The following is a 72,089-nucleotide window of genomic DNA, read 5'->3' as shown; positions in this document are numbered from 1 at the left end:
CGGGACATAAAGTAATTAGCTTTTTAGATGGTAATGCAGGTTATAATCAAATATTTATGGCCGAACAAGATATGTCTAAGACTGCTTTTCGTTGCCCAGGTTTTGTTGGTTTATTTGAGTGGGTCGTTATGACATTTGGGTTGAAAAATGCCGGCGCTACATACCAACGAGCTATGAATTTAATTTTTCATGATCTTCTAGGCATTGTACTAGAAATATATATTGATGACATAGTTGTTAAATCGGATGGGTTTGATCATCATTTAGCCGATTTAAGATTAGCTTTTGAAAGGATGCGCCGGTATGGATTAAAAATGAACCCACTCAAATGTGCTTTTGGCGTGTCGGCTGGTAAGTTTTTAGGATTCATAATTCATGAAAATGGCATAGAGATTGACCCTAAGAAAGTGGAGGCAATTAGAAATTTGGAGGAACCCACGTGTAAAAGGGATGTGCAAAAGTTGTTAGGAAAAATTAATTACTTGAGACGATTCATATCTAACCTTGCAGGGAAAATTGAATCGTTTGTTCCTCTACTTCGGCTAAAGAATGAAGCCGAATTTACTTGGGGGGGCCAGAGCAACGAGATGCTTTTAATTATATAAAACGATGCTTGTCGAATCCTCCAATATTGCGGGCGCCTAAGTCCGGTGCGCCATTCAGGCTGTACATTGCTGCAGAAGATATGGTGATCGGTGCGGTGTTGGCGCAAGAGGTCAGCGGGAAAGAATACATCATTGCATACTTAAGCCGTCGTTTGCTCGACGCCGAAAGTCGGTACGTGTTTATTGAAAAGTTATGCTTATCTTTATACTATGCATGTACCAAGTTTCGACATTATCTTCTTTCTAGTACATGTGTAGTAGCTTGCCAGGTCGACATCATTAAATATATGTTGCAACGACCGATTCTTAGTGGTAGGATTGGAAAGTGGGCTTACGCACTAATAGAATATGATTTAACATATGAATCGTTGCGTGCTATGAAGGGTCAAGTTATCGCCGATTTCATTGTTGATCATAGGATTAAAGATGATGAAAATATTAATTATGTTAGTATATGCCCATGGAAGCTTTATTTTGATGGATCGGTTTGTAGGGAAGGGCAAGGCGTCGGTAATGTTTTAGTTTCACCTAATAATGTTTTTTATGATACATCGGTCCGTTTGGAATATCCTTGCACTAATAACCAAGCTGAGTATGAAGCTTTACTGTTTGGTTTACAAACTTTAGTTGATATGGGCGTAAAGGATGTAGATGCTTTTGGGGATTCACTTCTGGTAGTACAACAAATTAAAGGCGAATTTCAATGTTTTGATGGATTATTAAATAGTTATTTGGACCGATGTTTAGACATAATTAAGTCTCTAGATACGTTCACCATCCATCATATACCTAGAGAAGAGAATTCTAGAGCTAATTGTTTAGCACAGCAAGCATCCGGTTATCACATTAGTAAAGGAATGTTTTTTATAATAGACAAGCCGATGCATGCTGAGTCTATAATGATGGATACTTTGCCACGGGGTGCACTTGGGCCTAACACAGTTGAACAACTAGCTGTACAATGTACTGCAGATTCGGTGCATGGGTCACAAACGACCGAATTAGCAAATAAATTAGAATTAAGTGATTGGAGAGTTCCTCTAGTTAATCATTTAAAGGATCCAAGTCAAACAAGAGATAGGAAAATTCGGCGACAAGCTTTAAAATATACTTTGTTTAATGACGAGTTGTATCGCCGAACAATAGATGGGTTATTTTTAAAATGCTTGGATTCTGATCAGTCTAGAATAGCTATGGGTGAAGTGCACGAAGGAATATGTGGAACACATCAGTCGGCTCACAAAATGCGATGGTTATTAAAACGAGCAGGGTTTTATTGGCCGACTTTGTTAGAGGATTGTTTTCGGTATTATAAAGGTTGTGAGGCATGTCAAAAATTTGGTAATGTATAGTTAGCTCCCGCGTCTATGTTAAATCCCATAATTAGGCCATGGCCATTTAGAGGATGGGGTTTAGATTTTATTGGTGAGATACATCCTTCGTCTTCTAATAGACATCGCTTCGTCCTACTTGTTACATATTATTTTACTAAATGGACTGAAGCAGTTCTTTTGAAAAATATGACTCATAAAGAGGTTATTAGTTTTGTTTTAGAGCATATTATTCACAGATTCGGTATTCCTCAAACTTTAACTACTGATTAAGGTGCTTCTTTTATATCTCATCAATTTCGTGAATTTGCTGAATCTTTAGGAAATAAGTTGTTAAATTCGTCGCCTTATTATGCTCAAGCTAATGGACAGGCCGAATCTAGCAATAAAACTTTAATTAAACTTATAAATAAGAAAATTGAGGAACATCTGAAAAGGTGGCATGAGGTACTTTCGGAAGCTTTATGGGCTCATCGGATATCTAAGCACGGAGCGACTCAAGTAGCACCGTATGATCTAGTATATGGCCAGGAGGCGGTGTTACCCGTAGAGGTTAATTTACAAGCATTAGAGTGGCCAGACAAAATGATTTGTCGGCTGTAGATTATAATGACCTGATGATGGATAAGATAGATGCCATTTCAGAAGATAGATTAAGAGCTTTGCGAGAAATTGAGAAGGAGAAGTTAAGAGTAGCCAAGGCTTATAATAAAAAGGTGAGAGAAAATCGTTTCAAATAGGAGATTTAGTGTGGAAAACAATTTTACCTATTGGAACTAAAGATAGGAAATTCGGCAAATGGTCGCCGAGTTGGAAAGGCCCGTATAAGGTTGTAGAGATCGTTCCTGGAAATTCATATTTTGTACAATCTTTGCAGGGAGAGAAGTTGCCCAAAGCTCTCAATGGGAAATATTTGAAGAAGTACTATCCTAGCATGTGGCAGGAGGCTTGAAGAAATTTTGGCCGATGTATTCTTTGAACATCGCCCTAAGAAATAATATGGCCGGTGGATTGATCAACATCGCCCTAAGGTATTGTTATGGTGTTTTTGATAAATCCAATTGTAACAAAAACAGGGGGGCATGTGTTGAATGTATAATTTGGCTGCTAGGTATTCTATGGGCCAAATTAATTTAAATGTGTGGTTGACATATATGTTATTGGACTTGCTATTTATTTTGAAATGCAGGCTTGTCAGGCGTAGGAAGTTATTTTACCCAAGACAAGTATATAGAATTCTGTATGGACTAGCAGCTACATGGACAAATTCTCATGTGCTGGGCTAAACCGTGGTTGCTAAGATGAAGGAATTTTAGCATGGGCAATGAAGTCACCTAAACAAAAGCAAGCACAGATGATGGGTCATTAGTCCTTATTATACAGTGTGATAGCGACCTTACCGGAATATTTTATTCATATATCCAAGAATCTTTGTACGTGAATATGGCCTAGATATGTGCTACAGATAGCATGCAGATTTTGTACGCATGTATTACATGGTAACTGAATCGAGTCCTGTTCGGTTTTAGTTTTGAAGTTGTATTCCTGTACGGCAAGGCATGCTACATAACCAGGTCTTGCCTTGTATACGCAAAGTCCAGCGTACCTTATTTATAAGGCCACGACCGATTGGAAAAAGCCCGTACAATCGATCTATCAATACAAACTACTTTTTCACGTACGTCTATTTTCCGTTGTTACTTGTTGCCGAGCCCTAGCAGCCCTAGGGTTTGGTGATCTTTGCCGTTTTGCGCTGAAAAGCGGCCGGTTCTCCTCCACTAAACCGAGGAAATCTTTGTTGCTTTGCTCGTAAAGCAATCGTTCGTCGTCACGAAAGCACGGCAACTATCCTTGTGTTGCGCGGCGATTTCCCGTGCCAACACAGATGAACCAGAAACACAATCGCAGTAGTTCTCCCTTTACTACCCTAGCCGATAGGGCGGAATGTAAAGTAGTAAGCACAGGAGCCGGGCAACCCAACTATTGACCCAAGACATGATTCGGAGCTGATGCATATAAGGCCAAACTCACGACGCCGAAGTATGCTATAAAGCTGTTCGGACTTTGTTGGCAACTCATTTTGTTCCCATACCAAGCCCATGGCAAGTTATGTCGGGGTGCGTGTGTGAAACAACCAAAGGAGCAAAATTCAGTTCTTTATAGAAAAGTGAATACTGAATACGGATTATGTTCACTGGAACTTGAGTGACATGCCAATCGTCATTTTATAGACAATAACGCCACAACCCCGACTATTTGACATGCCAGGGGTCGACGGCTGAGGAAAGACACTAGTAGAAAAAGGGGCTTTTGTCCTGGTTGGTAAGGGCCTTTAGTCCCGGTTTTTGAACCGGGACTAGAGGGTCGTTATTAATGCCTCCCCCCTTTAGTCCCGGTTCTTACACGAACCGGGACTAAAGGCCGCGGCCACATGGAGCTCCACCTTTAGTCCCGGTTGGTAACACCAACCGGGACTAAATGAAATTTTATGATTTTTTTTAATTTTTTTATATTTTTTTGAATTTTTTTTTATTTTCAAATTTTTGAAATATTTTAATCTCTAATCTCTAATCACCACCCCTCATCACTGCTCTATTTATCCTCTAATCTCTAATCACCCCTCATCATTCCAAATCATCTAACTTCACGAACGGTCACCCATCCTCTCACTACTCCAGTCTGAGCACGCTTAACTTCCGGGTTCTATTCTCCCTCGTTTCCAAGTCTGCACTTGTTGTTTTCCTTACAATAGTAAGATGTCAATCCTATTAACCCTCAGGAATTTAGTTTGAGCATGAAGTGACACATTTCACTGTTTGAGTTTGAAACTATTGTTTTAAAAAACAATAAATATTTAGTAACACTAATATTTCTTGAATAATTAGTTTGACCATTGTTTGACCATAGTTTGACCAAAATTCAAAAAAACTGAAATAATTATTTAGTAACACTAATATTCTAGAATAATTAGTTTGACCATTGTTTGACCACAGTTTGACCAAAGTTTGACCAGATTTGACCACATTTTTTCAAAAAAATTCGAAACCAATTTTTTTCTGTTACTAGTGGCGCACCTAGCAAACGGTGCGCCACTAGTAAGTTTGAAATTTTTTTGAATTTTTTTGCCTCTAGATCTTAAAAGCCCCGTAACTTTTTTTCTGTTAGGTTTTTGAGGATTTTGAAAATGTTTAACGGGGTTCCCCCCGTTAAAATCGGATGTAACTTTTCGAGTAGATGATTTTTCATATAAAAAACTTTTTAATCCGAGTTCGTATGCAAAAGTTATGCCCATTTTACAAATTCCAGAGAGATTTTACAAATAAAGTCGAAATTCGTATTTGTAAATTTCCGATAGAGTCCTTGAGATGACCAGCCTTTGCGCCACGTGTGGTAAAGGATAATGAAAAAGAAAGAGTAGTTAGAAAAGAAAAAAAGAGGTTATGTGAGTACTTGTAGGCTCGTCCGTATTGTGCTTCCGCCGATGCCCAGGGTATCTTAAGTGCATAGTTATGTATGCGCGGTACAGATTTCGCAGGTATATGAGGTGGACGGCGGAAGCCGAACTGCTAGTCCAGCTCCGAAATTAGTCGATCCTGTTGAATGGAGACCGGCGGCTTAATGGCCGACAAGGTATGCGGTTTAATAAGACCGCTTTGTACTTCGGCTGAAGTAGCCGTAGTATGATCTTCTGTCTGGCCGGAGCGCTTCTTATGCTCCCCTGTAGAGGTGTGTGTCACGTATACCATGTTCACTGTTTTTACTTCGTGGGGAAACTGCTTCGGACCCCCGGTGTTTGGTTGGTGAGTCTCTTCGTTGTCGCTATCACCGGGCGGCCTCTTCCCCTTGTGTTCGGCATTGAGCTTGCCGGCCTGTTTGAAGACCCAACAACTTTTGTTGGTGTGATTAGCTGGTTTATCGGGGTTGCCATGAATCTGGCAGGGCCGATCCAATATCTTGTCTAAATTGGATGGTCCGTCTCTGTTTTCCTTGAATGGCTTTTTCCATTGACCGGATTTGGGGCTGCTGAATCCGGCGTTGACCGCTGTGTCGTGCGTTCTTTCGTTATCATTGCGACATTTGTGTTTACTGCGTCGTGGCTTGCCGTTACCGTCTCGGACTTCGGAAGTGCCCGGATCGCTGGCGCTGTTGCTTCTCGAGTAAGCCAGCTGTCTTCTCCCGTGCAAAAGCGGGTCATCAGAGCGGTAAGGGCTGACGTGGATTTAGGTTTTCTTGACCGAGGTGTCGGGCGAGCCACTCGTCCCGGACGCTGTGCTTGAAGGCCGCGAGGGCTTCCGCGTTCGGACAGTCGACGATTTGGTTCTTTTTAACTAGGAACCAAGTCCAGAGCTTCCTGGCTAACTCGCAGGGCTGTTGGATGATGTGACTTAAGTCATCGGCATCTGGTGGCCGGAAATATGTACCTTGGAAGTTGTCGCGGAAGGCGTCTTCCAAATCCTCCCAACTAGCAATAGAGTTTTTAGGCAGACCGTTTAACCAGTGCCTAGCTGGCCCTTTGAGTTTTAACGGGAGGTATTTGATGGCGTGGAGGTCATCTCCGCGGGACATATGGATATGGAGAAGAAAATCCTTGATCCACACCGCGGGATCAGTTGTTCCATCATATGATTCAATATTCATGGGTTTAAACCCTTCTGGGAATTCATGCTCCATTACTTCGTCAGTGAAGCAAAGAGGGTGTGCGGCGCCTCTATATTGGGCCACATCGCGACGTAGCTCCGATGGAGTCCGACTGCGGTTTTCGGCCCGGGCATGACTAGGCTTGTCATGTCCGAATAGATAGCCGTCGACGCGTGTCGGGGCGCGTCCTCGCGATCCGTAGATTGATCTCGTATGTCCTATTCTACTGTCCAGGTCCTGCCGAAGGTCATATGGGTAACCCCGAGTTGTTTTATCTCTGCCTGTACGGCGAGGTGGGGCGGGCTGGTGTTCGGCTTGAGTTGCCGCTTTGTCCCGACCACGTGGTGGTCGGTCAGCCGCATTGCGCGATGATGGTACGGGCTCCGGCGCCTCATCATCGAACTGAGGTAGAAATTTGCGCTTCGGGTAACTTTTGGCTGGGCGCTTAAGGCCGTATTCTTCGGCTGCCAGGACATCAGTCCATCTATCGTTGAGCAGATCTTGGTCAGCTTGAAGCTGCTGCTGCTTCTTTTTCGAGCTCCTTGCTGTGGCTACTAGACGGCGCTTAAAGCGCTCCTGCTCGAGAGGTTCCTCAGGCACGATAAAATCCTCATTGCCGAGGCTCACCTCATCCTCGGAGAGTGGAAGATAATTACTGTCCTCCGAGTCGTCGTTTATGGCCTGTTCGTCGGGGCTAACGTGCCCGTTTTCCCGTTCCTCCTGTTCGGAAGTTGTCTCAACGGGGTCTTCCTTATCTTCGGCATAGTCCGGAGTATTGTTTTCTCCCGTGTCAGTATTGCTGTCTTTTCCACGACGTGACTTAGAGCGGCGCCGCTGACGGGGAACTTCATATTTGGACGCCAAGCTTGCCTTCCACGTCAAGGAGAGTCCCATCCGGACACGGGTAGAGTCTTCAGTCTTTGTATCTTCACAGCCCATCAGTCCGGCCCCTGTCCAAAAGGCCAGACGCCCGAGGACCCCTTAGTCCAGGACTCCCTCACCTGTGTCCTCACGACCCCCCCAAGTCCAGGGGCCGCCCCCGTTCTGCTTCCTTGCCGGTCTCGTCGGCCCGGAAGAGTGCTCGGCTTGGGGCAGCCCCCAGTTGGAGGGGCCTCGCCGAACGCGATGGAAAAGGCGTCGCGCCGTGCCGCCATGCGCAACCTCGACGCAGGCCTGTCCGACACCCAGGCCCCCTATGTTGATTCTGATGATATTTGCGACGATTCTTTCTTTGCACTAGTTGGTGTTCTGCTTGGCCACCTGGCCAAGGTGGCTGCTGACTCGGCTATAGTTTTCCTTTGCGAGAAGGGCCCGGTCTTAGAGCACCTCGCGTCCCTCCAGGCCAAGGAGGTTTTGGAGGGCCACCTCGCGGCCGCTCGTGCACGCGAGGTGGCAGCAGCCATAGAGGCCGCGCCCGCTACCCCCCGACCGGTTGGACGACGGGGAATCTTTGAGACCGACCCCGACGAGATCCGCGGTCGGACGCGATCCCGCACTGCCCAGCTGCGTCGGGCTCTTAGTGCTTCTACTACAATAGGGTCCTGGGAGGACCCGTTGGGCGAATAGTCATGTGCGCCCTTTTCTGGAACCTGAGGGGCTTCGGCCACGATGGCCGCCGCAGGCAACTCACTGAGTACATGCGCGATGAGTCCGTAGATGTAGCAGCGATTCAGGGGATGATGCAGACTAAGTTCTCCCTAGTAGAGCTCGAGCGTCTTAGTAGACAAATGTTTGCTTAGCATTGGCTCCCATCTAGCGGAGTGGCTGGCCACTCCGGTGGCATCCTTCTAGGCGTGAAGGATGCCACCTTTGAAGTGGATCCATTGATCGTGGATCCCAGTTTGTCAGCATGGAAGTCTGGGAGCGCGAGATGAACTTCAAGTGGGAGGTCATCATGGTCTACGGTCCGGCTGACCATAGTCGCTCGGCTGCTTTCTTGGCTGAGCTCCACTCCAAGATCACCTCCGCTACCCTCCCGGTTGTAGTGGGAGGGGACTTCAACCTCCTCCGCTCCGCCGCGGAGAAGAGTAACTCACGAGTCGATCTTGCAGAGATTCGGCGGTTTAACGACTGGGTGGCGGACTTGGGCCTTCGGGAGCTTGACACGGTCGGAGCTAGATTTACCTGGAGTAATAAACAGGTTGCCCCTACCCTTAGTGTTCTTGACCGGGTATTCGTTACCCCTGACGGGGAACTTCGGTTCCCTTTGGCATCTCTTCAGGCTATTACGCGCATCGGCTCCGAGCATGCGCCTCTCCTTCTATCTTCTGGGGATGAGAGACCTCGCCCCCCCCCCTCGTTTCCAGTTTGAGGCTTTCTGGCTCCGGCAGCCAGGCTTCGTTGCGGCCGTCCATGCACATTGTACCTCCACGCAGAACGAGCCACATAGGCAGATGTCTATAGTGGACGAGTGGCATCACTTGTCCAAGCGCTCCAGGCAATTCATGAAGGGTTGGGGAGCCAACGTAGGGAGGGACCTTCGGGTACAGAAGGCTCTCCTTCTTGATGAGATTCGCTCCCTCGACCTTCGTGCGGACACGTAAGGTTCAAAACGTAGATATCAACGTCGGACTCCCTCCCTTCGGGCTGCAGGACCCAAGGGGAGAATATCTGGTCTCCCACCCCTAGGGTGCTCTCGGTACTCCAAACTCGGTGCTCCAAGTTGGCTTTAGATTTGACCCATTATAATATTGATGTCCATTTTGTATTTTTGTATCTCGAGCAATGTTTGAAATTTTAATATGAAATTCGGTGACAACATACATTGATGTTGTGTGAATGTTCTAGATTTTTTTCAAAATTTTACAAACATTTTAAAATGTGTGGAGCACTGATAGCACCCCAAGGGTGGGAGCACCCGATACATTCCGAGGACCCAAGGTGCGCCCTTGTGCCAAGTGCACAGCCTGCAGCCGTGTTCCGTAGCTAGTCTCTGATGTGATGTGCCGCTGCTTCCTTCCTTGGGCAGGCTAGACTACTCAAGCTGCATGGGAAGGGGAAGGAGGCAGACTCCCATCCCCACTCAAAATCAAAATCAAAACCAAGAGGAAGGGGAAGATGGACTCGCAGAGCATACCTGCGTGTTCAGGCCGCTTTGGTAAGCATTGGTTGTGTGGTGCTGCTTGTGGTCAAAGATAGCAGCAACTTGGAACATACCTACAAACGTTGGTCAGACCACTGTTTTTGAGTCGAAGTAGAGCAGTTTGTGAACCACAAGACCAAGACCAAGCAGCAGGTCTATCCACCGGTTGGGTGGCTCTTGTATTTATCCTTGGAACATACTCCCTCTGTAAAGAATTATAAGAGCATTTAGACGAAAATGGCAAACGAAGACCGAGCTCCATGAAGGCATTTATTTGAAAACTTTAAAATTCAAACTTTTTCATTTCAAAAAATTATGAAAATAAATACATATATACCTAGATACATAATGTACATGTGTGCAAATTTTTAGATCAAAATACATTAAAATGCGAGCTACACAAAAAAGGAAATCTGGGGCTTTTTAACATATCTACTGTTCATCATCAAAGTTCATGGTTTTTTTAATGCAACTCGCAATTCAAGGTATTTCATCCTAAAAAATTTCACACATACACAAGGTACTCCATGATACATGTGTATTTTTTTCAGAATTTTTTGAAAATAAAATTTATGAATTTTGATTTGTTTTAAATAAAAGGCTCCATGGAGCTCGGCTAATTTTTTGAAAATAATACATTTTTATTAATTTGCACAAATATTACGCCTGATAAATAATTTTCAAAAATAATACACCGTCGGCCTGCAACCGGCCGACTGGACCTAGTCGGCCCATAGCTGGCCGACTGATCCCCTATCGGCTCGCTGCTGGCCGAATGGCTTGTCGGCCATCTGTGGGCAGACTGGACATAGGATCTAATTGGCCAGCCGTAGGCCGACTGGTGCATGCGAGCATTTTTCCCCTTACGATCCCCACTTATATCACGGGCCGCCATTTCCCGCCAAATTTTCCCGCCGTCAACCTCCCGCCATATTTTCCCGCTTTGCTCGTTCCCGCCATATTTTCCCACTTTGCTCGTTTCCCGCCATATTTTCCCGCTTTGCTCGTTTCCGCCATATTTTTCCACTCTCTAATTCCCGCCATATTTTCCCAATCTCTAGTTCCCGCCAGTATATCCCGCCATATGTTCCCGCTACCGAGTTCCCGCCTTCCTTTGTGTTCTCAACCTATAAAACCCCCTCGGCACTAACGTTGGTAGGCATTCTAGCGTAGTCTCGTAGTCTCGCCAAGATGTCCGGATATCCTTTTGATCGTAGTTTTCACAGTCGTATGTCCGAATGTCTGTTGCGTTTAGCCGCTGATTTCAGGGTTGACAACATATTAGTTCCGTTGGAAGAACTCATCAGTAGTGACACCCTGCTGAATGAGCTGGCTCACGCATTAAGTCGGTGCGCGTGGCCTTCCAGGACCTTTGAGGAGATACGGAAAGAACTTCTGAGGTTGCATGGAAGATACCTAAAGTGTTGAAGGTACCTAAATTTTGGAGCAAAATATACTTATTTATGGAGTGCCGAGAGCGAGGATGAAGACGATATCTTCATGCCGCCCCTTCCGGGCTCTGCATCGTCAAAGGGCAAGAGTTTTTCATCCTCGAAGGGCAAGAGGTCTGCATCATCAAAGGGCAAGAGTTATGCATCGTCGAAGGGCAAGAGTTCTTCATCATCGAAGGGCAAGAGTTCTTCATCGTCGAAGGGCAAGAGTTCTGCATCGATGGAGGATGACGATGATGACTTCATGTAGTTTTTATGCTGTATGTTGTAAGTTAAGTCGTACGTACCGTTTAATTTAGATGTACTTCTATCTAGTTGTTTGTACTGTCTTGTTGTACGAGCATTATGTTCTATCTAAATATGATGTTGTCGTTCGGATAACAGAGTACTAAAATAGAGTAGGCATATGTCTCATACATAAGTACATAGTCATTTGTCTCATACATAGAATAGACATAAGCCTCATACAGAAGTAGATGGTCATGTCTCTACTGATAGATAGAAGCGTCAGTGACGACGTCTGGCCTGGCGGGAAGGCGGATCTACAGGCGGCGTCCATCCCAGCCTGTTGGGTGCCGTAATGTTACGAGGAGGAATCTCAGACTCTCCCTGGTCATGATGTGTATCCTGTGTGGGGCCTGGTGGAGGAGTCGAAAACATGTTCATCCACTGGGTGTGCTGCGACATCTGAGCCTATATGTTCTCCTCGGGATGTTGATCACTCCCCCACGTATCATGTGATGCCGACATAGACGCTTGATATCCGTAGGCTCCTGCACGATGGAACTTTAAGTCATGAAGAATGATGTCGCCTCAACTAATATTGAAAACAATAAATATGAAGACACACACCTGTTGGCTATGACGTCTGCTCTGGCTCAAACACAAAGCTCGACGAGGGACCGTGCTGCTATGGCTGTGGAGAAAACACGAAGCTCGACGTGGGACCATAGTGCTATGGGTGCTGCCACGCTGAACTGCCAGGTTGTTCAGGAGGGGGTGGCCTGGTCGTCTGCTGATGTGCTAGACTTGGACGTGGTTGATGTCGGTGTATGGAGGGATGCGGCTGCTACTGCTGGGGCTGTAGCACAGGACGGTGATGAAGAAGAGGTCTAAACGACAGCGATCGTCCAAAGGCGGTCACGTCGTCGTAGAGTTCGTGTGTCAAGGTAGCCTGCAAATTTTCATGACGATTATTAAGTATGCACGTCAAAGTATGTGACAACATTACTTAAAGAAAATATATCTTACCGCGTACTGCCTAGAGCCCGAAGTATCATAGCTCGGGTACATATCCGACGGAGCAGGGTCAGGTATCTCCTCTGGGTGAGAATGCTCAACGATGCGTAACCATGTTCCGGTCATGTAGCGTCGCAAATAGATATTGAATTCATTGAGATCAAAATTGTGATTCTCGTGCCACAGATGTGTGTTTGCTGTCTCCCATTCTGTAACATACGGCTCTAGTCTAACTACCCACTCAGCAGTTGTCCTGGTCATGCCCTTCCTTGTCGTCCTAAAATTGTGTTGTGTTCAACAATTACCTAATGCTTCGAATGGATTACCATGAAAGATAATGCAACATTGAAATATTGGATAATACCTATGGATGTCTGCTGGCACCGGGTTCTCTGTAGGGGGAGGCACCCAACTGCAGACGACCAAATTGCCTCATAACCCTCTGTTGTGCCATCTCCTCGACAAAGACATCGAAGATGATCTTCGATTTCATCATCCAGCAATGTCGGTCCCTTGTGCATAGCACAGACATACCACCAGGGTATCTCGCATGTATTGCTGCTTCCGTGTAGGGCTGCCAGATGACCCCAGTGTATGCATGGAACTGTTCGTTCAATGTCGTGTATGACTTCCTGGTCTGATCAGCAAAGCGTCTCTGCAGAAAACAAAAGTTAGTAGCCCGCTAGCATTGAACTATCTATTGTGCACATAAAAGTTGCATTAAACTATAACATGATACATACCTCGCGACGTGTCCAACACAGACCGAAAGTAGGCATGTCAATGCCGTCAGCATCAAACATGGCGTCTAAAGATTGATTAACACGTACATCCGGTCGCCCTATAGAGAACCTCTCCCACGACCACAGCTATAAGAATAGAGGGCATCCAAGAAGGGTTGGCTTTTTCGATGTAAGCTGGCAACCGTGGCACATACCTCGGTATGTAGCTACTAAGACCGCTGAACACCAACTCCTCTGTCTGATCTGATCCGCCGTCTGAGCACTCGCTATCTCAAGTGCCATAGGGATGTAGAGCGCGCTAATAGTGGTGACATGGTTCTCTGTGAACATCACCATGCCCAAAAGCCACATTAAGTAGGCCTCCAGGCTCCGAGTGATCTATTCCGCACTCAACGGCGCCCGGAGCTTCTAGATCTGCATTAAGCAAAGAGAAAGTTTTAGTAAAGCCATAGGATTTTCTGTAAAACCATATGCACGATAACTTGAAGATAAGAGGTAGGGGAACTAACGTAGAAATTGAGCAACCAATCATACTTAGGTCCGTGATGCTCGCATACCGGATCCAGAGCACCCAAAAAACACCATGAAAACGTTGTGTAAGACCTAACTCCCAACCAACCGGTGCGTCCAACGGTCCTATGGCATGATCTGCCAACGTTAGTCCGAGCAAAAGTGACACATCCTCTAGAGAGGAGCCATCTCCCCATCGGAAGTGTAACGTGTGGGTCTCTGGCCTCCAACGGTCCACTAAGTAGCTCAACAAAGAGGAGTCGATGGCGAGGCGTTTCTCACCCGGGATAGACTCAACCAGACGCGCGAAAGGTAAAAGGCCGGCCCATTTGAACCTTCATCAGAGAACATTTCAGTTAGTTTCTCCCATTAATATGCATGTCAGTGTGCAAATTAATAAAGCACGTATCGCTCAACCCATCCTGGGTGTATCATCCAGATCTCCGTAGGAGTGCGAGTGACCAGAGGCTCAAGGTTGCGCTCATACCATATCGCAGCACGATGACCCCTATCAATGTCCCCATTCAGCAACCACATTCCCGACATTCCTGCACATAAAAAATTCAGAATATAGTGCCACACTTGATACAAATTCAGAATATAATGCCACACTTAATACAAATTCAGAACGTAGTGCCACACTTAATATAAATTCAGAACGTAGTGCCACACTTAATAAAAATTCAGAACGTAGTGCCACACTTAATACAAATTCAGAACATAGTGCCACAGTTAATACAAATTCAGAACGTAGTGCCACACTTAATACAAATTCAGAACATAGTGCCACACTTAATACAAATTGGGAACATACTACTGCTAGCTTAGCTTCTTCCTCTCCCTTTTACTCCTCTACTTCCTCTACCTCCTCTTCGTCCCCGGTTGCCTCATCCACGCCCAGTACCGCTGGCAGTGACGAAAGTGGGACAATTAGTGTTCCCATGACCAAATTCATTGCATAGAATGCATTGCCTAGTCGGACCTCCTGCTTCAGATTCATCCATATCATTCCGGATGCGCTGACACTGTCGTCTGCCTCTACTTGTACGCATATGCTCTGGGTTTGGAATGTAACGCCTTTCAGCGGGGTTGACATTGTTGAAATTAACCATTGATCGAAAACCCATCAGCTCACCTATCCAGGTATTCAGGACAAATTCTTTCATAAAAATGGAGACACAAATGATATTGTGTCCATTCCAAGCTGCTCGCAAGCAGAAAGTACATGTGAGCAAGGTAGGTGAAGCAATTTCGGTTTGTTGCATGTGCACTCACACGTTGGCCAGGCTTCATTTCCAATTTTAACCTCATGCGTCCTCAACTCATTTGCACATCCGAATTTGTTGTTGGCTAAGGGGACCTCAAACCTTCTTTCTTGATTAACCATGGGGACTACAGTGTGTGACCTAGCTTTTTGCATCTTGTTGTCCATGTACTTCGTGACTTTTTCACAGTAACATGTATTCGGGTTGTTCAAGATATGTTGTTCTGCTTTTTGACGTCTATCTCTAAAATACTTCACGGTGCCATAGAAAATACCCTCAACAATGGCTATAAGTGGCAATGCCCGGTTTCCTTTGAGGACAAAGTTGTATGGTTCCGCAAGGTTCATTGTCATGACACCGTACCTTGCTCCATGTGTGTCATGTAGCAAAGACCACCTCTCCAGAGGCTCATGCTTTATCCATTGCTGGAAGGTTTTAATCGACCTCCCGAGCCATCTCCTAGTACCAGGTGGGTCACAGCCTGGCAGGTCACATAGCCCAACAGGCTCCTCCTCCATGCCGATGTTCCTGTTGCCAACCGTGCAGCTACTGCTTCAACATGTGCCCTCACCGCTGCATCTCTTGCAACTTTCCTGTCCCTAACGTCTCTCTGCGTGCACCAACGGCTTCGCAAGTCCTGCCATGGAGCTTGTTCCTCAGGGCCTGGGTATGTCAGTGTCCTTATCGCATTGAGTATACCTGCATGCCTGTCATGAAGGATGCACACATTGGGCTTCTCCTTCACAACTGATGTTTTCAACTCCCTGAAGAACCATGTCAAACTTTCAATGTTCTCACTCTCCACAAAAGCAAATGCGAGTGGGACAACATGATTTTGGCCGTCTTGGCCTATGGCTGTTAGGATCTGACCCTTGTACTTGCCAGTAAGAAAAGTACCATCAACACATATCCCCGGTCGGCAATGCCTGAAAGCTTCGATGCATACACCGAAAGAGAAGAAGAGACGATGCAGCACCCTCACAGTTGGGAACTCTGGCATCAACAAGTCTTGGATATTGATATAGGTGCCTGGATTCCGCTGCTGAGGGTGTGGAGGTGCTGGACAACAGAGTCATATGCATCAAAATAAGAACCAAATCTCCTCTCGAGCACCGCATGCTTAGCCCTCCAAGCCTTGCCATAAGAAATTCTGGACTTGAACCTGGCGAAGACTTTTGTCTGGATTGCCTTCACTTCCATAGCTTTTCCCTGCACTATCTCATCGTAAAACAACCACGCAATAAGCGTCGATGAAAGATTGGCATGATCTTGAGGGATGCAGGGAATAAGACAAGTGTGATTAACTAAGTCACTTATCACCCAACTTGTGTCATACTTAGGGAGAAAGTCGTGCACCCTGACGGGACAATCTGCGTTCTTGCATACCATTCTCAGGAATTTTTGACTTGACACCTGAGCTGTGAAAACCCTTTGCGTGGACATTGCCTAATTAATTATTGCATCCTTCAGGGCTTGCTTGTTGGGATACATAGCACCCGTTCCAGGCAGAATCATGTCCATCGTTCACGGTCATTGAAGATGAGAAGTCATGATTCCATGATGCAGGATTCAAGACCTCCTCTGCATTTTCTTCTTCATCCGATTCTTCCGAATCATCGGCATGACCCCTATCAACATCGGCGTCTTCTTCTTCCATCTGGTCCTGCATGCGCCCATCTACCTCGTCAGCGTCCACCTCGCCACTGTAATCACCATCGGCATTTCCTCCATCTACCTGACTACTCTGCCCTGGTTCATAACCATCAGCATATCCTCCTTCTACCTGACTGCTCTGTCCTGGTTCGTAACCATCATCTCCAGCATTTGACATAGATAACTGCCTCCCTCCACTGCTCTGCCCACGAGCGTAACCACCCTCGCCTTCATGTGCAGTGACTTCCTTCACGATGGGAAGGACTAAGGAAATAGGATTGCATCCCCTGCGTTCACAACCTTGTAACCACCGCACCCAATCGGAGTCTTGCTCTATTGGCCTCAAATAAAAGTAAATTATTGAACTTGACCGTGTCCACAATGCATGAACACCGACGGTGTGTGTTTCGGTATCAAGCCCTAAACTTGCCGCGATCCATTCTTTCAACTGGCCGACAGACCATGTTTGAGGTGAGCTCATTGGCACCTCTATGTGAGTAGATTCACTCAGATCAGCTCCCATCTCAGTTGTTTGGACAGTACCAGGACCGTAGTAAAATATGAACTTCACTACATCAGACATCTCGGCTCACCGAATTTATTTTCAACAATGAAAGACAAGTATTAAGCAACAACTTGAAATACCCCCACTACTAAATATTAGACATGTATATATATATCTGTATATATATATATATATATATATATATATATATATATATATATATATATATATATATATATATATATATTAGCTAGCTATATATTACGGAATATTAACGGAGTCAACTCACACACCTACTAATATATTATGAATATTTGCCGGAGCAACTACAAATATTGATAGATTTAAATATTTGACATCTACATATATTACGGATTTTACCGGAGCAACTCCAATTACTGACACACCTCAATATTTGACATCCACAGATAGTACGGAAAATTACTGGACCAACTACAAATTTGCACACAACTAATTAGTTGACATCTAAATATATTTACATTTACTACCGGAGCAAATAAAAATAATCGCACACCGGAACCGGAAAATGAAATGCTCACCACGCCCACCTAAATATTTACGTTTACTACCGGAAGCAACTCCAATTACTAACACACCTAAATATATTTACGTTTAGTACCGGATCAAATAACAATAATTGCACGCAACTTCGAAAAATAAAATGTTAGTTGAAATATACCCTTGAAGCGTGCGTGCAAACGACGAACGGTGGCCTTCAATCACCGGAACCGGAGCCGGAAAGTCCACCGAAGTACCGAAGCTTCACCTCCACCACACTGCCCCAGCTTCAGCACCACCACCTCCACCTCCACCGCCCCCACAACCTCCACCAATGAGCTGAAAAAATGATCCAACAAAATGCTCACCACGACCACCACGAGCTACCCCATCAGTAGATCGAGGTCTCTTTTGGCTCCCTTAACTATGTAGAACCCATTCACGGTGCCAAATCCGCAAAAAACCGGGTCATTTTGGTGTATTAATTGGAGCTATTTCGTGTAAGAGAGAGGAGGAAGGAAGAACAGAGAGAGGGCAGCGTGGTGGGAGAAAAGAGAAAGGAGAAGGAGAAAGGAGAAAGGAGGAAGGGGCATGCGCTGCGGGGCCACTCCCTGTTGGCCAGCAGCTGACCGATCGGTCGGCAACTGGCTGACTGGGGCGCCCGTGACCCAGCCGCGTTGACAGCCAGCGTTGCGACGGCCCGGCCAATAGTCGGCCTGCACGTGGCCGAGTGGCCACCTGTCGCCCCGCAGTTGGCTGATAAGGCCCAGTCGGCCCGCTACTGGCTGATTAGGCTTAGTCGGTCTGCTCCTGGCTGATTGGGTAATATTTTCGAAAATAAAAATATCAGCGTAATATTTGTGCAAATTAATAAAAAATGTATTATTTAAAAAAATTTGCTGGAGCTCGGTCCCTAAAATGCCCTACTCGCGTTTAGATCACTACTTTAGTGATCTAAATGCTCTTATATTTCTTTACAGAGGGAGTAGTAGTATAATTCATGGCCGGAAAAATGCAAACTTTTTTAAAAGCCTCAAATGACTCACATTCTGCTCTTCTCATGACTCCATTTTTTCTTCATACGTTTGTATTAGACTAGCTGAATGCATATCCATGGAGATGGAACGGAATTAGCTTTCTAGCTAGGCAGTACTGAGTCGTCAATATATGTATAACTCATTAATATTCAGGAAAACATCCTTATGCCACTATCTGCATTTGCTATCGATTAATATTTTGACCACCATGGTTCAGTATGGTGCAAAATCTATAAATGTACTGAATAATTGATCGGTGAAGAGCATTGGCTTTATGGTGTCTTGACTTAATTACAGTGGTCATCTCTGCATTTTTGCAAACTAATCAGATGGCACAGTAAACTGAACCTTTAAAACCTCACATAATATTGAGATGGGCCAAAGAGGATGCAAATGAATATGTCAAGGTGGTTATCAATTATCATTGGTGCATCAACAAATCTACACAATTTAGACTGCGAGATGATTAAAATATAAGGGAGACTTGTTTCTCATTTCAAACAAAAATAGGGTGACTTGTTTCTTTTCTTGAAAAAAAGTCAGGTTGCACATGTACCTGTTTGAAGGGGGTGTGTGTGGAATTTATGCCACTTTGCTTGAAATTTTGTCATCTTGGGTTATCTCTGCATATCTATGATGCAAGCGAATTAGGTGTGATGACAGGTAAGGAGAATTTCTTATACTCGACGCAGGTAAGGAGAATTTGTGCGTCTAAGGCCACTCGGACGCAGATAAGGAGAAAAATTGATGTTTTCAATAAATCATCCAATATATACACTGCGTGGTAGCTTGTAACAGTAAAAAAAGCTAGCTTCAGTTCGTCAGTAGCTACCTTTTAAGGGCACGTTACGTGTTGGTTAGTCCTGACTGCTGGCGATGCATCCAAATGAACCATGCATATATGACCATCTTCGTTTCATGTTTGAGGCATTAAGAGTTGCCGTGTCAGGTCAGGTCAGATGGAGAGGAAGCTCTTGACGGCAGCCCTGAAGGTGCGCGCCACGGCGGCCTAGGCGGCCTGCGTCAGGTGCACGTCGTCCCAGTAGAAGTAGCGGCCGGGGTCGTCGCAGAGCGTGTACTGCCGCGTGCCGTTCTCGTCCTCCTCGCCGCAGTAGCCGTCGGGCCTGAAGCTCTCGCAGCATGGCCGCAGCGTGCTCGCGAACCTCTTGACATTGCCATCGTTGTTGTCATTGTCGAGGAGGAAGGCAGCGAAGGGGATGTGGACGTCGAGGAGGAGGAAGGTGCGGTTATTGGGGTCGAGGGTGCCTATCGCATTCATGCTCCAGCCAACTCATACAAAAGTCCGAACTTATGGAGGGAGGTGGGCAATATATTTCAACACTCCCCTCACGTCTAGGATATTTTAGTCCTTAGACGTGGGATCGATGTAGGCCGCAGAATTATTTTATTTAATACTGCGTTGGCAGGGTTTTGAACTCAAGACCTCTTGGTTCTGATACCTTATTGAATTCATGCTCCAGCAAATTCATCCAAAAATCTGAACTGATGGAGGGAGGTGGACAATATATTTCAACAGTGCCGAGGACCGACCGGAGCGCAGCGTTGTGCTGGGCAGCGCCGGCGTTGGCCAGCAGGTCGCAGCTGGTGTAATTGAGCGGGCGGGTGAAGATAGGCGTGCAGCCCATGTGGTGCAGGTTGGTCACTGTCGGTGTCAAAACCGGTGGATCTCAGGTAGGGGGTCCCGAACTGTGCGTCTAGGATCGATGGTTACAGGAGACAGGGGACACGATGTTTACCCAGGTTCGGGCCCTCTCTATAGAGGTAATACCCTACTTCCTGCTTGATTGATCTTGATGAATATGAGTATTACAAGAGTTGATCTACCACAAGATTGTAATGGCTAAAACCTAGAAGTCTAGCCTGTATGACTATGGTAATGAGTATCCGCTATCCGGACTAACCCCTCCGGTTTATATAGACACGGGGGATCTAGGGTTACATAGAGTCGGTTACATAAGAAGGACTCTTCATAGCTAGTCGCCAAGCTTGCCTTCCATGCCAAGGAGAGTCCATTCCGGACGCGGTTATAGTCTTCGGCCTTCATATCTTCACAGCATATCAGTCCGGCCCATGGACAACAGGCCGGACACCCGAGGACCCCTTAGTCCAGGACTCCCTCAGTAGCCCCCGAACCAGTCTTCAATAGCGAGGTGTCCGGCACACAAATTGTCTTCGGCATTGCAAGGCGGGTTCCTTCTTTAACAATTTCCAAGTAGTGTATTCGGCCGTAGATTCAATGTCTCCCCTCGACTTCTGCGCGTTTAATAACTTCGTCCCCCACGTGTCGAGCGAATGCGGGGGGTTAGGGTATTTTTGCAAATAACACCCTATTTAGGCCGGGAAGAGCGCCTATTTAAAGAGATCGAATCTTGGATCCATTGAACATCTCGCGGAGAAAAATCCCCAAAGACTACTAGGAGAAGACATTCCAACATGGCCAACATTCCCAGTTCCTCCTTCGACTCAGAGAGAGGCGAGTGGGAGAAGTGCTCAGTGGCCCATAGCCAATTAAAGAAGCTGCAAACGCAGGGATTCCTCCCCCCTGCAGATCTGGTCCCTATTCCAGCAGGGCAAGCCTCCCTTAACGGTGAGACCCAGGCGGAGGATTTTCCCAATCCATCCGGGGGGAACGAGTTTGTTTCGTCCCTTATCTGCTAAGGGGCGTAGGGTTTCCAATCCATCCGTTCCTCCGGGGGCTTCTGGAGTACTATGGCCTTTAGCTGCACAATTTTACCCCGGCCTCCATTTTGCACATTGCGGCCTATGTCGCGTTGTGCGAACTGTTTCTGGGCATTGAGGCCCATTTCGAACTGTGGAGAAAGTTGTTCTCCCTTGTCCCGCGCAACCACCAGGGGTCAATATTTGAAGTGGGCGGAGCCGAAGTATAGCGCGTCGCCGATACCGGATACATGTCCGGCACACCAAGGAAGGCATCCGAAGAATGGCCTTCCGAATGGTTCTATATAGAAGACGTCGCTCTTCCCGACCCAGTTCGCAGGGGTCTCCCAGAATTTGCAAGTGTTCCCCTGAAGAAACGTCACAGCTGGCGTCCCCGAAGTCTTGAAGAAGAGGACAGTGCGGAAGTTTGTCAGCTGCTGGGCAAGATAAGGATGGTTGCCCAGTCCGGTTTTACAATAGTGGAGGTAATGGCGACCTCCATAGTGCGGGGGGTTCAGCCTCTTCCATACAGAGGGCTCCCGATGTGGCACTACAATGGGGAGGTCGATGCCTCCCACTGCGGTCGGAAAGGTCCGGACACCCCCGCCGCTCTGGCCAAGGTACTGGCCGAGCTGTTCAAGGGGGAGGAAGAAGAATTTCTCCGCATGAATCGGAGAGAAGAGTACCCCATGTACAACCCTCCTAGCTCGGTGAGTCTTATCCTCTTTGCTTTTATTCACTGGGCTTTCATAGCCATCTTTAACAAATTCCCCATCCGTTTATTTTGAAACAACACTGGCAGAAGGTAACCGAGGGGCTTAGTAGCCCTGCCCCACAGCCGGAGAACCACAACCGGGAGCTTGATCCTGGGTTCGAAGAGGACCCGGATATATTCGTGGTATTCGCGGAAGGAGTGTTTTACCAGGCTAGCTATGACGGCACGGAAGTGGCCATCATTGCCGATTATCCTGGTCTTCTTCCAGCTTTCCACGTAAGTAATGAGGAGAAATCCCCCTCGAAAGAGTTTCCTCGCACTGCCTCACCCATCGCACTGTCTCATGCTTCAAAGGGGAGGCGTTCGGCACGTCATGCTACGTCGGGGATGACTCCAAGAAGAGTGGCTCCCGCGCCGAGCAAGGCCTCGAAAAGGAAGTTCAGCGAGGACAAGGCCGGTCCTTCGTCGAAGAGGTATGGATTTGAAGATATGTTTTAGCAGTCGTACCCAACCGTAATTGTTATGTTGGTCTTGTATCATGAAAAAGGTTCGCCGGACTATGTCCGGGGATTCGGCTGGTCGCACTCCCAACAACCGGGATTTAGATCCTACCGGAGGGGTGGGGTTCGCTATGGGGACAACGTTGGACTGTCCTTTGGACGAGGGTTTGGAAGACATGTCCGTTACCAACTCGGAAGTAGAGAGCGCCATGAATCATCGGCGGTGCCGGGCTGTCTTATGAGACCCCAAGCTCTCGGGAGAGGCATTCAATGCCTTCAGCTCGGCCGACGCATACATCCGAGCTGCTTGAGATGGGCTTAGAAAAGCCACAAAGCAACATTTGACAGATGTGCAAGTAAATTTTTCTTAGTCCGAAAAGGATAACCATATGCCCGTAACCCCCGACACTGGAAGCAGTTGATACAACTGATTTAAGGATCGTTGTATAACCAGGTCCTTACAGAGAAGAATGGCCGGCGAGGCCAAGAGCTGGAGCAGTGTCGGGCGCAGCTGAGCGTCGCTACCGCCGAGCTTGAAAACTTCAAGAAGGCGTCATCTGGTAACATTCCCCTCTATCGAGGAACAATAAGTGTATACTAACTGTACTAATACTGTTGCTTATCGCATAATAGGATAGCCCGATCAACTTGAAGAGAAGTTGAAGATCGCCCAAGAGGGGGGAAAGAGGCGAAAAGGCTACATGCCACAGGCGAGCGTGTGTTGACCCGAGTCAGGGACAAGAAAAACAAGCTACAGGATTCCTACACTACATTGGGTGAAGAGTTGAAAGATGTGCGAGCCCAGCTAGCCGACTCCGTGAAGGAGAACAAGAAGCTGTGGGGCGGCATATTCAGTATGTATCTGAACTATTTTTAGAGTAGTTCGGAGATAAATGGAACTGATATAGTTATGATTGCAGGTATATTGACGGGCCGTCCTGAAGAGGAGGTGTCCGGATCATCAAGTGATCTGCAGCAAGGGTTGTCGCAGTTGCATGAACATGCTCGGCTGGCGACGCGGAGTGTTGCGAAGGCCCTATGGCCATCCGTCTCCCCTCCAGGAAGTATGGAGGAGCTCGTAGAGCTATTCAAAGGAGCGCGGCGGCGTATCTGACTATGGAAGATATCGGCCTGCCGAGAGGGATGGCCATATGCCCTACGTTTCCGTTAGTTCAGCTAGGGCATAAGCACAAGAGCCAGGCAACCCAGCTTGGCCAAAACTTAAGTCATATCGATGCATATAATGGCTAAGAAAAGGTACATATGGAAAAATTCATATGTGAAGAGCTTGATGCTCGAGGAATAATAATAAAAAGCTTCTGTCCAAGGAAGCCCCTAGGTATAATGGGCATACATATTTAAATATGTATGTGTCAGGGGTATGCGGTCTAGCCGTACGAGAGCTTTAAAGCGAGCAAGAAAAAGTAATCGGAAAAGAGAGAAAAAAATAATGGAAACTACAGGGGAGAAGGAGACGAACAGGGAGTTCAGCGCTAGGCATAGAATCTTCAGAGTCTGGCCGCGTTCCAGGGGTTCGGCTCGAGGCGATCGTCTGATGCATCACGAAGATGGTACGCCCCTCCGGTGAGAACTTCATCAATTATGAATGGACCCTCCCATTTGGACTTGAGTTTGTCCTTTTTCTTCTCCGGCAGGCGTAGAACGAGTTCGCCAACGTTGTAAGTCTTGGCCCGTACTTCTCTGCTTTGATATCTTCGAGCCTGTTGTTGGTAAAATGCTGAACGGGCTTCGGCGACATCGCACACCTCCTCCAGGGCATCTAAGCTGTCCTGCCGATCAAGCTCGGCTTCTCTCTCTTCGTACATACGCACTCGAGGTGAGTCGTGGATAGTATCGCAGGGCAATACATCCTCCGCGTCGTACACCATGAAGAAAGGTGTGTATCCTGTAGTACGGTTGGGCGTGGTCCGCAGCCCCCAGGGTACGAAGTCGAGCTCCTCCACCCAGTGCTTGTCTGATTCTTTCAAAGACCGCACTAGTCTGGCCTTGATGCCGCTCATAATAAGACCATTGGCTCGTTCGACTTGATCGTTGGTTTGCGGGTGATAGACGGAGGCGTAATCGAGTTTAATGCCAAGATTAGTACACCAGGTTTTTACCTCGTCGGCTGTGAAATTAGAGCCATTGTCGGTGATGATGCTGTGCGGGACACCATAATGGTGCACCACAACGGATATGAATTCTATCACCGGGCCGGACTCAGCCGTTTTGACCGGTTTAGCCTCTATCCACTTAGTGAATTTGTCCACCATGACCAGCAAATACTTTTTCTTATGGCTTCCCCCTTTAAGGGGTCCAACCATATCCAGTCCCCAGACCGCGAAAGGCCAAGTAATGGGGATGGTTTGTAAGGCATTTGGGGGCATATGGCTTTGGTTGGCGAAGAGTTGGCATCCGACGCAGCGTTGGACAAGGTCCTGCGCGTCTGCTCGGGCTGTCGGCCAATAAAACTCAGTACGCAATGCCTTGCTCACAAGGGCCCGAGCTGCGGCATGGTGTCCGCCGAGACCAGCGTGAATTTTTGCTAAAAGCTGCCGCCCCTCTTCTTCGGAGATACATCTTTGAAGTACTCCGATAGTACTTTTCTTGTAGAGCTCTCCGTCGTGAACCTTGTAGGCCTTCGAACGCCGGACAATGCGGCGAGCCTCATTCTGGTCTTCGGGAAGCTCCTTCCTATTAATGTAGGACAAGAAAGGTTGGTCCATGGGGCAATGACTGCCATAATGAGATGGGCTCACGGTGTTATTTCGGTGGCTGAGCCCCCGATACTATCGGTGTGTTCGGGATTTGGTGTTGTATTCGGATCTGGACTGTTGTTGCCGCCCTCCCCTTGCCACACCACGGATGGCTTGAAAATCCTTTCCAGGAAGATGTTAGGTGGGACGGGGTCGCGCTTAGCGCCAATGCGAGCAAGGACGTCCGCCGCCTGGTTACTTTCTTGGGCGACGTGATGGAATTCAAGACCCTCGAACCGGGCCGACATTTTTAAGACGGCGTTACGATAAGCTACCATCTTTGGATCTTTGGCATCAAAGTCTTCGTTTATTTGAGATATTGCGAGGTTTGAATCCCCGTGTACCTCTGGGCGTTGTATGCCCATAGATACGGCCATCCGAAGACCATGCAATAGGGCCTCGTATTCGGCCGCGTTGTTGGAGTCTATGAATAGTATTTGGAGTACATATTGGACGACGTGTCCAGTGGGGGATGTTAACACGACTCCCGCTCCTAGCCCCGCCAGCATTTTGGAGCCGTCAAAATACATAACCCAGTTGGAATATGCGCCGTACTCTTTAGGGAGTTTGGCCTCTGCCCATTCGGCGACGAAGTCAGCCAGCACTTGGGATTTGATGGCTCGTCATGGCTTGTGTGTTATATCAAATGGAAGTAGCTCTACGGCCCATTTGGCGATCCGTCCCATGGCATCGCGGTTGTTTATTATGTCATTGAGTGGGACTTCAGAGGCCACCGTGATTGAACACTCCTGGAAGTAGTGCCGTAGCTTTCGGGATGCCATGAAGACCGCATATGCTATCTTTTGGTAATGGGGGTACCGGGATTTGCATGGTATGAGGACAGTAGATACGTAGTATACTGGTTTTTGGAGCAAAAACTTGTGTCCGTCCTGTTCTCGTTCGACGACGAGCATGACGCTCACCACCTGATGTGTTGCCCATATGTATAGCAACATGGGTTCGCCGGCGTTTGGTGCGGCCAGGATTGGGTTGCTTGCTAGGAGGGCCTTTATTCCCTCCAGTCCGGCAGTCGTCGCGTCTGACCATACGAAGTTATCGGTGCGCCGTAAGAGGCGATAGAGTGGTAGCGCCTTTTCTCCTAATCTGGAGATAAAGCGACTTAATGTTGCCACGCAACCAGCTAGTTTTTGGACTTGTTTGAGTCTGTTGGTGTAGCCAACTGTGACAGAGCTCGGATTTTAGCTGGATTTGCTTCTATTCCTCTATTGGAAACGATGAAGCCCAGCAGTTTTCCAGCGGGGACGCCAAAGACACACTTTTCCGGGTTGAGTTTAATGTCATACACACGGAGGTTGTCGAATGTAAGACGTAAGTTGTCTATTAGTGTTTCGACGTGCCTGGTTTTGATGACGACGTCATTGACGTAAGCTTCTACTGTCTTGCTGATCCGCTTCTCCAGGCATGTTTGAATCATGCGTTGATATGTGGCACCGGCGTTCTTGAGCCCAAAAGGCATGTTGTTGAAGCAGAATGGCCCATATGGAGTAATAAACGTTGTTGCAGCTTGATCGGACTCCTTCATTTTGATTTGATGGTATCCAGAATATGCATCGAGGAAACACAGTGAGTCGTGTCCTGCGGTGGCGTCAATGATTTGATCAATGCGGGGGAGGGGGAAGGGATCCTTAGGGCAGGACTTGTTGAGGTCTTTGAAATCGACACACAGGTGCCAGGATTTGTAATTCTTTGGTACCGTCACCAGGTTTGCCAGCCAGTCCAGATGTTTGATTTCTCTAATGAATCCGGCTTCGATAAGCTTGGCCAGCTCCTCCCCCATGGCTTGTCGCTTGGCTTCGGAGAAGCGCCGCAGTGTTTGCTTGACCGGTTTAAATCCCTTTAATATATTGAGGCTATGTTCGGCCAGCTTCCGTGGGATCCCTGGCATATCTGAAGGGTGCCAGGCGAATATGTCCCAGTTTTCGCTCAGGAATTCTCGTAGCGCGGCGTCAGCTGTTGGGTTTAGTTGTGCTCCGATAGATGATGTTTTCTTGGGGTCCGTTGGGTGGACCTGAAATTTGACTATTTCTTCTGCTGGTTTGAAGGAGGTGGATTTGGGGCGTTTGTCGAGGACCACATCATCTCTGTCCACCGTGGAGCGTAGTGCGGTTAATTCTTCGGCCGCGAGGGCTTCGGATAGTGCCTCAAGGGCGAGGGATGCTGTTTTGTTTTCCGCGCGGAGTGCTACGTCCGGATCACTGACGAGAGTGATTATACCGTTTGGTCTGGGCATTTTGAGCTTCATATACCCGTAATGAGGTATGGCTTGGAAGCATGTAAAAGCGACCCACCCCAATAGGGCGTGGTATCCGCTGCTGAAAGGGGCCACTTGGAAAGTGATTTCTTCGGACCGATAATTTTCTGGCGTGCCGAATACCACGTCAAGTGTGGTTTTTCCCGCGCATCGCGCCTCCTGACTGGGAATGATTCCTCGGAAGGTTGTGCTACTTTGCTTGATACGGCTCCTGTCTATTTCCATTTTGTGGAGTGTGTCCTCGTAAATGAGGTTTAGTCCGCTGCCGCCGTCCATGAGGACCTTGGTAAGTCGAAACCCGTCCACGATGGGACTGAGGACTAATGCGGCTGGCACTCGGACTGTCCTGTACTTCGGCTCGTCACCGTCATTGAATGTTATGGCCGTGTCATTCGAAGGGTTTATTGCAGCGAGTTGGCAGACTTCGGCGAGGTCGCGAAGTGCTCTTTTGTGTCTGTTGTTTGAAGCGAATGTCTCGAAGACCGTCAATACTCTTGTGTCGTCGTTTTCTAGAGGGTGTTGTTCTGGGGCGTCCTTGATAAGGATGTCCTCGCCGCTCTTGGCTACCTGCCGGAGTATCCAACAAGCTCTAAGGCTGTGGGTTGCCACGGTATCTGGCGTCGTGTGTATTTTGCATTGGCCATCAAGCCATCCCTCCAGAACCGTGTCGTGCCATGTAATGGGTTTATATTTCTTAACTATTGGACTGGGCGTGCTGCGGGGGTGCACCCTCTTCGCCTGTGGGAGGAGTTTAGTTGGGACCGATGGTTCCCAGCAAGCTGCGTGAGTTTTCCAGGCGCTTTCCAGCGTGCTGTACTTCTGTACGATAGTTGCTAAGTCAGCGAACTTCAGTATGCGGCGGCGATTGATGGCGTTGAGGATTCCTTCGTCCGCGCAATTGCTGCGGAATGCTGATATCGCGTCCTCGTCGCGGCAATCTTTTACCATGTCTTTGACAAGGAGGAATCTGGCCCAGAAGTGGTGAACCGTTTCCTGAGACTGCTGTTTTACGCTCATAAGGGCATCTATTGTGACAGCCTGGATTTTGCCTTCTCTCTTTTTACCGGACTTGCCTTCTCTCTCTTTCCGGACTTGGTTTTCATCGTGGTTTTTGCCCTGATTTGATTTGGATTTTTTTTGGCGACTGGATTTGATTTGGATTATTGGATCAATTCAAATGGACTTGTCACTTGGGCATATCCTTGGCTTTCACCCAAGTGACCTATCTACCTTATTCTTCCCACAAATTCCCAAAATAATAAAATGAATATTTTTCCTAAAGGAAAATATTCATTTTTCTCTCTTAAGCTCATTTCAGAACTTTGTGCTCCAAAGCAACCCCAATTTTTCTTGCTCAGAAAAATCTGAGATGATTCCTAAATATTCTTAGGACCATGGCACATCTTCCCACGCAAAAATATTGCATCACTTTTTGTAATATTTTTGCTGTAGAAAATCTTTTCACTTGTGGACCACAAATGCACTTTGTACAGCCTAATGGCCTTGAGATTTTTCCTTGACCTTTTGGCCTTGAGATTTCTTGAGCTTAAAGACCTTCCTAAGAAACCCTAAACCCCAGGAGATTAGCCCTAATGGCCTTCTAGAAGGTGGCCAAACTTGGCGACCAAGTTTCTGACCAGAAACTTGCCAGCTTGGTAGAGTCGCGTCTGGTCGGCCTGGGTATGATCCATCACCTCTTCTAGACGTAACACTGCACGGTCGAGCTCGTAGACAAGGTTTGGCCGCTCCTGGCCGTCGTTTCGGCCATGTCAGCTTGGTGACCGCGTGAGGACACGGCGCCTGGCAGCATCTCGACGCGCTCTGGCTGGCGCTTTGTGTTCTGTTTCGCGCGTGTGCATGCAAGCACTCGCCTCCGACTGCCGCAACGTGCCACAACCCTCGACCCATCACCCACGACCCCTCCCTGGTGCTCGCCGACGCCGGAGCCGCCGCAGCAAGCCCGGTTAAGTCGCGGCCAAAACGGCACAGTGCGCGCGTGTGCTTGTCCCCATCTCAAACCGCCTCTTGTGCTCGTCCGCGAGCGTGGGCAAGCGCCGGCGTTGACGCTGCACCCTGTCCCCTCGCGTTGGAGCCTCTCATCGACGTTCGCCGCGTGTCCAGAGCGCTCCAGCGGCGACACGTCCCCCCCCCCTCTGCTCCGGCTATATAAAGCCACCCCGCCTCCCTTGCTAGCCACGCACCACTCCACCCCACCTCCACGAACACGTAGATGAGCAGAAGCCTGGTCGGGCAGGCCTCTGGCCGTCGCCCCGACCCGAGGACTCCGGCGGTCCCCGCAGGCCATCTGCCGCTCTGCAGGGCCTCTCGAGCTCAAGCAGCTGCTTGGGCAGAGCCTTGGTGGTCTGCTGGAGCTGCCTGGAGCCCGCCAAGCCCTCGGAGCTGCCTCTAGCCACCGTCTTCCACCTCTCAGGCGAACCCCGTCCACCACCGAAGCTTGCGAGCTCGACTGCGACCAGCTCCATCCACCTTTCGCCAAGCCACGGGTACGGGCAGGTGCGCCGCGAGCCCCGCTTCCGATCTATCCCTCTAGCCTAGCCCCAAACCCCCTCGTCGCCGGCATGAGCTCCGGCGAAGCATCGACTCCCCTCTGATCTCGATCCCCTTCCCTCTCTCCTGACTGGTGGGGCCCAGTGTCAGCCTCACCACTCGCGCCCAAAGTAGTATGAGTGGAGGCGCACTCCCACTTTACGCGTTCGACGTCACCCCCCCCCACCCGGATTTTCGATCTATTCAAATTGAATTCAGAAATTTGACTAAACTTTGACCAGCCACCATTTCTAAACCATAAGTGCAAATGAATTGATTCTTTTTGCATTGTATTTGTTACAGAAAGCTCTAGCAGCACACCAAAAGGTGGATTTTTCCTTGCTGTCTAGAATTTCTGGTGATTTTCAAAACGTGTTTTGACATTTATTTTTGTGGTTTTAAAATATTTTCAGCAGGAGGATCTTGCCTTGAAGCTAACCAGGAGGAGTATGACCCTCCTCTGCACTAAGGCAAGCCACAACATCATTTGGATGGTGTTATTTCAATATCTATGATTTTCTACTTGAATATGAGTCTTTATTTGCATTTAAAATTTGATAAATTAATATGGTTAATTGCTAGTTGTTTTATGATGCTTGATATGCTTGTTTTAGCTTCTGGTTGAGTTCATAGAATTGTTTGGCTAAGTAGAGTAAGATTTTGCACTAGATATTTTGTTATGGAAAGTTATGGTAGCTATTTTTGCTAGTAATAGTTTTCAACTAAATGATGAACTAATAAAAATGTTGTTTGTAGATAAAAATGAGTTATAACCAGAGAAGTTTCTGATCTTAGTATTGCAAGATAGTTATGTTGCTTGTTTTGATCCATGCTTAAGAGTTGCTTGCTCTGTGTGACGAGTAGTTGCATGATTTCCGGTATGATGCCATGTTAGTAATAAAAAGTTTTTCTGAAAGTTATTACTTGATTAAGTTCAACCTGAATATGATGTTGATCACATCATGGTGCCACTGAATCGGGTTTTTAATTCAGTGCGACCACATTTACCTAATGGGAAGGTCTTGATTCGGTCCTTTGTCGTGGCTCTCACCGGTGCCTCCCGCGAGGGAAGGTTATGGGCGTGCATACCCTGGCCCGGTAGGCAGACATAACCTTGTGTGCTCGTTTTGTTTTTATGGTACCTTGTCCCCGTTTGGGACCGTTTTGCCACGACGGTGGCCGTTGGTGTCTTTGGTAGACATGGGGCCACCCAAGACCTAGCCCTGAGAGGGAGATGGTCGGAGTGGCCGGGGAGAGTGCATGGCAAAGGGAGGGTTTCGTCGGAATACTTTGGTCCACCCGAATGGGAGTACGAGGCCAGGTATTCCGTAGTGTGGGTAAAGTGCGCTACCTCTGCAGAGTGTATTTAATCTATCGATAGCCGCGCCCTCGGTTATGGGCAAGACTTGGGAGTAAGTCACACCATGGATCAACTTTTATGATTAATCTTGCAAACTAGTAATTGTTGTGATGCATTGTTTCGTGGTGAACCTTGAACACTCGAGGTGTTCATGAGTGATTGGTTTCAGGTGTGACCCCGGTGTGGTCACCGTTTGGTTACGAGGTAACCGTCTGGTAAGCGAGTCCGTGTGACTCGGTGCGCTGTTTGGTTGCTTTGCATAGCTTTGCATTTGTAGTAATTTCTTGCATTAATTTAACTTGATTAATTATCATGATATTGTCTGTCATCGTGCTTATGTTTGTTGTGAGCTTGCAAGTACATTCAATGTACTGACCTGGCGTGTCATGCCAGCTTTCAGGCAAGTTGATTCGCATCGGAGCGCATCTCGTGTCTAGGCCGTGTCCACGTCGGTGTCCCTGTGCCATGGAGTTCCGGTACGTCGTTCTTCCGCTGCCGCGTAGTTTCGTGTGATCGAGGCCCCGGCCATGTTCATTAAATACTGTACATACTGTCCAGCAGCACCGTGTGTGCCGCTTGGCCTCGAATCTCGATGTAATATCAGACCTTTGTACCATGCTAGTATCAATAAAGCGGTTATTTCTGTACCATGTTGTTGTGTATTGCCAGAAGACTCGATCTCTGGGCTGGCAATGTAGGGTAAACCGGTTGCTCTGAGCCGGGGTGCCGCAACGCTTGGTATCAGAGCCGCGCTGATTGTAGGACACGCTAGACCAGTAGTGCGTTAGTAAAACGGTAGATAGTTTCGTTTGAGTGCCAGTAGACATATGAATTGGTTGTTGCATTGCATGCATGACTTATTGTAGTTATTACTAACCGTATGGTTTGTGAGTGTAGATGGCACCAGTACCGATCTTGTACCATCCTGAGCCAGCTCCGTGCACATCGCCGCACCTGCTTCAGAACGTGTGGCGACGACTCTATCTAGAGGGTGATGATCCAGAGTATCAGGTGTATCGCGACGATCTGGCCGGTGCATTGTATGAGTATTATGCTGAGGTCACTCTACACCACAGTTCCCCATCCGGCGCTTACACTCGTTCGTCTAAGGGTGGTCTTGCTTCTATGCCATCTCAGGCGGTTCAGTTTGCTGCTATCGAGGCTCTTGTAGACTTGCGCTACAATGAGGTTCGCATGCACACCCATCCTGGACTTTTCTTCTACCCATCTCTGCACGAGAATGGGCGTATCCGCTTTCCTTTGATTAATCCGGCGTGCGATCGTCCCACTAGCCACCTTGCATGCTACATCACCACTAGCTATCTCCTTAACTACGAGTTAGCTCAGGAGCTCTCACGCGCTCGCGCCGCTCTCGCTGCTGCTCATATAAGGAACCCTCTTCCCACTGTCATCTACACTTCTGCTCCTCCCACCTCCGTTCCTACGACGACCTTGCAGGGTACCGTTAACCCTTTGACAGTGAACCCTCGCAGCGCTCCTGCTGCATGGTCTTCTCTTGTCGCTACTCCTGCCGCTCCTATGCTGAGATCCCATCCCCCGCCTGCCCCTGAGGGAGAGCCCTCAAGGCAGTGCCAGCGCACCTCTCTTCACCCGGAGGTCTCTAATATCAGTTCAGGATCTGGGTCCGGCTCAGGAGACGAGCCTGCAACAGCACCATCCGAGCAGTAGATCGTTAGAGTATCGTGGTAGTCATGAGCATGATGTATGGTTGTAATCGCACTTGTCATGATGCGTAGTTTCATGTACGAGGGTAGTAGACCCATTGCGATGTTTATTTTCATGTTGGGACTATGTATGATTATGTTGGACTCTTTTTCTACTTGGTTTTATCCGCTGCTTTCTTCTAGGATTTGTCATTGGTTTTTCCCCCATTTTGGAATTTTCTCATCATGGTTGCTATGTATTGGGAAAACGAAAAATAGGATGCCGCGTGGAGGCAGCAGCAGTCAAGCTGGTGAGGATGTCCCTGTCCGTCGTTCCGCAAGACAGGAAGGACATTCCCCTGAACCATACCAGCCACCTCCGCCTCCACCCCCACAACCGCCTTCCACCGAGCAAATCCTGTGAATGTTTGAAGAAAGAAGGAGCAACGATCTGCTGGAAATACTGAAAAGTGTACAAGTTATGGTTGGGCAGAATGGAAACCAGAATGGCCATCATTCCAAGCTATCAGATTTTCAGCGAACCAAGCCTCCCAGTTTCAGCCATGCTACTGATCCTTTGGACGCCGACGACTGGCTAAGGACTATTGAAAGAAAACTGGAAATTGCTCGCACAGACGACGGAGACAAGGTTCCCTTCGCAATGCATTATCTCGAAGGAGCTGCCGCTATATGGTGGGATAATGCCAAAGCAATATGGCCTGCCGACGAGGAAATTACTTGGACAAAATTCAAGGATCATTTCCGCAAATATCATATTCCCACCGGAGTCATGAAAATCAAGCAACACGAATTTCTCGCTCTCACTCAAGGCAGCATGACCGTCGCCGAGTATCTGAATAAATTCAACCATCTGGCCCACTATTCTCTCCACGATGTGGCCACAGAAGAGCGGAAGATCGACCGATTCCTTGGGGGCCTACATCAACATCTCCGGTGCACTCTCAGTATGTTTGATTTCCCGGACTTCCTGACTCTGGTGAACAAGGCCCTCATCGCCGAGAGGGAACACAACGACGCCTGGCAGCGTCTCGACGCGCTCTGGCTGGTGCTTTGTGTTCTGTTTCGCGCGTGTGCATGCAAGCGCTCTCCTCCGACTTCCGCAACGTGCCACAACCCTCGACCCATGACCCCTCCCTGGCGCTCGCCGACGCCGGAGCCGCCGCAGCAAGCCCGGTCAAGTCGCGGCCAAACGGCACAGTGCGCGCGTGTGCTTGTCCACATCTCAAACCGCCTCCTGTGCTCGTCCGCGAGCGTGGGCAAGCGCCGGCGTTGACGCTGCACCCTGTCCCCTCGCATTGGAGCCTCTCGTCGACGTTTGCCGCGTGTCCAGAGCGCTCCGGCGGCGACACGTCTCCCCCCGTCTGCTCCGGCTATATAAAGCCACACCGCCTCCATTGCTAGCCACGCACCACTCCACACCACCTCCATGAACACGTAGATGAGCAGAAGCCCGGTCGGGCAGGCCTCTGGCCGTCGCCCCGACCCAGGACTCCGGTGATCCCCGCAGGCCAGCTGTCGCTCTCCAGGGGCTCTGGAACTCAAGCAGCTACTTGGGCAGGGCCTTGGTGGTTGCTGGAGCTGCCTGGACCCCGCCAAGCCCTCGGAGCTGCCTCTAGCCACCGTCTTCCACCTCTCCGGCGAACCCCGTCCGCCACCGAAGCTTGCGAGCTCGACTGCGACCAGCTCCGTCCACCTTTCGCCAAGCCACGGGTACGGGCAGGTGCGCCGCGAGCCCCGCTTCCGATCTATCCCACTACCCTAGCCCCAAACCCCCTCGTTGCCGGCATGCACTCCGGCGAAGCACCGCCTCCCCTCTGATCTCGATCCCCTTCCCTCTCTCCTGACTGGTGGGGCCCAGTGTCAGCCTCACCACTCGCGCCCGAAGCAGTACGAGTGGAGGCGCACTCTCAGTTTACGCCTCCGACGTCACCCCCCCCCCCCCAGGATTTTCTATTTATTCAAATTTAATTCAAAAATTTGACTAAACTTTGACCAGCCGCCATTTCTAAACCATAAGTGCAAATGAATTGATTCTTTTTGCATTGTCTTTGTTACAGAAAGCTCTAGCAGCACACCAAAAGGTGGATTTTTCCTTGCTGTCTAGAATTTCTGGTGATTTTCAGAATGTGTTTTGACATTTATTTTTGTGGTTTTAAAATATTTTCAGAAGGTGGATCTTGCCTTGAAGCTAACCAGGAGGAGTGTGACCCTCCTCTGCACTAAGGCAAGCCACATCATCATTTGGATGGTGTTATTTCAATATCTATGATTTTCTACTTGAATATGAGTCTTTATTTGCATTTAAAATTTGATAAATTAATATGGTTAATTGCTAGTTGTTTTATGATGCTTGATATGCTTGTTTTAGCTTCTGGTCGAGTTCATAGAATTGTTTGGCTAAGTAGAGTAAGATTTTGCACTGGATATTTTGTTATGGAAAGTTATGGTAGCTATTTTTGCTAGTAATAGTTTTTAACTAAATAATGAACTAATAAAAATGTTGTCTGTAGATAAAAATGAGTTATAACCAGAGAAGTTTCTGATCGTAGTATTGCAAGATAGTTATGTTGCTTGTTTTGATCCATGCTTAAGAGTTGCTTGCTCTGTGTGATGACTAGTTGCATGATTTCTGGTATGATGGCATGTTAGTAATAAAAAGTTTTTCTGACAGTTATTACTTGATTAAGTTCAACCTGAATATGATGTTGATCACATCATGGTGCCACTGAATCGGATTTTTAATTCAGTGCGACCACATTTACCTAATGGAAAGGTCTTGATTCGGTCCTTTGTCGTGGCTCTCACCGGTGCCTCCCGCGAGGGAAGGTTATGGGCGTGCATACCCTGGCCCGGTAGGCAGACATAACCTTGTGTGCTCGTTTTGTTTTTATGGTACCTTGTCCCCGTTTGGGACCGTTTTGCCACAACGGTGGCCGTTGGTGTCTTTGGTAGACACGGGGCCACCCAAGACCTAGCCCTGAGAGGGAGATGGTCGGAGTGGCCGGGGAGAGTGCATGGCAAAGGGAGGGCTTCGTCGGAATACTTTGGTCCACCCGAATGGGAGTACGAGGCCAGGTATTCTGTAGTGTGGGTAAAGTGCGCTACCTCTGCAGAGTGTATTTAATCTATCGATAGCCGCGCCCTCGGTTATGGGCAAGACTCGGGAGTAAGTCACACCATGGATCAACTTTTATAAATAAACTTGCAAACTAGTAATTGTTGCGATGCATTGTTTCGTGGTGAACCTTGAACACTCGAGGTGTTCATGAGTGATTGGTTTCAGGTGTGACCCCGGTGTGGTCACCGTTTGGTTACGAGGTAACCGTCTGGTAAGCGAGTCCGTGTGACTCGGTGCGCTGTTTGATTGCTTTGCATAGCTTTGCATTTGTAGTAATTTCTTGCATTAATTTAACTTGATTAATTATCATGATATTGTCTGTCATCGTGCTTATGTTTGTTGTGAGCTTGCAAGTACATTCAATGTACTAACCTGGCGTGTCATACCAGCTTTCAGGCAAGTTGATTTTCATCGGAGCGCATCTCTTGTCTAGGCCTTGTCCACGTCGGTGTCCCTGTGCCATGGAGTTCCGGTACGTCGTTCTTCCGCTGCCGCGTAGTTTCGCGTGATCGAGGCCCCAGCCATGTTCATTAAATAATGTACATACTGTCCAGCAGCACCGTGTGTGCCGCTTGGCCTCGAAACTCGATGTAATATCAGACCTTTGTACCACGCTAGTATCATTAAAGCGGTTATTTCTGTACCATGTTGTTGTGTATTGCCAGAAGACTCGATCTCTAGGCTGGCAATGCAGGGTAAACCGGTTGCTCTGAGCTGGGGTGCCACATCTATGTCCGGGTGGGTGGGTGGAATTAAATCCGAACCCTGACCTGAACGATTATCCGGAGTCTGAAGACCTTCCGGACTCAACAGTCCGGGTTCCGGAGTATCTTCTGATTGTTTCGGACTGCCGTCCGATTCTATGTTCGGACGGCTGGTCGCATCCTTTCGCTGGTGAGTATCCGGCTCTTCTTGATCGGCGATCCGAACATAGTCTGTCTTCGATATACAAGAAGACTCGCCGTCCTGCTCCTCGACTACCGCTATCTGGTGGGTGACCAGTGGAGTTTTGATTTCTCCTTGATCGGTTTTAGGCCCGATCTGATCGTAATCTGTGGCGATTCCCAAAGCGGTGACGCGATCTAGGATTTCGTTCAAGGACGAGAACTCTGTCGGATCTATCTGCTTGGAGTGCTCGGAGTTGATGCGAAGGGGGTTTTCGATGGCCCAAGAGGTCCTAGTCGGCTCAACGGCCGAACGGGCGATCATAGTAAATCCGCCCAGCCGGAGGGTTTGGCCTGGGGCTAGAGCTCCCCCGGAGGTGTTGTTGTCTTTAAGGACGAGGCGAGACATCGAGCCTTTCGTCGACGTCACAGAAGAACTCTCAATGAAAGCACCAATGTCAGTGTCAAAACCGGTGGATCTCGGGTAGGGGGTCCCGAACTGTGCGTCTAGCGGTTCGGGCCCTCTCTATGGAGGTAATACTCTACTTCCTGCTTGATTAATCTTGATGAATATGAGTATTACAAGAGTTGATCTACCACGAGATCGTAATGGCTAAACCCTAGAAGTCTAGCCTGTATGACTATGGTAATGAGTATCCGCTATCCGGACTAACCCCTCCGGTTTATATAGACACCGGGGGGATCTAGGGTTACATAGAGTCGGTTAGATAAGAAGGAGTCTTCATAGCTGATCGCCAAGCTTGCCTTCCACGCCAAGGAGAGTCCAATCCGAACACGGTTATAGTCTCAGCCTTCATGTCTTCACAGCCCATCAGTCTGGCCCATGGACAACAGGCGGGACGCCAAAAAACCCCTTAGTCCAGGACTCCCGCTGTCACCACCACCCTGCGCATCCCCACCTCGTTGCGCAGCCGCCGGAGCTGCTCCCGGAGCTCCCGCACCACCGTCGGGATGTAAGCGATCGCCGCCTACACAGGGAGAGCATTACAATACTCAGTCAGTCAGTCGGTCGGTCATGGGTAAGGTTTGTTGGATTGCATGGTGACCACATACGCTGGTGCCGTTGTCCTTGTCGGCAGCGTAGGCGTAGTCATTGCCCGAGACGACGACGAGCACAGTACGCTTGCTGCAGTCCCGCTGCTGGCTGTGGTGCATGGCCTGGAAGAGGTCGATCTGCGGGCTGATGTTGCGCTGGAAGTTGCCGGTGTCGAGCACCCCGACACCGCTGACGGCGAAGTTCATGCTGCGCGCGAGCGCCTCCTGCGACGCCCGCTGCCGCGCCTTGTAGGCCACCGGCGTCCGCATCCCCAACGCCGAAGCTGTACTCACATGCATATGTCGCGTCAGACCAAAATAGTTAAGTAGAAACACTACGTTGGTGACAGTACAAAACAGCCATCTGAAACATAGATTAGTGATGGTCTCATGGTGTAGTATAAACCATTTGCCTATACGACAGTTACCTGAAAATTTCATGCGACTCGGTCACTTTCATCAGGATCACCAGATCTTCATCGAACGGTCAAAAATAAAAGGGTCCTGATAACGCCCACACGTGTGGCATACTAGACGTTCGGTCACACACTATGTGTGGTGTGAGTAAGAGGCAGCCCACAAGAGTTGTGTGTGGGCGAACATTAGAATTGTTCACACGTGTGGGCGCAGCTACTTCGTGTCACACGCCCAACAAGTATTACTCATCCTCACTCCGCGCCTGTGGCACGAAGCAAATATGCCCACACGTCCTGACGCGGCTACGTTAGGTACCCGCGGGATGACGATTTAGTTGTCATCCGGAATGGCAGATGTAATTATGCGGGATGACAAATGCAGTTGTAAAAGCATAGCAACTCTCTCTGTTTTGGTTAACTATAGTTACCATGTCTAATTTATGGTAGTAGCCGCGTGTATGCAAACCATAGTTGCCGTGTGTGATTAACTACTTGCCACATATGTTCAAACAATAGTTGCCATGTGTGTTTACCTAGTTTCCAGGTGTGGTCCAACCATAGTTGCCATGTATGGTTAATCATAGTTGACATGTGTGTTTACTCTGGTTGCTACGCACGCGCAACTGCAGTTGTCGTCTAGCAACGAATCATAGTTGCCATGTGTGTTTACCTAGTTGCCACGTACGCGCAACTGCAGTTATCATCCAACAACGTACGAGTGTCGTGTCGGGGAAAAGTAGTTTGCCCACACGCGCGCGGACTAGGTGGTGGTTGTGTGCGCAACCGGCAAACCACGTGCTGCGGGGCGTGTGGGTAAACTCTTCAATGCGCACACACGCGATGATGCCAACGTGGCACTCAGATTCTTACAGATTCCTTTAGGATTCATGCAAAACAGAATCAACATGGATCAAGGCGTTTGGGCGATGTGCAAACATGTCACACGTGTGGGCGTTACCATTATGGAGATGGACCGATTTATCTCTTTTATGGTATTTTACCTAGGAGAGAGGAGTAGGTCCTAGGTATTAAGAACAACTAGTTAGTGTTGATTATGACTTTGATGATGATGAGAAGTTGTTATTATGTGGTACAATGTGTTAGAGTTGATGATGTATTATGATGATAAGTTGTTAATGATATTATGATGATGATGATGATGAGTTATTATATCATTGGTTCAAAGAACCGCGGATTAGTTTCCAGTGGATGGATCCAAACTGACCAAGTCACGCTAATCCATGACTTGGTCACTTCAGATCCATTCACTTGAAACTAATCCACGGTTCTTTCGCCCGATGATATAATAACTCATTATGATGCAAAAATAATCTCTAAATTGATAATGTATGAAAACTTGTATAATGATGTATGAATATGACATAAAACAGAAAAGAAATAGAATAATAATAGTAGTAGCGCGTATAGAGAGGCACTCTGCTAGTAGCTACCAGTAGCGCGTTCTAGAAGAAGCGCTACTTCTAAGTAGGTATATCAGTAGCGCGGCAGACCCACGCTACTGCTAACATTTAGCTGTAGTGCCGTAGCAGTAGCGCGGACAACAATGAAGAGGATAAATCATTATTAGTGAGCTTCTTTTAGAAGCGGTCTTCAATAGTTTTGTTTTCCTTATTAGTGAGCTTACTGTGGGATTCCAAGGTACGTAAACGTAAGTATCTCACCTCACGTCCGAATAGTTGGTTGGACCGACTCTTCTTCCCTATGGCCTGACAAAAACACTTTTGTGAAAATTTATTTTAAGAACGAATAGTTGTTTAAAAATACCTGAATATGGTGCTTATGTGTCTCTTGCTTTAAAAATAAATATATAATGGATATGAGAAGATTCCAAATTAGAGCTTACATGGGTATATATAATAGATATAGGAAAGCAACTTCTTATTTTCCTAGTACGACTGCCTATGAGCGGAAAATCCTTCTAAGTTGGTAACCGCGACACCAAGTTGACTAGCTTCACCTTTAAGTTGCCTACCATAAGTAGTGAGTATCCCAACACTATGCTTAGGAGCATAGGCAACTTGAGTAACGACAATGCACATCATTTGACAATTTTACAGGCAACTAATTAGCAATAACATGCAACTAGGCATCATTAGTAGGTAACTAATTAGGAGTTAGGCAACTGGAACAAACGATAGGCAAATATAAATGATAGACAACTAAGCATCAATGGTAGACGAATTCATATTATTATGATATATATATAAACAATGACATAGGAGCATCAACGGTAGACACCTTAGAAGTCATATTAAGAAAGTTTGGAGAATATTAGAATAAATTAACTAGGGCACAAAATGTAGTGAAGTTGCCTATTTGTAGCATTAAAGTTGTCTCTCATAGAAGGAAAGTTGCTTATGAAAAGTGGTGTGATGTTATCTACCTCTGTTTCCAAGTTGTTCGTTGCTGCTAATTAGTTGCCTATCATTGCTACCTAGTTGCTTTTAGTGGAGTGAAGTTCACTACCTTATTTTTCTAACTTAAATTCTAATTTAGGATCCACACATCATATCTAAACATCAATTTGGGTGCTATGGAGGCAACTTTAGTGCTATGGAAAAACAACTTTTTTTCTAGTATGGTTGTCTATGAGCGGGAAATCCTTCTAAATTAATTGCCATGACTACCAAATTAACTGGATTCACCTCGAAGTTGCCTACCGTAACTAGTAAGTATTCTAACACTATGCTCCAAATAATAGACAACTTGAGCATTGACGATGAGAAACTTTTTATAGTACTTTACACAACTACTTAGCGCTGACATGCAAGTGGACATCATAGGTAGGCAACTAATTAGCAAATGTGAAACAACAATAGCATCCACAATAGCCAACTAACTAGCAATGATAGGCGACTGAGCATCAACAGTAGACTAATTCATAGTATTGTAAGGGATTTATCAGCAATATCTTAATATACGATCATCAACGATAGGAAACTTAGAAGTCGCGGTGAGCAAGTTATGAGAATGTTAGACAAAATTAACTATGACATAAAATGAATTGAAGTTGCCGAATAGTAGCACCAAAGTTGCCTCTCATAACAGGAAAAGTTGATTTTGAAAATAATGTGATGTTACCAACCTCTGTTTTCAACTTTTCACTATCGATAATTAGCTTCCTATCCATGCTAATTAGTTCGTTTCATTCAAGTAAAGTTGACTGCTTTATTTGCTTTGTAGTATTAATCCTAATTCATTTGACATGTTATGCTATAGCCAACTTCACAACCATGATAGACAACTAGGAGAAATTATTTACCTCCTTTTATAAAACATGGATATGCGATAATAGGACCGTTTATGCATAATATATGTTCAATGTAACTTCGTAACACGTGTTACCTCGTTTGGTGTCCAAAGTTGCCTCCATTTAATGCCAAAGTTGCTTACCGATGATGTTTCGTGGCCTATATATGGTGAAAATTAGTCTGCCATAATTTCTATGTTGTCTACGATATATTTGCTAGATTAATTCAGTAGTACACATGATGGAAGGAAGTTTTTTTTCTTTAGCACTAAAGTTGAGTTGCTTTTTAAAAAAGGTCATCGAAACTTATCCATAAGAGATATAGTTTTGAAGAACTCATTGACATCAGCACGTCCATGCCGCTAATCGTTATGTACGACCATCCACCACCTGACAACGCGTGAAATAAATGCACGTCACATGAGCTGACAGTTTCCGCCAGCGTGTAGCTATTGATTAAGATCAGACAGTCACTTGTAAAAAAAGGCCTTTAGTCCCGGCTGTGCAACCGGGACTAAATATGCGCGACTAAAGACCCCCCCTTTAGTCGCGCCTCCTACGAACCGGGACTAAAGGCTTTAGTCCCGGTTCTCGTGGCTAACCGGGACTAAAGGCCCGTCCTTTAGTCCCGATTCTCGTGGCTAACCGGGACTAAAGGCCTCCTCCGCAGGTTTAGGGTTTTAGCCCCCCTAAACCTGGTTTTTTTGTGAATTTTTTTATTTTCAAATTTCGGAATTATTTTAACCTTTAATCTCTAATCACCACCCCTCATCACTGCTCAATTTATCCTCTAATCTCAAATCACCCCTCATCATTCCAAATCATCTAACTTCCCGGATGGTCACCCATCCTCTCACTACTCCAGCCTGAGCACGCTTAACTTCCGGGTTCTATTCTCCCTCGTTTCCAAGTCTGCACTTGTTGTTTTCCTGACAATAGTAGGATGTCAATTCTATTAACCCTCAGGAATTTAGCTTGAGCATGAAGTGACACATTTCACTGTTTGAGTTTGAAACTATTGTTTTAAAAAACAATAATTATTTAGTAACACTAATATTTTTTAATTTGACCATTGTTTGACCACTGTTTGACCACAGTTTGACCAGATTTGACCAAAATTTAAAAAAACTGAAATAATTATTTAGTAACACTAATATTCTAGAATAATTAGTTTGACCATTGTTTGACCAAAGTTTGACCACAATTTGAAATTTTTTGAAATCTTTTGCCTCTCCAGATCTTAAAAGCCCCGTTTCTTTTTTTCTGTTAGGTTTTTGAGGATTTTGAAAATGTTTAACGGGGTTCCCCTGGTTAAATTCGGATGTAACTTTTCGAGTAGATGATTTTTCATATAAAAACTTTTTCATCCGAATTCGTATGCAAAAGTTATGCCCATTTTAAGAAATTCCAGAGAGATTTTGCAAATAAAGTCGAAATTCATATTTGTTAATTTTCCCAACAACTAGACCACATATCACATGAGAAACTTATTTTATTTTACTTTTTTGACATTTCCATCATTTTCTTTTGATTTTTCTAAAACTGAAAAGGCGGTCCAGGGGGGTAGAGTTTGATGGGCCCTTTAGTACAGGTTGGTCTGGCCAACCGCGACTAAAGGACTAACCTTTAGTCCCGGTTTGTCTGGCCAACCGCGACTAAAGGACTAACCTTTAGTCCCGGTTGGTCTGGCCAACCGCGACTAAAGGCCTTCGGGCCAGCCTGAGAACCTTTAGTCCCGGTTGGCCAGGCCAACCGGGACTAAAGCCCCTCCCGTCCGCCAGCTGTCGACCGAGCGCGCTGGGCCCAGATAGTTGGTCGCGGGTCTCCTACCGAACCGCGACTAAAGACCCCTTTGATCGCGGTTCGATTATTTTGGGGACTAATGGGGGCGTATGGAAACCTCTTTTTCTACTAGTGAGTGCGCGTGACGGTTCACTCGATGCATCCAATTAGTGCAGCTGCACTAATAATCATTGAGGAAGTAGTATACATGCATGCATAAAATATCCAGACATCTAAGCCCTTGAGCTTAATTATAACACACACTGCACTGGCATACACAATGATTATTGCTCCACGTACACCCTATTAGTATACTCCCTCCGTTCTAAAATATGTGTCCTGGTTTCAGTTCTAATTTCATTTCAAAATAAGTTTTGTGCTTTCGGTTCAAACTTGAACTAAAATTACAACACTTATTTTGAAACCGAGTGAGTATTTGAACTGAAACCTTGACATTTATTTTGAAACGAAGGGAGTATAATGCGCACTGCACAACGCTGGGGTTACGTTCGTGGTTGAGCGCGCTAGCTAGCATTCGATGATCTCCGGCGCACGGGAATGCTCACCGGCCGGGTATCGATGTATGCACTCAGCCCATGCTTTGTCCGGGTCGTCCGCCGGCCGAATGCACTCCCAGACAGCGCTAACGCACTCAAACCCGGACCCAAACCCAATCATCCAAACACGATCAGCCTTGGACATCCGGCCCTTGGCCTCGACGTACGCCAGCTCGTACCACACTGAGCTGCTTGATGTGTTCCCAAACCTGTAAAGGGTCATGCGCGCTGGCTCCACGTGTTCGTCCGATAGCTCGAGGATGCGCTGTACACCATCGATCGCCGTAGGGCCCCCTGTGTGGATGCAGAAGTGATCGAAAGCCTTGCGGAAATCCGGGACGTACGGACTGAAGACCCGCTTGGTGTCGATGGGCAGCTTGCTCCATACGAAAGACGCTGCTGCATGTAATGCAAAGAGCAGCTGCTCGGCGAGTGGCAGGATGAGGGGGCCGATGGCAGTGATGTTGGCCTTTAGAGCGTCGGCCGCGACGGCCGGGAGGTCCTTGGACAGGTTCATCCCTAAGTGTCCCTCGGCATCCTCCTCCTGGAAGATACACTTGTAGGCGGCATCACTTGCGGCACCCGTGATGGTTCGCACGAAGTGCCTGAGACGGAACCGCGCCTTTTCCTTGGACGTGGACAGGAGCGCGGCAGCGCCGCCCACGCGGAATAGCATGTTGGACAGCTGCATGGGCCGCTCCTTGCCCTCGTAGAAGTTGGAGGTGAGCGTTTCCGTGGAGACGACCATAGCGAACTGCGCACCATGTTGCCGCCGCGTCGCCTGCAGTAGCCTGGTCGCGAGGCCCACCGCCGTCACACCCGCGCTACACCCCATGCCTGATAGGTTTAGGCAGCGGATGTCATGGTGGAGCTTGTATCTGCTCACGATCATGTCGCTGATGGACGGCACTGGGGCGAATACGCTGCAGTTGACGACGAGTATGCTCACGGCGTCAGGGGCGGCGCCAGTCTTCGCGAACAGGTCGTCAATGGCAGAGAAGACGACCAGCTCTGCTTCAGCACGGGCTTCCATCAAGCTTCGGTACACGGGGATGTAGTGGATAGTGGGGGGCAGGTTCGACTCGTTGCCGATGCCACTGCGTTCCAGCAAACGCGTCATGAACTTGATGCTGCGACCGTCCAAGAACGGTGTCAGGTGCATATGCTCGATGAAGGTGGAAATCGGGACGCGGCAGTTGGTACTACCCTTAAAGCAAGCATAGTCGATGAGGTATGCGGTACAGGGACGCAACTTCATGGTCAGGAATATGGCGGCCACGGTGGCGGGAAGAAGACCCATCAGGAGGAGGTGGTGGGTGTATGGGAAATCGTGAAACCAGCGCAGGAGCGGCATGGGAAGACTCAGCTCTGTCGCGTTGTGGACGATGGTGCATGCAAGCAACAAGATAACAATGCCTAGGAAATGCTTCGCATGCGGTGAAAAGCCCATGGTGTTTAACAGCTAGCCAGTCCAAAGCTCCAAGTTCTCTGACCAGCCGGAGGTGTTATTTATAGACGCGATGCGGCGTGGAGAATTTTATTGGGAATTTATGGAGATTTTATTGGAAATTTATCGTAAAACTTATGTAGGTTGCGTGAAGGAATCCATACTCCCTCCATTTACTTATACAAGGCACTATGAAAAATACATTTTACATCGATACATGACCATCAACACTAATCGAGGCAAAAATTAATGATATTTTCTCTGGCAATGGTACACTTACGTAAAGGAACTACTTAAGTTTACGTATTGGCCAACGTGAAAGAATAGGTTTCGTGTTTAGAGGAGTGAGGGGCCCAACTCCCTGTAAATCACGGGGGAGGGGGGGGGGGCTCTTTCGTAGGTTTAGCATTTTTGTATTTCCTCATACTAGCAACATGTTTAATACTTACTCACTCAACATCCACTCATTTTTCTATTCCTTCCTTGCATGCATGTAACGTATTAATGATCCAGTAACTGAAAAAAATGCTAGCTTGCAATCTAGTCATTAAATTTTTAGCTACATATCTGTAATCTAAGTTTGTGACCTTGTATATAAAAATAGAGGAAGTACTATAATTGAAAATTTTGAAAAAAATACTATAATTGAAATTCAAATTTGCACGGTAATTAATGAATACATACAGCCAACTTCCACCCACCCCTTTTTTTAATGCGTGCCTTGTGTGTCCACGTACGAACGCTCTCTGTCCACAAGCTCACAAAATGTGTTCAAGTAATTAAAGGAGGTAGGCATTTGTTGTAGGGTAAGTGTAAAAACAAGAGGTAATATGATGTGGAGCATCCTTCGGTCATCCTCATGGACTCTACACCAACTCATCAAGCACCACGTGGACCTATGACAAGAGCTCACGCACGTGCCAACGAAATCGAGGTGAACTCACTCCTCTATGAGATAGATATGGATATGGATGGAACTTGGATGCTACCTCACCAAAGAGTGCTATGTGTCATTACGTACGAAGACGACCTCCGCGAAGCAGCTAAAGAACATCCCAAAGGAATAGGAGAAGGACCCCAAGGCCACAAGGAAGATGATGGCAACCTACGCAAAGAAGACAACATCTCCCAAGCAACCCCGTGCGCACAGGCCTCCCTGACCCCGTGCCCATGGAGTTGTAGAGTTATACTGAAAGCTAACGAACAGCATGTCAGCTGGCCTATGCACTCTTGAGTAAAAACTCGAAGTGATTATTAATTAGACCCGAATACTTATGTGCATTTTGTATTGTAGCATTGTTTTTTAACCTTCAAATATTCCAATCATGCATGTAAATCATTATACTACAAAAATATTAGCTTCTACATGTCTCACATACCACATATAATTTGCTAATGACATGTTCATTAAGTAATAGGTTTTTCTTGAAGGAAATATGCCCTAGAGGCAATAATAAAGTTGTTATTTTATATTTTCTTATATCATGACAAATGTTTATTATTCATGCTAGAAATGTATTAATCGGAAACTTGATACATGTGTGGATACATAGACAAAACACTGTGTCCCTAGTAAGCCTCTACTAGACTAGATCGTTAATCAAATATGGTTAAGTTTCCTAAAAATAGACATGTGATGTCATTTGATGAATGGGATCACATCATTAGGAGAACAATTTGATGGACAAGATCCATCCGTTAGCTTAGCATATTGATCGTTCTGTTTTATTTCTATTGCTTTCTTCATGTCAAATACATATTTCTTCGACTATGAGATTATGCAACTCCCGGATACCGGAGGAGTACCTTGTGTGCTATCAAACGTCACAACGTAACTAGGTGATTAAAAAGATGCTCTACAGGTATCTCCAAAGGTGTTTGTTGGGTTGGCATAGATCAAGATTAAGATTTGTCACTCCGAGTATCGGAAAGGTATCTTTGGGCCCTCTTGGTAATACACATCATAATAAGCCTTGCAAGCAATGTGACTAATGAGTTAGTTATGGGATGATGTTTTACGGAACGAGTAAATAGACTTGCCGGTAATGAGATTGAACTAGGTATGAAGATACCGACGATGGAATCTCGGGCAAGTAACATACCGATGGCAAAGGGAATAACATATGTTGTCATTACGGTTTGACCGATAAATATCTTCGTAGAATATGTAGGAACCAATATGAGCATCCAGGTTCCGCTATTGGTTATTGACCGGAGAGGTGTCTCGGTCATGTCTACATAGTTCTCGAACCCGTAGGGTCCGCACGCTTAAAGTTCGATGACGATTTTGTATTGTGCAGACTAAGGCATAGCCTAGTGGTGGGAAGGGGTTGATGCCTTCCCACCCACCCAGGTTTAAGGCATGGTACTTGCAATTTGGGTTTGTTGCACCAATTATACTGTAGGAGGTTCCCTTTTTGTCATTTAAAAAACAATTTTGTATTATATGAGTTATGTGATTTGGTGATCGAATATTGTTTTGAGTCCCGAATGAGATCACGGACATCACAATGAGTTTTGAAATGGTCGAGAGGTAAAGATTCATATATAGGACAATAGTATTCGGACACCGGAAGTGTTCTGGGGTACCGGATACGTATCGGGTCACCAGAAGGCACTAGTAGAAAACTGGGCTTTGGTTCGGCCAGAAAAGAACAGTAATCCGGGTTGCATTATGAACCGGGACTAATGTGAGCATTAGTCCCGGTTCGAGCGGCTAGGGCACCGTACAGGCATTAGTCCCGGTTCAAATGGGACCTTTAGTCCCGGTTGGTGCCACGAACCTGGACTAAAGGGTGCGATGCCCATTAGTAACGGTTCGTGGCACCAACCGGTACTAAAGGTTAGACCTTTAGTCCCGGTTCGAGCCACCAACCGGTACTAATGGGGTTTGAGGCACTAGTACCGGTTCATGGAACGAACCGGTACTAAAGGTCCCATTTTCAAACTTTACCCCCCCCCCCTTGGATCGCCTTTTCAGTTTTGTAAAAAGCAAAATAAAATGATAAAACTTCAAAAATTAAAATCCTTCCAGATGTAGTTATGTTACTACATGTACTAGTTAGGAAAATTTAAAAACTTAAATTTGGACATGTTTTGCAAAAAGTGTAGGGAAAATGTAAAACGGCTATTTGCATACGATGTCAGAAAAAAAATGTATAATATATCAAAATGTTCAGCACGAAAATCCGCATCCGATTTTGACAGCCTACGGCCTGTTTGCAAATTTTTAGAATCCTCAAATTCTAAAAGGAAAAAAGTTATGCTCAAATTTTTGTTTTTTGAATATTGGTCAAATCTGGTCAAACTGTGGTCAAACTGTGGTCAAACAATGGTCAAACTAATTATTCAAGAAATATTAGTGTTACTAAATAATTATTTCAGTTTTTTTGAATTTTGGTCAAATCAGGTCAAACTGTGGTCAAACTATGGTCAAACTACTTATTCAAGAAATATTAGTGTTACTAAATAATTATTGTTTTCTAGAACAATAGTTTCAAACTCAAACAGTGAAATTTGTGACTTCATGCTCAAGCTAAATTCCTGAGGGTTAATAGGATTGACATCTTACTATTGTCAGGAAAACAACAAGTGCAGATGTGGAAACGAGGGAGAATAAAACCCGGAAGTTAAGCGTGCTCAGGCTGGAGTAGTGAGAGGATGGGTGACCGTCCGGGAAGTTAGATGATTTGGAATGATGAGGGGTGATTAGAGATTAGATGTTAAATTGAGCAGTGATGAGGGGTGATTAGAGATTAGAGGTTAAAATAATTCAGAAATTTGAAAATAAAAAAAAATCATAAAAAAATCATAAAATTTCCTTTAGTACCGGTTGGTTGGTGTTACCAACCGGGACTAAAGGTGGACCTCCAGGCAGCGGCCACGTGCAGGGCCTTTAGTCCCGGTTCGTGTAAGAACCGGGACTAAAGGGGGAGGCTTTAGTAACGATCCTTTAGTCCCGGTTCCAGAACCGGGACTAAAGGCCCTTATGAACCGGGACTAAAGACCCTTTTTCTACTACTGAGGGGTTCCGGGCAACCGTCGACAAGCTATAAGGGCCTAATGGGCAAAGAGGGGAAACAAACCAGCCACAAAGGGGTTGGTGCGCCCTCCATATGGGCTGGCCAAATTGGAGAAGGAAAGGGGAAGAAGGAAAGGAAAAAGGGAATAGGATTTCCCCTTCCCCCTCTTCCCTTCCTACTCCGAATAGGAATATGAAAGGGGGAAGGCCGAATTGGGAGGACCCCAAGTAGGATTCCTCATACTTGGGGCGCCCCCTTGGCTGCCTCTCCTCCCCTCCAACCTATATATATGAGGGGGGGCACCGCTAGAACCCACAACAAACATTGTTAGCCGTGTGCGGAGCCCTCCTCCACAATTTACGTCTCCTGTCATATTCATGTAGTCCATAGGCGAAGCCCTACGCGGATCACTTCACCATCACCGTCACCACGCCGTCGTGCTGACGAAACTCTCCCTCGACACTTTGCTGGATCAAGAGTTTGAGGGACGTCATCGAGCTGAACGTGTGCAGAACTCGGAGGTGCCGTACGTTCGGTGCTTCATCGATCAGAACGAGAAGAAGTTCGACTACATCAACCATGTTGTCAAACGCTTCCGCTTTCGGTCTACAAGGGTACGTGGACACACTCTCCCCCTCTCATTGCTATGCATCTCCTAGATAGATCTTGCGTGAGCGTAGGAAATTTTGAAATTGCATGCTACGTTTCCCAACATTTCTCACATCGGAATTGATATTGCAGTACAAATTGTAACGAATGTTGAAAAGCACGACATCTGTTATCTTAAGAGGGTGCTATAAAATAGCAGACGGTCAGCTCAACCTTCAGTACTGTTTATTTCCTATACAGAAATGAAACCATGTGCTCCAGTCTTGGTGTAGTCCATGCTTAAGTTCTCATGAAATTGATCATGTTTGCCTCCAGTCTACAAACTTCAAAGAAACTACCATGATAAACCATGCAGGTGTCAAGTATAAATTGAAGTGATACAGAACTAAACTTACAGTAGTTATATGCTAGTCACTTTATTTACAAAGAAGTCAATTCGATATATTCCGAATCCAACTCAACGGAAGAGATAGCACAAATCATTACAATTTCACATAACATAAAATCCAGAACCCATGTTTTGAATTAATAACCACATCAGGCATTACACACCAGTACATCATCCACGGCCTCGTCCTCTATGCTGCAAAATAAACAAAAGTAAAACAAACCTTTTCCGCTATGAAGCCTCAGAAATAGCAGATGTTTGCTTAATTATAATTCGGGGTCCAAGCCAATCTAGTGCTTGAGCCATTGCGCTGCCCCACGGACAATTCATGTACAACTTGTGGACGCGCAGGTAGGAGGCGCCACAGTTGGGGATGTTTTTTTTATGGTAGCAAAGGAAGGGGTATGGCGAGTTATACGGGATTCATAGGGGATCATTGTCTTGTTGTTAATCATACGTCTCAAAATAAATTATATGTCTATCCAGTGGATGGATCTGTAAACTCTAGGATTAATATGGAGGTTGTGCTATTGTGATTATCTAATCAATACAGTGTTTCCTTGGTCTCCAACAGTGTGCAACTTGTACCTGAACATCACTTATATCGGCCATATATATACAAAAGTGTGCATCTTAGGGGTCTGTTGAGCGTCTCACCAATGACCACATAGCTTCTCTCCATCTAAGTGTGTAAACTTCAAGATAAGGTCCGAAAATGAACATACACTCATGGTGGCAAAACTATTGTAGTGGTTAGTTATCAAATAATTAAGCCAATTGTCTGAATTAGTAGGATAAAACCTGTATGAGAACAATTAATATGTAGTGGTTGCTATCACATACCTGTACAGCAGACTACATTAGTCACCAAACGTTGGAATAGGAAGAAGATCCAATCGCTCCACGACTAATCACACAACACAGATAGCCATTAAAAAATTGATCTTAGCATATTAGAAAAATAATAATAATATCAAGCCTTTGCTTGGTCGGCTGTACCACCTGAATCACCATTAATTGATGAAATCATCCAAGTATATCCAGATAGAAAAAAAGAAAGAAATCTAGCCACTTCATGCTCGATCACGCCCAAGGAAGAGATGTTGATGGATATGTTATTTGGCATTAACTGCTGGACGTGCAAATATACTGTGGTTACGTCAGTAAGACAGATTAGGGGGCATGTACGTGAGATAGATAAAAGAGAGAAGCAAAGGCATAGATTAGCAATCTGCAGACGAAGATGTGGCAGCGTTATTAGGAAAATTGTAGAGCATGCTGCTGTTGAGTGGGTACTACCTGATATACGTGAGATCCATCGCGGAGCAGAGTAGAGGGTGCACAAAACCTATTACAGCCGGTGGTTGCATGATGTTGGTGTACATGACGGTGTGAATTTCAGCCACTGCGAGACATGCGACCCTTGCACTGGCCCCTTGGAGGCATGGGCGGCTCTCATCCCCGTGTTGGCATTACAATGTTACACTAGTAGAAAACGGAGCTTTATTACCGGTTCGTAAGGGTCTTTGGGTGAAGACTAAAGGCCCCTATTTAGTACCGGTTCGGCACGAACCGCCACTAAAGGCCCACCACGTGGCGTGAGCTCGCGCCGTGGTATGGGGATCTTTAGTACCGGTTGGTTTTTTTTTTAATTTTCTTTTTGAAAATTTTGTAAAAAAAAATTGATTTTTTTATTTTCTGAATTATTTGATGATTTAGTCTCTAATCACCCATGTTAACTGCTAAAGTATGGATCACCGATTCCAAATCGTCTAACTTCCCGACCGGTCACCCATCCTCTCACTACACCAGTTTGAGCACGCTTAACTTCAGAGTTCTATTCCCCCTACTTTCCAAGTCTGCACTTGTTGTTTCCTGACAACTGTGAGCTGTCAATCCTCATAACCCTCAGGAGTTTAGCTTGAGCATTAGGTCACACGTTTCACGTTTGAGTTTGAAACTATTATTCTAAAAAACAGTAATTATTTAGTAACACTAATATTTCTTGAATACATAGTTTGACCATAGTTTGACCATATTTGACCAAAATTCAAAAAACTGAAATAAACTTAGTAACACTAATATTCTTAAATAATTATTTAGTAACACTAATATTTCTTGAATAAATAGTTTGACCACAGCTTGACCAAAATTCAAAAAAACTAAAATTTGAGCATATCTTTTTTTCCTTTTAGAATTTTAGGATTCTAAAAATTTGCAAACCGGCCATAGGCCGTCAAAATCGGATGCGGATTTTCGTGCTGAACATTTTGATATATTATACGTTTTTTCCGACATCGTATGCAAATGTTATAGCCGTTTTACATTTTCCCTACACATTTTGCAAAACATGTCCAAATTTAAGTTTTTAAATTTTTCTAATTAGTAGATGTAGTAATATAATTACCTCTCGAAGGATTTTATTTTTTGAAATTTTTATTATTTTATTTTGATTTTTTTTTAAACTGAAATGCGATACAAAGGGGGGTAGAGTTTGAAAATTGCCCTTTAGTGCCGGTTTGTGTCTCCAACCGGGACTATAGGTTAAGACTCTTTAGTGCCGGTTGGTGACACAAACAGGTACTATAGGTTAGACCTTTAGTGCCGGTTTGTGTTGGTGACACAAACAGGTACTATAGGTTAGACCTTTAGTACCGGTTTGTGTCACAAACCGGCACTAAAGGGGCTCGTGGGGCCCCGGCCTGACGCCAGCCTGCCACCATCCTTTTAGCACCGGTTCGTGCCACGAACCGGTACTAAAGGTTCAACATGAATCGGCACTAATGCATAGTCATCCGAACTGGCACTAATGGTTTCATTAGTGCCGGCTCAAATACAAACCGGGACTAATGAGTTGAACATTTAACCCTTTTTCTACTAGTGTCAATTCGGGCTGATTCGGACTCATCGCTGCTATGCATGCCCGGCCGGCAAGGAAGACGAAGAGGAGACCATGTAATGATGATGCATCGGTTGGGCAGGATCGTGGAGGAAAGAGTCCCTTGATTTTTTTTAGCGATCTTGTTTAGAAATCGTAGCCTATAGAGGAGAGTCTTTTTTTAACATGTGTATACATGTGCCTATTATAGAAGAGGCGTTCAGGTTGGACAAAGGGCGAGGACTTCATGAAATACTTCATCCAATGGCTGTACATAATCTTCTATATCTAAATGGCGACTACTAGGCGCCGGTGCGCCGGCCGAATTTCGGCCGGTCGGCGCGCACCCGTACGATTGCAGTTTGATCTGCCGCTGGATCTGGGCCTTTTTTTTCTTCCTCGTCTCGCACATTATGCCAGAACAAAAAAAATAAGGAATCTCCGGCGCACCCGCCCCACTCACGCAGCCCACCATGGTTGCGCGTGCCGATGATTCAAAGCACTGTCGGCTCGCCGTCCCCGCAGCACTAGTCCTCGCTAGATCTGGCAGGACACCATCGCTGCACCGAGCCGTCGCCATGTAGCAAAACAATTAACCGGTTGTCGCAAAAAATAACACCAATGCAGGAAAATTGTGATGTCGGTTCCAGCAAAATCGGCCTCCAGTTGCAGCCTTTCAGTGAAAGTTCATCGCTGTCGCCGTTTGTAGATGGGGTAGTAGCTAACAAAAACACCAGTTCCAACAAAAAAAATTGCTGGTTCCAGCAAAAAATGTATACAACACAAAAATATAAAAAAAGGAATGGTAGCAAAACTCAAATACACTAGTAGCAAAAAACAAAGACAGTGGTAGCAAATTTGGAGTGGTTCAAAGGTAAAAAGGATGCATCCGGCAAAAAAAGTCGAAAGACGGGGTAGTAGCAAAAACGGAGACGGTGGTAGCACAAATCAAAGACTCTGGTAACAAAAAAATGGAGTGGTTCTAGTAGAAAGATGGATCCAGCAAATAATAACATAGATGTGTGCCAAAAATCAAAAAAGGACGGTGGTAGCAAAAATTTGGAATGGTTGTAGCAAAAAAGCACTTCTAAAAATGTGGATCCTAGCAAAAAATGTTGCTGATTCCAGCAAAAACAAAAACCGGTTGTAGCAAAAAAATTGCCAATTGCAGCACCCGCCGAGGCCGATTCCAGCATCTCGTTTGCTCATGCAAGACGTAACCGCCGGCCCATCACCCGGTGGAGGACGGCGCACGCCGGAGCAGCGCGGGGGCAGGTGGAGGCGGTTGCTCGCTAGAATAGAGCGGGGCAAGTGACGGCCTTACGCTCGTCGGAGCAGCACAAGGTGCGATCTACAGCCACCGGAGAAGTGGACTTGGTTGCGTTAGAGATCAGCGGAGGAGCAGGATTAGGTGAGGAGTGGATATTGGAGAGGAAATCCTGAGAGAGGGGATCCACGCTATTGTTATTTTGGGGAGAAAAGAGTGACAGAGGAAAGACGCGTTCATGGAAATGAGGTGAAAAATGAGTGGTGGAGTTCAGGGGTGAAGAGATAAGGCACGGCACAAGCGGTGGATGGGGCCCGCGACGCGTGGAGGAGAAAAGAACGAGTAGCTGCGCAAGAGGGCGGTGTGACCGGCCGAAGCTTCGGCCGGCACGCCGATTTTAAACGTTTTCCTATCTAAATAGGGGTACCCCACTAGCTGATTTTCTTGCATCCTCATGAAGCCACGTCATCAGTATTGTTATAGCCGTTGATGCAGTATAACTTAGCAATCTGCAGCCGTTCGATCGAAAAATGGACAAAATTACCAATTGTTGCCACCTCTAAGTGAAAATACCGCTTCGTTCCCTTCGTACGGTCCCGCTCGCTGCGTGCCTCCTGCCGACTCGATTTGTTTTGGCTGGGCTTGGCCCATCAACTGCTGCCGCTAGCCCACCTTCAAACATGGCACCTCTTCCATCGCCTTGACAATTGGTTTAATTGTTCGGACTACACCTCTTCTCCGCTTCTCCCCTGACTTTCAATCTCCACACCACAACGCACATGAAACGGTGATGAAAACTAAAGGCATAAGAAACTGATAGAGATCGTGGGCATAAAGATTGTTTCTCAATAAAGTGGTGCCCATGCTCCCCTACATATTTGCCAGGTGCCCGTACCTCTTCATGGAACGTGATGGACTTTCTACTCCCTACCGTGAATGTTCTTCACCTTCCGGTGTCACATATGTTGCACGAGACAAACTGGCACTGGTAGAAAATGGGCCTTTAGTCCCGGCTGTGCAACCGGGACTAAATATGCGCGACTAAAGACTCCCCCTTTAGTCGCGCCTCTTACGAACCGCGACTAAAGGCTTTAGTCCCGGTTCTCGTGGCTAACCGGGACTAAAGGCCCGTCCATGTGGGCGCCAGGGGTCCGTCAGGGCGGAGGACCTTTAGTCCCGGTTCTCGTGGCTAACCGGGACTAAAGGCCTCCTCCGCAGGTTTAGGGTTTTAGCCCCCCTAAACCTGGTTTCTTTGCGAATTTTTTAATTTTTATTTTATTTTCAAATTTCTGAATTATTTTAACCTCTAATCTCTAATCACCACCCCTCATCACTGCTCAATTTATCCTCTAATCTCTAATCACCCCTCATCATTCCAAATCATCTAACTTCCCGGACGGTCACCCATCCTCTCACTACTCCAGCCTGAGCACGCTTAACTTCCGGGTTCTATTCTCCCTCGTTTCCAAGTCTGCACTTGTTGTTTTCCTGACAATAGTAGGATGTCAATTCTATTAACCCTCAGGAATTTAGCTTGAGCACGAAGTGACACATTTCACTTCTTGAGTTTGAAACTATTGTTTTAAAAAACAATAATTATTTAGTAACACTAATATTTCTGGAATAATTAGTTTGACCATTGTTTGACCACTGTTTGACCAGATTTGACCAAAATTTTAAAAAAACTGAAATAATTATTTAGTAACACTAATATTCTAGAATAATTAGTTTGACCATAGTTTGACCACAATTTGAAATTTGATGAATTTTTTTGCCTCTTCAGATCTTAAAAGCCCCGTATCTTTTTTTCTGTTAGGTTTTTGAGGATTTTGAAAATGTTTAACGGGGTTCCCCCGGTTAAATTCGGATGTAACTTTTCGAGTAGATGATTTTTCATATAAAAAACTTTTTCATCCGAGTTCGTATGCAAAAGTTATCCCCATTTTAAGAAATTCCAGAGAGATTTTACAAATAAAGTCGAAATTCATATTTGTTAATTTTCCCAACAACTAGACCACATATCTAGAGTTTGAAAATGAGGCCTTTAGTACCGGTTCGTGCCATGAACCGGTACTAATGCCTCAAATCCCATTAGTCGCGGTTGGCCAGACCAACCGGGACTAAAGGTCTAACCTTTAGTCCCGGTTGGTCTGGCCAACCGCGACTAATGGGATTTGAGCCAGCCTGAGGACCTTTAGTCCCGGTTGGCCAGACCAACCGGGACTAAAGCCCCTCCCGTCCGCCAGCTGTCGACCGAGCGCGCTGGGTCCAGATAGTTGGTCGCGGGTCTCCTCCCGAACCGCGACTAAAGACCCCTTTGGTCGCGGTTCGATTATTTTGGGGACTAATGGGGGCGTATGGAAGCCTCTTTTTCTACTAGTGTGGAGCCCTCACCGCCACCACCGCGTCTCCGCAGAGGCGTTCTCAACCTCTACGGGTACACCTTCCTCCCCTATGAACTGCTCACTACATTATCCTGATGGCATTTTTTATTAATCCCCAATCCATGGATTCTTCCCGCCCATTCAATTTATGTATACATCAGATTCAAGATGTTTGGATTTATGATTGGAGAAGCGTCCAGTGTATTTTCGTCTGCAATTAATTGGACACAAGAACGGAAAGAACTTGATTTTCTTCTTGCAACCAACTATAAGCTGCCGGGTGCCGGAGCAAGTCATCTCGCTCATCTTGATCTACTAGCTCCTTTTTCTTAGTCAGGTATGAATGTATGATGTAAATTCAGATAACTAGATTTACGCGATGTTGTATTCTCGGTCATTTGTTGTTTGCAGGCAGGCAATTGCTACAGTTTTAACCATATTAATTTCCTATGTGCCGTCTCCACATTTTCGTCAATGATTTTATATTGTATGGGGCGGGAGCATAGCTATTATTTCCTTTTCTTTGATCATATGAATGCTTATGCTGAGATTGCCAGATCGGATTTGTACAAATGCATCACTAATTAGACTTGTGGCAATACTACTCGATGTATTCTGGTGTAGAATCGATAAATTGCTATATTATAATTCTCCTTTATGCCCAGTCAATATTAAATCTGCCTAAAACAATCTTAGGATGCAGTATTGCTTTACGTACGATCCAAACTATGGATTTGACAAGAGCTCATAGTTTCAGTCGGTGATGGTTTCTCCCTCAGTTTTGTGAAGATGTGCAGTCTGGCATCCATTAGATGCAACTGCACTTTTATTTTTTTGTCAAATGTCTTCGAATTTCAGTCACTCACCTTGATTAATTCTTTTTCTAATCTCCATATAGGGTATCTATGCTAATAATTTCAACTACAAATCTGCTATTTGCATTAAGATTCATTGGGTCATTCTTTTCTTGAAAATTCTGATAAAAAGGTCAGTGCTTCCTTCAATTGGTACTGTGAAAACTCATGAAACTGGTGAGCTAATTTTCATCTTTATCAATGAAAATTTTGGGGCCCTCATAACCTTTTGAAGAAAAAAAAGGTTGGCGCACATCTTTCTTAATTCTGAAAAATTGGTGCCACAACAAGTATATTGGTAGTCATCTCAATGTCTCACCCTTGGGGGCAGCCTCAGATTTCTATCTTGCTGATTAATCCTGCCTTAAGAATTCCAGTTTGGGCATGCATATATTCTGGCTGTATCAGTGATCACGCTAGATTTTTTATCTTAGATAGTCATCTTGCGGTTATATCTTATTTGATGGTTAAACAATGATAGCCTTATATGACAGTTTATATTACACCTAGAATATACGTTCATATGTTAATTTGAACTAACTTTTGAGTATCTGAAGATGAATCATGGAAAAATAGTTCCTCAAAAATCACTAGCATGGTCATAGCTAACCACCATTTGCCAGCTTACCTTGATCGTTCAAATCTTTTCCTACTGTTTAACATGGCACGTACAAACTACATCCAGTTTAATATCGTTCTCATACTTAATCAGCTGTGAAGGTAACAGCCCTATGTAATATACTTTTCACGAAATGGCAGCAACTCCATGTAGCCGTACCTTGGCGAAGGTTACAGCTACTCAGCGGAGCCATTTCATGCCAGCCAATACTTGTTATCCATCAATGCCACCGTTAATGCGACGCTACCGCCCATCATAAATGCCATCAAGCTATTCTCCATCATCTCAACCACCACATTTGGCACCAACTCATAGGACGGTGCGATCATACGCACATACATGAGCTATCTAGCTCACTGGTCATTATCGTCTATGCATGTTACACTAGTAGAAAACAGGGCTTTCGTTCGGGCCTGGCCAGCCCATTAGTCCCGGTTCGGCACGAATCGGGACCCATGGGGTGCATTAGTCTCGGTTCGTGAGCCCAGGGGGCCGGCCGGGCCACGTGGGCCACTGGTCCCGGTTTGTCTGGACCTTTTGGTTCCGATTCAAGGCACGAACCGGGACCAATGCGCCTCGCCCCTGGCCCATGACCATTAGTCCCGGTTTATGCCACAAACCGGGACTAAAGGGTTGGTCCAGTTTAGTCCCACCTCGCCAACCGAAGCGCGCCCACACCGGCTTATAAGCCCGTCCCCCTCTGCCTTGTTGAGCTCCTCTCAAAATAAAAATAGATGCCCTTATACAGGGAATTTGACCTAAATTCATAGTGAGTTTCTCTGAAATTCATAAAAATTTATTATGAATTTAGGTTGAATTTTCTCTATAGGCGCATCTATGCTCACTTTTTTATGTTGGGGTTGGCGATCTTTACAGACTTTTTGTGTGTTGAATATGCACCATTCAAAATCAGTCTCTGCTTTGAATGGTTTATTTTGAACACACAAAAAGTCAGGAATTCAAATAAGTTCAAGAAAATGAAATCCCTTTGTAACAGACGAGTTTCCATATGAAATCCTGATACTTTGAAGATTGTCCATTTTGTTCACGAAGTGCATCCACCTTTTGCCGGGACCCTCTCAACTTTCTTGCACATGCTATGTGGATGAAATGATGATACCATGCCAACTTTCAACCTTTTTAGAGTTCATTTGAAATGTTTTTCAATTTTAGGATGTTATAGCTCAAAATAATTAGTAAATGCATGAAAAATAACAAATGAAGCCAGAAAGGATTGAAAAATGATGATGTGGCTTTGAATGGTGCATTTTGAACACACAAAAAGTCAGTAGTTCAAATAAGTTTTACAAAATGAAATCCCTTTGTAACAGACGAGTTTCCGTATGAAATCCTGATACTTTGAAAGAGATTGTCCTTTTTGTTCAACACTTTCTGACATCATTTGCTGTTTTTCAGTCATTTACCGATTTATTTTCAGAGCTAAATGACCGTGAAATTGAAAATCGCTACAAAATGAACTCTGAAAATGTTGAAACTTGGCATGGTATCATCATTTCACCCACATAGAATGTGCAAGTGAGTAGAGAGGGTTATGGCAAAAACTGGACGCACTTCGTGTACAAACTGGACAATCTCTTTCGGAGTATCAGGGCTTCGAACGAGAACTCATCTGTTACACCGACACTTCATGTTTTTTAAACATAATTGAACTCCAGACTATTTTTGCGTTCAGTACGCACCATTCAAAGCGACGTCATCAATTTCCAACACATTCTGACATCATTTGCTGTTTTTCAGTCATTTACCAATTTGTTTAGAGAGCTAAATGACCGTGAAATTGAAAATCGCTACAAAATGAACTCTGAAAATGTTGGAACCTGGCATGATATCATCATTTCACCCGCATAGCATGTGCAAAAGAGTAGAGAGGGTCACGGCAAAAATTGGACGCACCTCGTGTACAAACTAGAGTTCATTTGAAATGCTTTTCAATTTTAGGGTCTTATAGCTCAAAATAATTAGTAAATGCATGAAAAATAACAAATGAAGTCAGAAAGGATTGAAAAATCATGACGTGGCTTTGAATGGTGCATTTTGAACACACAAAAAGTCAGGAGTTCAAATAAGTTTTAAAAAATGAAATCCCTTTGTAACAGACGAGTTTCCATATGAAATCCTGATACTTTGAAAGAGATTGTCCGTTTTGTACACGAAGTGCATCCAGTTTTTGCCGTAACCCTCTCAACTTTCTTGCACATGCTATGTGGATGAAATGATGATACCATGCCAACTTTCAACCTTTTCAGAGTTCATTTGAAATGCTTTTCAATTTTAGGGTCTTATAGCTCAAAATAATTAGTAAATGCATGAAAAATGGTGCATGAAAAATAACAAATAAAATAAATAAGTAATTAGAAACAAAATAATATAAACTTTATTAAAATATATAAGTAGAAACAAAATAAAATAAATTTTAATAAAATTTATGAAACTAAAATTAACAAAGTATTTTCTATTCAAAATATTATAAGAAACCTCTAGTGTTATTGAAACTAAAATCATATAAAATTGATGCAACTAAAATTATCGAAGTATTTTCTCTTCAAAATCATTAAAAGCAAAAAGAATTTTCATAAAGAACTTTTTTTGATAGAAACTTTCGTAGCAAAAAGAATTATCATAAAGTAAAATAGATAAGTAATTGGAAACAAAATAAAATAAAATAAATAAGTATTTTGTTATAAGTAGAAACAAAATAAAATAAATAAAGCAAAAAAGAAAACAAAATAACTGGGGAAAAATAAAAAATGCCACCTACTGGGCCACCATGGCCTGAATACGACTAGAAACCCATCCATGGGCCAGGATTCAGGCCCGCAGAAGGCCCAGCAGGCCCACAGGCATAGCAGTGCAAGATTAGGCCCAGAGGCCTGCAGTTCAGAGGAGTTCAATGGAGATGGCGGGGCAGGGCTTATAAACAGGTCATGCCGCTCCTCGGCTAGCGAGGTGGGACTAAACATCCCACCGCACCGCGGCTTTGGCAGGCGCAGGACATTGGTCCCGGTTGGTGCCGCGAACCGGTACCAATGCCCCCTTTGGTCCCGGTTGGTGGCACCAACCGGAACCAATGCCCACCCTTTAGTCCCGGTTGATGCCACCAACCGGGACCAAAGCCCTCTGCTTCCCGCCCTTCGGGCTGCTGAAAAGAGGCCTTCGGTCCCGGTTGGTGGTACCAACCGGGACCAAAGAGGGGCATTTGTCCCGTTCCGTGACAAGAACCAGGACTAAAGCTTCATGTATATAAGGCAAACTTGTGAAAATTTTGGTTTCCATCTTGCAGTTCGCCCTCGACGACGCGCGCGGAGAGGACGCCGTCAGGCTGCCGCACGCCGTTGCCGTCCGCCGCCCCCGCCGTCGCCGTCGCCCCCGCCCCGGAGCCCACGCCGACGCCGTCCGCCACCCACGTCGTCGCCATCCGCCGCCAAAGCCGTCGCCGTCGCCCGTGCCCTGCTCCGCGCGCCCGCCCGGATCCTCTGCACGCCGACGGCGTCCGCCGCCCCCATCGTCGCCGTCGCCGCCCCCGCCGTCGCCCTAGCCGGCCGGCCCCGCTGTGAGCCCCCGAATCCTTTTTTTTCATATTTTTTTGTATATGTATTTTTTCCATGTATATATACTAGTAAGTGTTTAATAAAATTAGTTAGATTAGGTGAATTAGATGTTTTTCCATGTAGTTTAGATTAGTTGAATTAGATGTTTTTTTGTCAATTTATGTATATATATGTGCATATTTAGAAAAAAATTGTGTTGAACTAGTTAAATATAATAGAACTAGTTAAACAAGTTTATTTTTAGTAAGTGCTTAGTATGTTGAACTTGTTGATTTAATAAAACTACTTTATTTTACTATAGAAGTAGTTTATTTTAGTAAGTACTACTTTATTTTATTTATAGTAAGTGCTTAATTAGTAGTTGAACTAACTTGATTTAATAAAACTACTTTATTTTACTATATATAGAAGTAGTTTATTTTTAGTAAGAACTACTTTATTTTATTTATTTATAGTAAGTGCTTAGTAGTTGAACTAGTTGAACTACTTTATTTTAGCAAGAAAATTAATAGAACTAGTTTATTTTTTTTAGTTCAAGCAATTAATCCCGCATCCTCGTCGTCGACTCGGCGGAGGAGGCCGGCTTGATCAGAGGGGCCATGTCCGGGACTGGGCTCCGCCGGGCTGGTTTTGGGAGGTGCTACCTTCCGGTGGGCGTAGGTTGGTGAGGAGCCAGCCCGTCGTTGACCCGATCCTTGTTTGGTGGCGGTCGCGTGGGCAAGTGACGGTGCCGAGGCTTCCGGACACCGCGGAGGTGGTACGTCACCGTGTCAGGGAGGAGGACCAGCACGTCCGTCGGTACATGGTTGCGTTGGAGGGCAGGTTCGACAATACCTGGCAGGTTCTTCAGGGATCTCACTGGAGCTATGATCCTATGATGGTTCCGTCCCTTTGGGTGTCCACCGCCCGCGCCGATACCCATCGGGCGCTACTGCTCTAGCTGTACTAGTGATGCTATATGCATGTATGATAGTATTCGAGGTGTATTAGTGATAATATTCAACGATGTACGGACACATGGAGATGATGTAGTTTTGCTTATAATTGAATGCATCCTAATTTGAATACTACTTTATTTTGTGATTTGATTTTGCTTATTGAATGCTCAAAGTGGAAAACTACTCCTACTTTGAATGCTAAAATTGGAGAGCACTATGCAAGGCGTATGCATATGATTAGTTGATAGCTTATAGGGTTTTTGTTTTCGCAGAAATCTAGGAGCCCCCGGCCCCTCCATCATCCCCACCATCGTCCCCGTCACCGCCCCCTCTGACATCAAGGTGAGACTAGCCAAATCCTCTTTTAGAAAGATAATTAAACGATATTTCGGGTTGACTGTAAGTCTGTCGAGTCTCCACCATATATGAGAGGACGAAGAATCTCGACTGTTGTCATGGGGGTAGCTTCTCCTTCGTTCCCGTGTGCTAGACAATTTGGTGTAATGCACTCGAGAACGAAAGGAGGAGCTACCATACCATCACCGACGGTCGCAAATGTCAAAGAGGAATCGGTGAGGGAGAGTTCCACCATATATATATGAGAGGACGAAGAATCCCGACTGTTTTCGTGGGGGTCGCTTCTCCTTTGTTCCCGTGTGCTAGACATTTTGGTGTAATGCACTCGGGGACAAATGAAGGAGCGACCATCACCAACGGTCGAATGTATACACCACGCGAGCTGAGGGTTTTCAAGAAAAGACTCGACAAACCAATAGTCAACCCGTGATGAATAATAATGATCTAACTTAGGTTTTTTAGTACATATATTTAATTGTAGACGTTTAATATTTGAATTATGAACATAGGAAATTTCGTACTCGGACGACGAAAGTCTCCCGGGGGAGTGCGACTGGTGCCACGACGACCGAGGTCAGTGCGACAGGCCTCACCTGGACGGAGATCGGCGCTTCAGTATTAAGCTGGAGGAGACCTTCGATGTTGAAACGGTACGCAACGATGACAAGTGTTATTTTTTCGTAATTAAGCACGACTTCAACTATTTCAACGTGTACTTTTCATCTTTTACAATTCGGCTAGCTTATCCCATGCCATGCAAGATGCTAAGTCTTGGAGAGGATGGGTTTTGAAGACCATGAAAGTATGGAAACAAAGAAAATTCACCTAAGGACCCATCATGATATAGATTTTGAAGTAAATCTGTATAATTCTGAGAGCGTAACCCATTTTGGTTGCAAAAATTGGGAAGCATTTTGCAAGATGTATGGTTTTGATGAGGGTATGCTTGTCACCATGGATCTTGCTGATCCTGACATCGAGCAAGACAATATGGACATTTGGGTCCTTGTTGATATGCCTCCAGTTCTACCGCTATGTGAGTTTCTCAAACATAGTTATTAGCTAATTTATATTGTTCATTTCAAAATAGTTGACAGCTTATTTTCATTGACAGCTTATTTTGATTGTTCAAACAATGTGCGGAACATGGTAGACAGAACCTACTACACCGATGGCTCTGAGTTAACTTATAAGGAGAAAACTCATCTAGTCGGATTTTGTACTGATCTCGAGAATTACAATATTTATTGTAAAACTCCTCCACATTATGGTCAATACATGCCACTAGTGCACGTGTTGAACTACGGTAACTACTATGGAGATACCCTGGTACGATTTCTTACTATTATTACGACATCCGTGCATCTTTTGCATACTTCTAAAACTAGTACATCATTGCTAACTATGAAGTTATTACTATGTTTTTCAACAGATAATCCCAGAGGATTGTGTGCCTCATTTGATGTATCAGAATGGTAGGCTTGATGTTTTGAACATATAACCAGGTCATCCTACGAATCTCAACTGTCCATACCGGATTTCTAAAAGAAGTGGAGACATGCAAATCAAAGAATGGAAAAAATGTATGGACAGTCGCAAGGAGGTTCTTGGAAGCAAAAGGAAGCGAAGCGCAAGAATTGGAGACATGATGATCTCCATTCTCCATAATGGAGAGTCAGGGTCTATATTGTTTTATGCTATTTTACCTTAAAGAGGGTATTTCGGTCCTACCTAATACTGATGATCATGTGCTAAGAACAATTAAGTAGGGTTGGTTCGATGACTATGAGGATGATGATCGTATGACTGGTTATTAATAACGAGTAGAAGTTGTATGATGATGATTAGTAGGACTTGTTATTATATATGATGATGCATGATGCGCGCATGAAGAGTTATTATATATCAGCGGGTGAAATAAACATGGATTGGATTGAAGTGAAGGCAACATGCATGTGGTGCATGTCGAAAGTAGTACAATCCAAACTTGATCAAGTTAGGATTAGTATTACTTTCGACATGCACCACATGTTGCCTTCACTTCAATCTAAGCCATGTTTAGGCATAGCAGTACGTAGCGTTGGTAAACCAAGCACGGAGATATAAGAGAGGACACTTCTCTCTAATAGCTACCTAATAACAACCTAAATTAACCCCCAAAACCCCTAAATCAGCCCCTTTAAAAAAAAGAAAAACCTCAGCTCCAGCCAGATGCTGACGCGTGGATGCCTATTGGTCCCGGTTGGTGTCACCAACCGGGACCAAAGGCCCCCCGGCCTGGGCTGCGCGGCGGCCACGTGGAGGCCCATCTGTCCCGGTTCGTGTAAGAACCGGGACTAAAGGGTTAGGGCATTAGTAACGACCCTTTAGTCCCGGTTCAAAAACCGGGACAATAGGCCCTTTTTCTACTAGTCCTTCCAGATAACCAAATCTATAGTATGCAAACAGTAAAAGAATACAGTCCATACTTTAAATTATTTGTTATTATGGGGTCTTCTAGATTTTAGGTATAGGTAATGATGACTTTGATAAACATTTCTTACCATTTTTGTCCTTCTTTTGGTCTCTCACACATGTAATCTCAAAGGACTGGGTTGACAAGAACACAAATTTATACATTCATATTAGCCTTTTGATCGCTTTCATCATGGCATATATAGTGTAGTAGTAACTCTTTTTAGATCGAATTGGTGCTTGCAGTCGCACATCGACGTGAGAACCAAGCAACAATGTCACAATATTTTTTGACATTTATTTTGTACATTAGTAGCTTTCTCAGGTTATTGATTTATTATTCCTTCTGCCATCCACAACCATTTTGGTACTCAATAGTCATGATTTTTTTAAAGCAAATTCAAACCATAATTTACCGCAGCAACGCGTGGGGTATCATCTAGTTTGTAAAGAGATTGGACGGATGATTTTTGTTAAGAAAAATATAGAACTCATCCAAGTTTTTTTTTGAGTTGGGACAGCAATACGTGTAGGTTGGGCCAGATTTGGTTAGGTGTTAATTGTCCCTGTTTTTCATCACAAAAGTAACATAAATCGTGCGGTCAAGATAGATCAATTACATAGATCAACGTTTAATATTTTCTTAATGATGTGGATTAACATGGAGACTTGTATGATGCATCCAATTAGTAAATATATAAGATATAAGATAGTGTCATGTGGTAAGTCTTGTTAGATGTTCTTGTTATATTGTCTTGTTATAGTATATGTCCTCTCTCTCTCTCTCTCTCTCTACGCGCGCGCACGCACGCACGCAGAGGATTTTTTGCAGGTCCGCTCTGGTGCATTGAATAAGTATTATGCATAAAACAATTATAGGATAGATCGGGTAACCACTAGGAAGAGCCGAAGAGGTTGGGGCGCCACGTGTGTCACAAAGAGAAGATGTGCCTAGTGCTAGGGCTGTATATAGAAACTAGATAATACCCCACGTGTTGTTGCGGGAGTGGTGGCAGTATATAAGATTCGAAACATAGATATCTGACTTAATAAAATGAACTGAAATTAAATTACACATGATTTGTTAAATGTATTTATTGAGTAGACAGTTTTGCATGCATGTCTGCAAGTTTAGTTGGTTCTTTGCCCATGCGTATTTGCATGGTGAGGTGGCATGCGTGGACATTCAGAGAAATATGTTAGCGGTGACCAACTATTTAGTTATTTTGTTAAGCTAGGTCCGTCACACACACTTTCAACTATTTGATTATATAGCGTTTGGTGTTGCCCTGCCGCTTGTATGGAGATCGCTGAGCCACCGAGTGCTGCTGGGAAGGGACCAATGGCCATTGACCAGTCCTAGCAAAACGGCCACCATGACATGTAAGAAGAACATCCACACGATCGTCAAACAATTAATATGTGTTGCCGACCATAAAGAGGCTATGTCTGGCGTCTGATATTCTCTCCAAGTCTCAACTGAGCCCTGCATTCAACCATCCATCTCCCAACAGATGATTTATCGGGGCGGCAGGAGTCAACTAGCTAGACATATGGAGATACGTAGGTAGATTTATTGGGGCGGCAAGAGTCAGGTAGCCAGACATACATGAGGTATACGTATGTAAAGAGAGACGACACGCCTCCTCTACTCATCAACATCCCTTGCATGTTGGCCGGTGTTTTGCTGTCACACTTAGCTACCTCATGCCATGATGTTATGTAAAGCAAGTGGTTTATACTCTAAGATTATTATTTTTTTGGAAAAGAAGGACCAGTCCCTGGCCTCTGCAGATGAACTGGGATAAGAGATGAAATAATATCTCATTAAATTAGTTACCTTGTTGTCCATGAGAAAGAACCCTCAGTACGACAGATTTCCCAACCGAACGGAGCTGGATCGACCGCGAGCAGCGTCGAGAAAGTCGATGGCAATAGGCGGCGGCAAGAGGAATTGGCGAAATGCGGTGGGCTTTTCCAGCAGCCTGGCGGCGGCGGCAGGCGTCGAGGTAAGTGTTACCGCCGCGGTAGGCGGTGCCATGGCATAGACGCGGAGGAGCTTGTGCAGGTGTGAATGGGGACCGGAGGGGTTGGCGGGTGGGGTGAGGGTTTTTGTGACGTGAGGATGGTGAAAGTTTTCTTTTTTCTTTTTTGAATTAGGTGGTGAGGGTTTTCTGTCCCATAAACTATTTTGGAGGCGGTTCCAATTTTGGGAACCGTGTGCGATTGACGTACTACCTTCGTCCTGATTTATTGGTTCTCCTTTTAATTTTTACTAAATTTGACCAAATATTTAACATACTCAGACATAGATAATAAGCGTACACGTACATAAGCATAGTTTAACCATAAGTACATAGTTCAACCATCATTAAGCATACTCAAGCGTATATAGTTCGATTCATCCCACATCTCATCTCACATGCCGGCACGATCCTGAAGCTTCTCGAGGTACTCGGCGTATGCGCTGTGCGCCATCCTGCGAGAATACTTCTACTTGAAGGAGTCAATGGCCCGTCCTCTTGCATGCGCCAGAACACTTAGATACGTGTCATGAAGCTTGTGGTTGCAAAATGGGTATCGATAGCCGCCGTTCCAGGTCCTAATACGCCTGTTATGCATTCCCGCATAAAGCTCCCTCTGGATTTGCCTCTTGTACCTCCTCTGGCCATCTTCATCCTCGTTGTCCACATCGCCAGACAGCACAATACAAATAGTAAAAAATTGGCATCAAATCAAGTGAAGTAGGATTAGGAATTTATGACTATTTATTTATACATATCCAGAGATTATGGTTTGATTTTTAAGCATAGCCGTCTATGTACATACCAATGTTGAAGAAAATAATGCCACAAACATATGTAGGTCATTCAAAATCAATTGTCAAGTCCTGGCAAGGAATTTTTAGCACGAACACTAACCCTAGTCAGATTACTAGTAGAAATCATTTGCACAGATGAAACAACTAATCACTTATCACTTATACCATTCAAACAATCAACACACTACACAGATCTAACAAAACTTACTCAGGTTTCATGGACTGGGGGAACATAACTATAGGGTTTCTATTCCAAAAAGAGGGAGGCAGGAGTAACAAGAGAAACCCTATGATCTATTTGACACATAAATGGGTATAGATGAGTAACCACCTATTCGTCGTTGTCGGAGTGATCGCCGGAGTGGTCGTCGGAGTCGTCGCCGAGGTCGTCACAGAGTCGGTGTGGAACTCCGCCTCCGGCTGTGGAAGCTCGACGACGTCAGGGTGCAGCGATAACTCGCCGGCGGTGACGGCAACCTCTGTCTCCACCTCCACACCGTGCTCCGGTGCTTTAGCAGTCCCGGCATCGCCACTCCCTCCGATGGGGCGCTTCGGGGGCATCCTCATACACTGACGGCTTTGAGGACTAAGAGCGGCGTCAAGGATGCAAACGGAGAGAGAGAGGATTGTGTGTGTGTGTGTGTGTGTGTGTGTGTGTGTGGCGAGGATGGGGGGTGCGGCCACTCGGGCGCACCATTAATATGGAGTAGTGGGAGTTGTGGGAGAGAGGCGGGCGACGGTCAAACCGATGGCTCGCCTCCCGGTGAGCCTGCGGACCGGACTGCTGGCATGCCTACCAAAGTTTCACACAGCTACTCGCACGCCTCCCGATGGCACTGCGCAGCGAGCACGCTTCCGTTAATTCACACACCTGCACGCACGCCTCCCCGTCTGCATGCGCGGCAGACTGCTCGCATGCGTCCTGTCAACTCACGCCTGCTCGCATGGCACACGGGTCACGCTGCGGCACGTATATTGTTTTTCTATTTGGATAATTAATGCTGCCGCTTTATTGCTTCACCGAAACATGACACGTATCCATTGTTGGTCTAACGCTCACGGTTCGAATAAATAATTAGTTTGGGATATTGGTTCCCAATTATTAATAATCTCCCATTTGTAATTACATAAATATTACATCAAAACTGGTCTCAAATTTGACAAAAAAAAGTACAATGCAACTTTGTATTGGTGTCCATATGACAACACGATAAGTTTCATGAACTTCAAATAAGTTTTGGATGTACTAGAATTTGAAAATCAAGATTCTTAATGTTTGAAATTTGTTGCACGAGGAGTAAACATGCACCTAGTGAGACACATGTGTTTTTGCAATCCATTTAGGTGCACTGTCACGTGTGCATGTAGCTCAAATTTGATTTTTGCACATTATACCCGTAGAAAATCAATCAATTAATGTACTAAAATGTTTTAATGATCTATATGATTTTTTCTAAATTAAAACGTCCCTCCTTTGGTAACATATGTTCACCGTGGGATAATTAATTTAACATGCATCGTAGTTGCGGTGGATTCGCGGTGTATGTGTGTGTGGATGTGTGCGTCTGGGGGTGACTCGCAGTAAACTACGAGTTGGGAGCCACCGTGTGGGTTGGCTGTTTTGTTAGGCAGGCCGGTGCCACATCAGAGTCGTGAAATCGTTATTTAAAACATTGCACAACCCTTTCATACATACATGTTTTGGCCACATGCAGTCGATGGTTGTCCTACACGACACTCGATACTCGTGTGTGACGCTTTCTGTGGGCCCGCGAGGTCGTCGTCCATCACTTTGACGAACAGCCGGCAGTGAGGTTAATTTGACCAACAAGGTAGAATCTTTTTTGTTTGTGTTATGACGGTATATAGTATGCGTCGAAGAGGTGGTAGGGGACTAGCATATATACTATATGTACGCGTTTGTTAACAAATACACCTCACTCAGTGTCGGGACTTTTTGGTTTCCGAGGCACGTGCCACATCAAAATTATGAAATTGGCTATTCAAACATCACACAACACCTTTTTGGGCCACTGACGTGTGACGCGGTGGTTATCATAGCTAGGACACTCACTTGTGACTAGGGGTGGATTAACGAGCAGCTCGGCTCGTTAAGCTCGTACACGTTAGGCTCGTGCTCGTTAAGGCTCGGCTCGTTAAGCTCGTTAAGATTAATGAGCAGAAAACCCAGCTCGGCTCGGCTCGTTTGAAGCTCGTTAAGCTTCTGAGCGCTCGCGAGCGCTCGTTAACGGATTATAATCTGTTACGATATTCATGATGAATGTGTAGGTATGGATTTCAACATGAAATACAGTGACTACAAAAAGAAATGTAGTAGTATGTCGATTAGATTAAATAGATGGGCTGAGGTGCTACAAAAAGTTTGTCATGTAAGATAAAAATATGTGTTGTTACTAACGAGCTACTCGTAAAACTCGTTAGCTCGCTCGTGAAGCTCGTTAAGCTTAACGAGCTAAAATCAATGATTCGCTCTGTTCATTAAGAAACGAGCTACGAGCTTAACGAGCCGAACTATCGAGCGCTCATTAAGCTCGCGAGCTACGAGCTTTTGGTCCAGCCCTACGTGTGACGCTTCCATCTATGGGCCCACGAGGCCATCGTCGATGCATGCATGCATCATTGACCTACATCGGGAGAGGTTAATTATGAAGGAAATATGCCCTAGAGGCAATAATAAAGTTATTATTTATTTCCTTATATCATGAAAAATAATTATTATTCATGCTACATTTGTATTAACCAGAAACTTAGTACATGTGTGAATACATAGACAAACAGAATGTCCCTAGTATGACTCTATTAGACTACTTCGTTAATCAAAGATGGTTATGTTTCCTAGCCATAGACATGTGTTGTCATTTGATGAACGGAATCACAATTTAGCCAGGAAAGGGGGTCTCAGCAGCGGCAGCAGCAAGAGGATGATCATCCAGCATTGGATAGTACCGTCTCATCCATGCCGAGAAGCAGCGTTGGTTCCACCCCGGGCGACGCACTGCTGGATACATACCCTGTGGATGACATCATTGAGAACACTAACTGTAAGCTACACTTCAAAATGAAGAACATATCCATGAAGGTGGCGGACGCTGTTGCTTTTAGAATTACCCCCGAAGCAACCTTCCATTGCGCCCCGATTCCAGCGGGCTATGCTCGTGTCTTGGTTGATGAGGTGGTGGACCCATATTCGGGGCTACAGCTTGACATTCCTGGAGGTGACGACGAGCACACACTAGGAGAGGCCGTACATCGTATCATCCTATGGAGAAAGGATTGCATCATCTT

At 45.7% G+C, this 72,089-nt stretch overlaps 2 protein-coding genes across 2 annotated transcripts; both read right to left on the bottom strand.

The window, feature by feature from the left end:
• Positions 1–19,572: 19,572 nt before the first annotated feature.
• Positions 19,573–38,420, bottom strand: LOC123099315 (GDSL esterase/lipase At5g03610-like). Its single transcript, XM_044521492.1, has 5 exons — positions 38,169–38,420; positions 37,994–38,083; position 37,714; positions 20,119–20,241; positions 19,573–19,844 (listed from the first exon to the last, which is right to left on the bottom strand). The coding sequence occupies exons 1-5, from the start codon at positions 38,418–38,420 to the stop codon at positions 19,588–19,590; spliced, it is 723 nt and encodes a 240-aa protein (XP_044377427.1). The 3' UTR covers positions 19,573–19,587.
• A 5,468-nt stretch (positions 38,421–43,888) lies between these two features.
• LOC123099314 (3-ketoacyl-CoA synthase 6-like) lies at positions 43,889–45,626 on the bottom strand. The gene has a single exon (XM_044521491.1). The coding sequence runs from the start codon at positions 45,624–45,626 to the stop codon at positions 44,148–44,150; it is 1,479 nt and encodes a 492-aa protein (XP_044377426.1). The 3' UTR covers positions 43,889–44,147.
• Between the last annotated feature and the right edge of the window lie 26,463 nt (positions 45,627–72,089).

Source organism: Triticum aestivum, chromosome 4D, assembly GCF_018294505.1.
Source record: "Triticum aestivum cultivar Chinese Spring chromosome 4D, IWGSC CS RefSeq v2.1, whole genome shotgun sequence".
In the NCBI taxonomy this organism is placed as follows: domain Eukaryota; kingdom Viridiplantae; phylum Streptophyta; class Magnoliopsida; order Poales; family Poaceae; genus Triticum; species Triticum aestivum.
The sequence above is the reverse complement of the archived record's forward strand: the minus strand, read 5'-3'. Positions and strand labels throughout refer to the sequence as shown.

Coding starts and splice junctions, on each gene's coding strand:
- LOC123099315 (XM_044521492.1), bottom strand. CDS start 38,420: ATGCGGACGCCGGTGGCCTACAAGGCGCGGCAGCGGGCGTCGCAGGAG. Junction 38,084..38,168: donor ACAAGGACAACGGCACCAGC/GTATGTGGTCAC, acceptor CTCCCTGTGTAG/GCGGCGATCGCTTACATCCC. Junction 19,845..20,118: donor TGCGCTCCGGTCGGTCCTCG/GCACTGTTGAAA, acceptor TGAATGCGATAG/GCACCCTCGACCCCAATAAC.
- LOC123099314 (XM_044521491.1), bottom strand. CDS start 45,626: ATGGGCTTTTCACCGCATGCGAAGCATTTCCTAGGCATTGTTATCTTG.